This window comes from Benincasa hispida, chromosome 11 (genome assembly GCF_027475165.1).
Source record: "Benincasa hispida cultivar pf3 chromosome 11, pf3_genome.v1.1, whole genome shotgun sequence".
Lineage (NCBI taxonomy): Eukaryota > Viridiplantae > Streptophyta > Magnoliopsida > Cucurbitales > Cucurbitaceae > Benincasa > Benincasa hispida.
This window is the reverse complement of record NC_143488.1, coordinates 80,793,042-80,865,130: the sequence shown is the minus strand read 5'-3', so window position 1 is coordinate 80,865,130 and position 72,089 is coordinate 80,793,042. Positions and strand designations below refer to the sequence as shown.

The window sequence follows — 72,089 nt, the reverse complement described above, 5'->3', positions numbered from 1 at the left end:
AACGTATGCTGAATGTTACTCTCCTCAATTTCAACCTGTACCGCATGAAGATTACTGGATCACGCACCCTAATATGCCCGTCTTACATCCTGATCCATCGTTGTTGAGAAAACCTGGTAGACCGAAAAGTTCACGTTATCACAACGAGATGGATTGGACAGAACCAGCCACTCGACAACGATGTGGATTTTGTAACCAGTTAGGACATAATCGAAGGAAGTGTCCTTCGTTACTAAGACGGGCTCCAGATAGTTAGGGATTGAAAAATAAATAATTTTGTTATTATATATTCATTTTATTATAATTTATTGTATATTCAATTTTTTTATTATAATTTATTGTATATTCAATTTTTTTATTATAATTTATTGTATATTCAATTTTTTTATAATAATCTATTGTATATTCAATTTTTTTTATTGTAATCAATAAAGTTTTACATTATTCTTTATCCTCACACTTTTCTCTACTATTCAATTATAGTCAATTTTAATATTTTTTTTTCAGATCATGGCTTTAAACCCAGGACCTGTTGATCCCGATGTTTTGTACGACCAGTCCATTCATCGATCATATGTTGTATGGCGAGATCGTACTACTGGAGAAATATCTTGCAGACGTCGAGAGGCAGTTCTCCAGCGCACTATCCCGCTCCACCCTCGAATACTACCGCTACTGCGCACATCTGGATTCTATGGGGTTGCCAGATTAGGATTTATTCAGTTGGACTGGCATCTGATCACAGCCTTGGTCGAGAGATGGAGGCCCGAGATGCATACATTCCATATGTCTGTTGGAGAGTGCACTATCACTCTACAAGACATAGAAGTGTTGTTGGGGTTACCTGTTGACAGTGAGCCGGTCACCGGAGTGATGTACGATGACTAGTTAGAAGTTTGTCAACTGTACCTCGGTGCGACCCACCTGCCAACAAGATTAAAGGATCAAGGTTAAGTTTAATATGGTTAGGAACACAATTTCGTGAGCTCACAGATGATGCAGACGAGGAAACCGTCATAAGATATGCGCGAGCATATATACTACAAATGATGGGTGGAAGTCTGTTTTCAGATAAATCAAGTCATTTTGTTCACTTGATGTTCCTGCCACTGTTAGCTAACCTCCATGATGCGGGGCGGTATTCGTGGGGTGGAGCATGCTTGGCATGGTTGTATAGACAACTATGCAAAGCAACAAGACCTGAGGTTCGAGAGATAGCTGGGCCTCTCATACTTTTGCAACTATGGGCTTGGGAGTGATTTCCAACAATGGCTCCACAGCTACATCATGTTAATGACGCTCAGTTAGTTGGACGAGCCTACGGTTCTCGGTATGTTGTTTTAATTCAATTTAATTTTTATATCACTGATCTAGTTAATTTAAATTCTAAATTATCAATTTAAAAATTTAGGTGGAGAGACAAATTTTGTGTGACTAGGACAGCCACACATGTAGTCAACCAGTATAGATACATGTTTGATCTGCTTCAACCTGAACAGGTACATTACACTAAACCTAATTGATTATTTTATTCACATTTTTATTGTATTTGTCTTTAATATTCTCTAATATAATATTTTGTGTTTCAGGTTATTTGGGAGCCGTACAAAATTATTGTGCATACTTTGCCTAATTTTTGTACGAATGGTCAAAACATATGGCGAACGATGAGTCCTCTCATATGTATTCACATTGGTGAGTGGCATCTTCCTGAGAGGGTGATGAGACAATTCGGTTTTCAGTAGGATATCCCATCGCCTTGTAATACTGAACCCGTACTGCATGATATTGACCTAAGGACTGGAGATTGGTCCAAAAAAGTTGCACATTTGGTAGTGCGATGGCACTATCGTGCAAGGTTTATTGCAGTGGGGGTTTCTCTTGAATAGTTTGACACAGATGTCACTCTAGAATATATTCATTGGTATAATAATATCACAAGGCGCTACGTCACTCGTCTGGGAGTAGCTGTGGGTCATCTGGTAAATGAATGAATATTATCTAATTTTTTTTAATTTAAATTTATTTTAAATATTGTCTAATTGTTTTATAATTCACAGAGATCGAACAACAGTAGACTCCATGAGGTTGCGAATGATCCGAACCAGGTTCTTGCTATATGTAGTGACAACCAAAGCTATATGGAGGAAATTCATTATATGTATGATATACCTATTGTTCCTCCACCAGCTCCTAGACGTAGAGGACCTGTTCGGGAAGAGGATGAGTTTGATGAGGTTGCACATAATGTGGAAGAGTTGCCCCCTATGATGCAGACGCAGAGTCAAACTGATTATGTTAGTCCGATGATGATGATGCCAGCATTTGGTTCAGGACATTATGACTCAGAGGCTGGTCCTTCGTCTTCATACGTGCATGGACATGGTCGGGGTCGTGGAGAGCATAATGAATATTTATATTATGAAGCGCCTGCAGAGGTACCAGAGCAACATCAAGAAGAACCCGAGCAACCTCAACGAACAATGACAACCAGCTCGAAATCGACGACGTCCGCCTTGTGGGACACATTGATTTTTGTAATTATTTTTATATAAATGAGATATTTAATTTACATTTTTTTTATTTTTATGAGTTATTATTATTTTTAATTTATTCTTTTTAGAGTTTAAATAAAATAATAAATATTTTTAGAATTTTTTTAATAAAATAGAATATTCAAAAAAAAAAAAAGGAATTAGAAAGAAGAAGGTGGAATGTGTAATAATTAAAAAGGGAAATAAAAAGGGAAATTTGTAAGGTATTCTCGCTCTCTATCAAAATCTCGCTCTCGAATTTGATTGGGAAGTTCAGTGGCAAAAAGAAGGAGATTCATTAGCTCGTTATTTAGTCAGACTTGCTGAGATGACAGAATCCGTAAAAATTATTCAACAAGCTTTGGAAGGAATTCCAGGGGGACCTTATGAAAATTTAGAAATACGATCTTTTGATAGAGGAAAGTCTCCGAAATGATAATTAAACAGACTCAATAATAATGTTAGGAAGGGCAAGGTCGAGGGTTCAAAGTTCGACGTACAAATGAAAGGAGGGTCGAGGGTTCAAAATTCGAATTTTCAACCCTCGACTTATTTAAAAAAAAACAACAACAACAATATTTTTACAAATAGTTTGAAAACAACAATATTTTCCTAAATAGTTTCTAAAAGTACAATATCCTTTTAATTTTTCCGGTTTGAAACATACAAGGTTTTTTTTTCATTGGAAAATTTCAAACACATTATTTTCTTTTTAGATTTTATTTTTTTGGTGGGAGAATTACAAAACCATCAATTTTTTTTGTTAATTTTTTGTTTTAAAAATAAATAAAAACAATAAAATAAATTTTTGTCATACATGGATTTTTTCCCCCTTTTTATTTTTTTCCAGAAAAGTCTGAATAGTTTTTCTTCTTTCTTCCAGATTCATTGTTTGCATCATTTCCTTTTCGAATTTTGTTTTCAATCCATCAATTGCATACATGAACACTTTTTTTTTTTTTCTTTTTTCTTTTCATGTTTTTAAATTTGTGGAAGCATTAACTGCATACGTTATTTTATGGGAAAAATTCTTTCAGTATTTTTAGTATTATTTTTTATTAATAATAAAAATACAGTATAGAAAAAGTGATAAAAGCCAGAAATTTTATATAAAAGCAGGCAAACAAAAAAAATCTATAAATGAATATAAAAAAATATTCATAACTTCGTATAATAACTAATTTAGTACATTACAATTGTCCGCTACAAGTTCTGATGTTTTGAAATTGATATCCACTCTTCACTTACTTTTGGTTTGAATAGATAGTAACATAAACAAAATGCAGCATCATTTAAAATGCTATATTCTAATTAATTAGAATATTCATTTAACCAAGCTATATTAAATCATCTTTACTTTGAAAATATGATTTCCAGGTTGACAAGAAACTTTTAGTAAATATATTATATGAACTTGATCTGGAATATTATAATTATAATAATACATTTTGGTTTTTAGACAAATATGTGCGCTTTTTTAGATTGATTTCTACATAAAATCAATCAGAATCCAAACCACTTTTCTTCTTTGAAGATAATACATCTATAGTTTTTATTGTTGTTTTTCTTTTATAATATCTCTCCGTATTAACTTTATATAGATTTAAAGACATAAAAACTTAAAATCTAAGAAGATTTTAAAACATACTTATCAAGTTTGTATATTTAAACGATTGATAACAAATAATCCTCTTGCTTGAACTCTAAAATTAATTTAAAAAACCTATACGAGTAAATATAAATGTAAAAATAACATGAAAACAAACAAAAATATATAAAGTGTAATATGAATATAAAAATTATGTGTAAAAAATGAATAATATCTTTTTAATCGAATGTTCTTGAGATTGAAAAGTGAATTTCAAAAAGAAAGGAAAAAAATTTATAAACGGTCCAGTTTTACTATTATTAAAAAAATATTTTTTGATTATTTATTAAAAATCGACACATTATAATATTCTAAATGTCATTTATTAAAAAAAAGACACATTATCATATTCTAAATGTCACATTATTTGACTTCATTTCCTTTATTATCATTTCCGTGAGTTGGGCTTTAAAAACTCTTTAGAGATGAAAATTTTGAGTAAAAACTCCTACTAAAGTCCGAAATAAAATTTTACCAATAATAAGAGTTGAACTCCTATCTATTACCAACCAAACAATATTACACGCTAACAAGCTAGCACTATTTTTTTTTTTTTAATTAGAGTTGAATTATTTTTTATATCAATATATATTACTTTATAATTTATATTAAAAATACAAACGACGAATAAATCGAGCGCTCCATGCATATATAGAAGGATATTATGACAATTAACCTATCATATAAAAATTACTTATTATTTCTTATCAGACAAATTTATGAATATTGAAAGTTTTATTTTTAATGTTTGTGTAATATTAGGTCCTAATCTATTTAGGGAGAAACCCTTCAGAATGATAAAAACGTGGGCACTTTTGAAACAGTTTACAAAAATTGCGTTTTTTTCCCTTTATTTGATTTGTTATTTAAATTTAAATTTGGATACATTTGTGTTCTTTTCATTTAGATTTGTTTTTTTTTTTAAAAAAATTAGAATTAGAAATTTGAAAAGAAAAATAATATATATATATATATATATGCCAACCACCACCTGGTTTCTTCCACTTGAATTTGTTGATATATTTTCAATTTAATACTGTGGTAACTGTGAGTATTTATGTATGTAATCTCCAGATTTAATATTTTTATGAATTATTATCTTTAATAATATTTTGGGTTTTACATCTATAAATTTAATCCATAATATGTTAGTTTTTTTTTTAAATCTAAAAAACAATTGAAAGATAATAGATTTGTTTCAGATTTTAATTAGTATATTAAAATCTCATATCCATTTAAAATAGGATATGACTATATGAGAGGTAGATTCTTAATCTAATTTTTAAAAAAAATCGTAGTAACCCTGATATCAAAATTAAAATCTCAATAAATTCAAAATTACGTAACTTACTAGTTTGTATAAGTATAATAAATACATGAAAATACTAAATCATTATCTTTCATTAAATAAAAATATTACAGATAATCAATAGAAATTAAAGTAATAAATCAATACACATTCTAAATTTATACTTTTTTTTTTTAATTAAATGATTGTTAGGATTTTAATTGGCTTGTTGCACAATATATTTTTACCCTAATCAAGGGTAATTATTTTATCGAGGATAAATAATAAAATCGTTGAAAATATTTTTAAATATATCAAAATGTCACTGAAATAGGCTTTTATCATTCACACCGATAGATTTTTGTCACAATCTATCGCAGTCTATTACTAATAGATATAAAATTTTGTTATATTTATTAAGTTGACCCATCTTCATTTATTTGAAATCGGTCCTTTTATCAAATAGTTATAGAAATGTCCACGATTCACCGATTTTTTTTTTTTTAAAAAAATCCGTTTCTTCTTTCCTCTAAAGGGAAAAAAAAAACCTCATGATAAAGCAACCCAATCTTGCAATTATTTATGCTACAAGGTCACGAGACTCACCATGCTATTAAGTAATGCCAAGACTTTCCAACTTAGCATTAAGTTAATTTATGCATGAATTCCTCCTGTAACTGTCTTAATGATGCTACAAATAAAGTAACAAAATTCCTTTCTCCTTAAATTCATACACGTAATCTGAGTCTAAATTTCACAAAGATAAACCATGGTTAAGTTGTAATATTAACCCATGCACATTGCACATCTAGGTTGGGTCTCTCATCTAGGATTGGCAAAATTTTCTACGGGACCCCGCCCCGATCGGGATGGGGAATCCTCTGTTTGATTGAGGATGAGATTAAATCAGGAACCTTTTTAGGGTCTATGGACCGAGATGGGGTGGGGATGGGGAGATTTCCCTGCCCCCGCCCCGATTAGGTTTTTAAATATAAATAAATATAAATATATTAAATATTTAAATTGTTACATTTAGTCTAGTTTTTAATTTAGCCCAATCTAAGTCTAACTAAAGTGTCCAAATTCAAACCAAATAGAATTTTAGGGGATTTTTTTTTAAAAGTCCCATGGGAAACAAAAGGGAAAACGAGGATGGGTAAAATCCCCCAACGGGACGGGGAACCTTGCCCCACCCTATCGCAGCCCATTGCCAACCCTACTGTCATCCTCTCACTCTCGATTTCCTCACTCTCAATCTCCTCTTCCATTTTCACTTTCACTCTCACTATCTCAATTTCCCCTCTCTCATTTAGGGTTGACAACAAGGTCGGGGTGGGGAAAAATCCCCATCCTCGTCCCCTCGGGGGTATTTTCCCCCATCTCTGCCCCCACTAATTGAAGGCGGGGACGGGGATGGGGATTCCCCTCGAGGACCCATCCTCGTTTTGTAATATATATATATATATATTAACCGAGGACCGAGTCGGAGCGGGGATACCCCCGTCCCCGATCGCGGACCCGGTTGTAATCCTCGGTTTGACCATCCCTGGTCACACTGGGGATTCCCCACCCCAATTAGGGTGGAGACCCGATCCCGTGGGGATTTTTACTAACCCTACTCTCGCTCTCCCTCTTTCGAGCAAAATCTCATTGATTTGATAAATCCATTCCGACGAAAAACCCCCTTTACAACACAAATCTGTTTCAATGACCATTATTTATGATGGAAACCCATGTTTTGGAATGAGAGTGGGAGAGATAAAATCAATAACTAAAATAAAATGATAAAAAAGAATCGCATGTTTTGAATTACATCAGATATTAAGGTTAGAAAAAGGAAATCTCATACTCGACCCTTGCAATTGAGAAAAAGAAAAAACAGTAGAGAAATAGAAAATCGGAATGAGGAAGAAGGCAAAAAAAAAAAAAAAAAAAAAAAGGATAGTTGAAATAAAGTGAATTAGACTTTAATTTGTTTTATCATTTATTTCTTGATTTGCTTCATTATTGGAAATGGATTTAGTATTTTTTTTATTGAATCAATAAAAAGTTACTCATTAACCCTCGACATATTAATCATACGTTGAAAGATATCTATGTATGTGTTTTCAACAAAAAATTTTAGAAAATAATGCAATTTGCGAATTATCGTACATTTATTTTATCTTTAAAATATTTTTCTGAGATTCAAATATTTTATCATTATAACTTATTTTGTTAGGACGAATATTTATTTCTGTATTTAGAAACTCTTTTTTCAAGTCTTTTCTAATTTTTTTTCAATTTTTTTAGTATAGTGTTTGTTCTATCAGTCAGAACTTTCTTCTTTTTTTCTCTCAATGAAAAATTTGTCCACTCCATAGACCAAGTTATAATGGACGATTGGATCATTCAATTACTTATTATCGATTTTTTTCGTTCTCGCTTCATTCAACTCGTATTTTTTCTTTCAATTCAAATAATCGAATTGGATTTCTTTGTGAAAGTTCTATTAGTATTTATAATTAAGGATATTTTGGTATTTTTAGTTGATAATGACATAACAAAATTATTAAGCTTCAAAAAGCAAGGCAAAATCCATTTTCAACTTCCATTTTGGGGCTTCTATACAATTATTTTCACTAACTTAGGCCCATATCTTTAAACCCTCTTATTATAAAAAATAGGAAAAAATTTCTTTTTAGTTCCTTCCAACAGTAAATATGTTTAGTCCTAAAATTTCAAATTTTAAAATTTTAATTTCTAAATTTTTAAGAATAAATTTAAAATGCTTGGACTATTTTTTTTAATATTTTAAATGCTACATCACATTTTAAATTAAAAATAATATTTATTTATTATTTAAAATATTGAAACGACACATGGAAACAATACAAAACAAAGTCTAATCCAATACTTGTGTGGCACACGTTTCAATTGTATTCGAGTGTGGCATAAACATTCAAACATTGCAATCAGGTTATAAGAGTTGATGATGTAGTTAAGCCCTAGCCTCCCTCAATTTTGATCGTGTAATAAAATTTATATAATAAATAGTTTAATTAAGGGTAAAATATACTTTTGATTCCTAAAGTTTAGATTTAGGCCACATTTGGAGAAACCACTCCACTGAAAGCAATTACGGCGACCAGACAGACGGTAGCAGCGGCGCGCATGTGGGGAAAGGGATATACTTCCACCACACTTTGGAGTTATCTCTAGCATGCCTTGATATTTATATCTTTAAGGCAATGTTTAATTCTCCAACGTGGGATTCTTTTTACTTTTGCTATGGGCCTAATCCCAAAAGTCATTTCCAACAATCCCCCACAAATGACTATTATGGCAAAATTAAAATAAAACAAATTATTTGAAGAAAATGTCTGAGCAAAGATTGAAGATCAAACTTAAACACCAATATCTAACGATTTGAATTGATGCATAGTGAAGCGGGGCAACAACTTCATTAGAGAAAGTGAGTTACCTCTTAAACTTTCAATAACATTAGTTGAGACCCCCACAACACGTTTTACTCCAAGTATTTTTCCTTGATTTCGCGATATAGAGTGTGCTAATTAAGGCCATGCACATAAACCTCGGTCACCATGAAAGCTCTAGAAAGAGACCCTTAAACTCTTTCATAAAAGACGGTCACACTTTCACTATCATGTCAAATGCTTCATCAAGTATGTTATAAACAAACCACTCAAAACTGAGCTATGAAAGACATCGTCATCTAGTTTGTACCAAAACCAACTTCATCAAGTTTGTCATAGAAAAATCACTCAGATACTGAGCTATGAGGATTTCAACATTATCCATCAAGTCCATATCAGAACCACCCAAAGAAAGGGCTATGGATCATCAAATCTATCGCAATAGACCTCTTGAAAAGAGAAAGACTATGAACCATAAAGTCTATCACAATATACCACCCAGATAGAGGGCTATGGACCACTATAAGGGTTTAAGCCCCATTAGACCTCACAAATCCCAAGGAAATAACTCCTCCTTTTAACAACTATTTCACAACTCCATGTCTAAGACGAATATGCCTCCTTTTGCCATTATATTCACTATTCTTGACAATTTTTATGGCAGCTTGAGAATCACAATGCATCGAAACCAGTACCCCTCATAACGGTACATATCCTAGTAGACTTCTAAGTCACTCAACCTCTTATCCTAGTAACTCTGGTGCAATAAATTCAGAGTCCATGTTGGATCTAGCTATGCACGTCTGTGTTGCAGACTTCCACGATATGGCTCATCCGCCGAGTAAGAATACATATCCATTAGCAGAAATGGCCTTGTCATTATCATTTATCCAATTTGCATCATAATAACCTTCTAACACAACAGAGAATTTAATATAATGCAAACAATAGTCTATTGTGCCCTTAAGATATCTCAACAAACAACAAAGAGCACCTCAATGATCTTTATTAGAATTATGTGTATATCTACTCAATCTACTCACAGCGTATGCAATATAATGTCTGGTATAGTTTATTAGAAACATAACACTACCTATGATCTTTGCATATTCAGATTGAGACACACTAACTCCTTTATTTTTCTTAAGACTTATACGAGCATCATAAGGTATTTTTACAGAAGGATCATCAAATCAACCAAAACTCTTTAATAATCTTTCAATATACTGTGATTGTGATACATGCCATGAAATACATGTTTTTAGGCTACTATTTGCATATTTTTACTTGGAAAAATGTATTCTTGCATGTGTTTTCCCTCTAAAGTTAGTCTTAAATTTCTTAAATAGGTTAAGAGGGCCTTAATTTGCATTGCAAAGAATATTTGTTGTGGGTTGATTTTGTTAGTTTTGACTGTTTCGAGAGGGATCTGCTTTGATGCGCCAAGCCATGTGGCCGCATTAGCGTGCTTTTCAGATTTTGATCCAATCAAGGGAAATTGTGACTTTCTCGTTTTGAGCTATTTTTCAGTCTCGATTTCACGTGGTAAACCTTCTGAGCATGAAATTTGACCCTTCCCAACAGTTTTGGGGCTTATATAAGGTAATGAAACCTCAATTTCAAGAAAGCTCATCGTCTCCCCAAGTCACTGTTGGTTGATGCCCTAAATCTCATGAGTTTCGTAGTTTGAAATTGTAGTGTACAAACGATTTATTTATTTAATAAAATCTGAGAAATTTTATTTGACATTTAGTAGCATTAACCAACAAAACCAATAAACTAATATTCAAAATTATCTTATGTTAAACATGTATGTAGAGACATATAGGTGGATAGATTTAAGTGATACCTAACTGGTCTGTAGTATATGGATAAAGTTGGGTACCTTATCTTGGTGACACTAGAAATACGACTCGCTTTGTAGATGTTACAATTGTTGTCAGTGCTACAAATGATCTGATCCTGATCATTCATATAAAGCATGAGAGCGAGGGTGTTCTATACGAATGAATTTGTATAAGACCGGATCACGAAATAAATAGTCTCATTATATAATGTCAATAATAATAGAGACTTACATTTCAACCAGGATGACTATGGATGACATGACCTGAATACTTAGTGAGTTATGAACTCCTGTCTATGAAGGCGGTCCTTTGATTTGTATGAGTGGGAGTGGCTAGATCGTCGACTCAATAAACTTACCATTTTGGGGATTCGTCAGATTAGGGAGCTGAGAACATCGCTAAATAAGATGGAATTCACTCATTCCTTAATGTTGGGGTAAGTAGATAGATTGCTCCTTAAGAGCTGATTTTGGGGCTTAAACAATGCGGCGTCACACACTCTCTTGACCCAGATGGGTTTAGTCACTGTTGGACTATGACTTATTATTCATTAGAGAGATCAATAGTACTTAAGGAGTTAGATGTAACTACAAGGGCAAAACGATACTTTTGGCCCAGTTGTACTTACGAGCAATTTGTGAAGGGTCATCGAGCTGTTGACTGGTTATATCCAATGGACACAGGAATATATCTGTAGTGTAAAGAGTGTAGATGTCGGTCTTTAGTAGAGTGACCAACAGTTAATGGATGTTGAAAATTTTAATTAATTATCCAAGTACCATTGGAGTTTTAATCTATAGGTTTATAATGTCCCCTCTATATCTCAACAGAGATTATTGATAATTAATTTTGGATTAATTTGAATTGTCCAGATTAATTGAGGGAATTAATTATATGTGATATAATTAATATAATGTATTTGATACATTATAATAGAAAGTTTATTTTTAGAGAAATTAGATATTTGAATATGATCCAAATACTGAAAAACAAGGTGTTCTTGCCAGAAGCAGTGCTGAGGTTGAATACAGGGCCATGAGTCTGGGAATCTGTGAAGAGATCTGGCTTGAAAAAGTCTTGAAAGACCTTATCAAGAGCATACCAATCCAATGAAACTCTAATGTGATAATAAAGCAACCATAAGCATAGCAAACAACCCTGTTCAACATGACAGAACAAAGCATGTGGAGATTGACCGAAACTTTATCAAGAAAAGACTCGATAGTGGCAACATTTGTGTTCCTTATATTCCCTCCAATTAACAAATTGCAGATGTCCTAACAAAGGGGCTTTCCAGACAGTTGTTTGACACATGTGTGAGTAAGTTGGGACTTATTGACATCTACACCCCAACTTGAGGGGGAGTGTTGAAATTAGGGTTTTGCGCTCTACGCCCCAAATTAGGGTTTTCCTGTTCTCTATTGAAGCTGTTGGTCTACTGTATTCCATTGTATGAGTTTTCTAATAAGAATCCCTTTATCCCGTGGTTTTTCTCCCTAATTAGGGTTTTCCACGTAAATCTTTGGTGTGCTATTTTCTTTTCCCTACTCTATTTTTCATTAAAATTATAGCAAAATGTCACTGAAATAGACTTTTATCATTCACAGTGATAGATTTTTGTCACGATCTATCGCAGTTTATTTCTGATAGATAATAAAATTTTGCTATATTTATTAAGTTGATTCATCTTCATTTATTTGTAATTAGTTCTTTTATCAAATAGTTAGAGAAATGTCCATCTGATTTTTTTTTTTTTAAAAAAAAGAAATTCGTTTCTTCTTTCCTCTAAAGGAAAAGAAAAAAAAACCTCGTGATAAAGCAACCCAATTTTGCAATTATTTATGCAACAAGTTCATGAGACTCACCACGCTATTAAGTAATGCCAAGGCTCTCCAACTTGGCATTAAGTTAATTTATGCATGAATTCCTCCTGCAACTGTCTTAATGATGCAACAAATAAAGCACCAAAATTCCTTTCTCCTTAGATTCATACACGTAAACTGAGTCTAAATTTCACAAAGATAAACCATGGTTAAGTTGTAATATTAACTCATGCATATTGTACATCTAGGTTAGGTCTCTCATTTAGGGTTGACAAAATTTTCTACGGGACTCCGTCTCAATCGGGATGGGGAATCCTCAGTTTGACTGAGGATGAGGTTAAATCAGGAACCTCTTTAGGGTCTATGGACTGGAGATGGGGTGGGGATGGGATGATCTCCCTGCCCCCGCCCCGATTAGGTTTTTAAATATAAATATATTAGATATTTAAATTTTTATATTTAGTTTAGTTTTTAATTTAGCCCAATCTATGTCCAACTAAAGTGTCCAAATCCAAACCAAATAGAATTTTAGGGGATTTTTTTTTTAAATAAAAAAAGTCCCATGGGAAATAAAAGGGAAAACGAGGATGGGTAAAATCCCCCAATGGGGACGGGGAACCATACCCCAACCCACCGCAGCCCCATTGCCAATCATATTGTCATCCTTTCACTCTCGATCTCCTCTTCCATTTTCATTTTCACTCTCACTCTCTCACTCTCCTCTCTCTTGCTTAGGGTTGACAACGGGGTTGGGGCAGGAAAAAAATCCTTATCCCTGTTTCCTCGGGGGTATTACCCCCCATTCCTGCCCACACTAATTGAAGGCGGGGATAGGGTCGGGGCAGGGATACCTCGTCTCCACCCCATCCTTGACCGGGGACCCGGTTGTAATCCTTGATCAAACTGGGGATTCCCCACCCTGATCGGGGCGGGGACTCATTGGGACCCGATCCCGCGGGGATTTTTACCAACCTTACTCTCGCTCTCCCTCTTTCAAGTAAAATCTCACCGATTTGATAAATCCATTCCGGTGAAAAATCCCCTTTACAACATAAATTTATTTCAATGACCATTATTTCCGATGGAAACCCATGTTTTGGAATGAGAGCGAGAGAGAGAAAATCAATCACTAAAATAAAATTATAAAAAAAACCTGCATATTTTGAATTACATCAAATATTAAGGTTAGAAAAAGAAAATCTCATATTCAACCCTTGCAATTGAGAAAAAGAAAAAACAGTGGAGAAAGAGAAAATCGGAACGAGGAAGAAGGCAAAAAAAAAAAAAAAAAAAAAAAAAAAAAAATTAAGGATAGTTGAAATAAAGTGAATTAGACTTTGATTTGTTTTATCAATTCTTTCTTAACTTTCTTCATTATTGGAAATGGATTTAGTAATTTTTTTTATTGAATCAATAAAAAGTTGCCCATTAACCCTCGACATATTAATCATATGTTGAAAGATATCTATGTGTATGTTTTCAACGAAAATTTTTAGAAAATGATGCGATTTGCGAATTAATCGTACATTTATTTTATCTTTAAAATATTTTTTTGAGATTCAAATATTTTATCATCATAACTTATTTTGTTAGGACTAATATTTATTTCTGTATTTAGAAACTTTCTTTTTCATGTCTTTTCTAATTTTTTTTCAATTTTTTTAGTATGGTGTTTGTTCTATCAGTCATATTTTCATCTTTTTTTCTCTCAGTGAAAAATCTGTCCACTCCATAGACCGAGTTATAATAGATGAGCCTCGTATATTTCTTTCAATTCAAATAATCAAATTGGGTTTCTTTGTGAAAGTTCTGTCAGTATTTATAATTAAGGATATTTTGGTATTTTTAGTTGATAATGACATAACAAAATTCTTAAGCTTCAAAAAGCAAGGCAAAATCCATTTTCAACTTCCATTTTGGGGCTTCTATACAATTATTTTCACTAACTTTGGCCCATATCTTTAATCCATCCTATTATAAAAATTAGGAAAAATTATCTTTTTAGTTCCTTCCAACAGTTGATATGTTTGGTCCTAAAATTTCAAAATTTAATATTTTAGTTTCCAAATTTTTAAGAATAAATTTAAAATTCTTGGACTATTTTTTTTTATTATTTTAAATGCTACATCACATTTTAAATTAAAAATAATATTTATTTATTATTTAAAATATTGAAACGACACATGGAAACAATACAAAACAAAGTCTAATCCAATACTTGTGTGGCACACGTTTCAATTGTATTCGAGTGTGGCATAAACATTCAAACATTGCAATCAGGTTATAAGAGTTGGTGATGTAGTTAAGCCCTAGTCTCCCTCAATTTTGATCGTGTAATAATATGTATATAATAAATAGTTTAATTAAGGGTGAAATATACTTTTGATTCCTAAAGTTTAGATTCAGGCCACATTTACCAAATGTAAAAATAGATGCGAAAGAATTGTTGCGTTGTGGAGAAACCACTCCGCTGAAAGCAATTACGGCGTGAACTCAGTGTCAATCGCTGTGTCGGTTGCTTCCCAAGGTTAATACAACATCTAAATTCAAGCATGCACTCGTCAGAAGATGGATTGGAATGAAATGGAAAACGATATTCAGAATAGAAAACAGGTAGATGAAAGTGCAAAAAACAATATTGGAAACCCCTTTTTTTTTTCATAAAAGGGAAGAAATAATCACAAATAGGAACAATGTTTAATTTTTAGGTCGGAAAAAAGTAAACGAATAAGTAATAAAAAGTTGCTTCTTTTTCATGCAAGCGTGAGAATCCAAACATGCCTGTTCAACCAAACAGACGGTGGCGGCAATGGCGCACATTTGGTGAAAGGGTTATACTTCCTCCACCACCAGTACACTTTGGAATTATCTCTAAGATGCCTTGATATTTATATCTTTAAGGCAATGTTTAATTCTCCAATGTGGGATTCTTTTTACTTTTGCTATGGGCCTAATCCTAAAAGTCATTTCCAACAATCCCCCACAAATGACTATTATAGCAAAATTAAAATAAAACAAATTATTTGAAGAAAATGTTATGAGCAAAGATTGGAGATGAAACTTAAATACCAATATCTAAAGATTTGAATTGATGTATAGTGAAGTGGGGCAACAACTTCATTAAAGAAAGTGAGTTACCTCTTAAACTTTCAATAACATTAGTTAAGACCCCTACAATACGTTTTACTCCAAGTATTTTTCCTTGATTTTGCAATATAGAGTGTGCTAATTAAGGCCATGCACATAAACCTCGGGTCACCGTGAAAGCTCTAGAAAGAGACCCTTAAAATCTTTCATAAAAGACGGCCACACATTCACTATCATGTCAAATGCTTCATTAAGTTTGTTATAAACAGACCACTCAAAACTGAGCTATGAAAGACTTCGTCATCTAGTTCGTACCAGAACCAACTTCATCAAGTCTGTCATAGAAAAATCACTCAGATACTGAGCTATGAAGATTTCAACATTATCCATCAAATCCATATTAGGACCACCCGAAGAAAGGATTGTGGATCATTTAAAGGTTTTAGTTTTATCCATCAAGTCCGTACTAGGACCACTCAAATAAAGGGCTATAGATCATCAAATCTATCGCAATAGACCTCTTGAAAAGAGAGAGACTATGAACCATCAAGTCTATCACAATAGACCACCCAGATAGAAGGCTATGAACCATTATAAGGGTTAAAGCCCCATTAGACCTCACAAAACCCAAGGAAATAACTCCTTTTTTAACAACTGTTTCAAAGCTCCATGTCTAAGACGAATATGCCTTATTTTGCTATTACATACACTATTCTTGTCAATTTTTATGGCAGCTTGTGAATCACAATGTATCGAAACCAGTACCCCTCATAACGGTACATATCCTAGTAGACTTCTAAGTCACTCAACCTCTTATCCTATTAACTTTGGAGCAATAAATTCAGAGTCCATGTTTAATCTAGCTTTGCACGTCTGTGTTGCAGACTTCCACGATATGGCTCATCCGCCGAGTAAGAATACATATCCATTAGCATAATTGACCTCGTCATTATCATTTATCCAATTTTCATCGTAATAACCTTCTAACACAATAGAGAATTTAATCAAATGCAAACAATAGTCTATTTTGCCCTTAAGATATCTCAACAAACAACAAAGAACACCTCAATGATCTTTATTAGAATTATATGTATATCTACTCAATTTACTCACAGCGTATGCAATATAAGGTCTGGTATAGTTTATTACAAACATAACACTACCTATGATTTTTGCATATTCAGATTGAGACACACTGACTCCTTTATTTTTCTTAAGACTTATGCTAGCATCATAAGGTATTTTTACAGGAAGATCATCAAAGCAACCAAAACTCTTTAATAATCTTTCAATGTATTGTGATTGTGACACATGCCATGAAATGCATGTTTTTAGGCTACTATTTGCATATTTTTACTTGGAAAAATGTATTCTTGCATGTGTTTTCCCTCTAAAGTTAGTCTTAAATTTCTTAAATAGGTCAAGAGAGCCTTAATTTGCATTACAAATGATATATTTTAAGTTTTGGTTGATTTTGTTAGTTTTGACTGTTTCGAGAGGGATCTGCTTTGATGCGCCAGGCCATGTGACCGCATTAGCGTGCTTTTCAGATTTTGATCCAATCAAGGGAAATTGTGACTTTCTCGTTTTGAGCTATTTTTCAGTCTCGATTTCACGTGGTAAACCTTCTGAGCATGAAATTCGACCATTCCCAACAGCTTTGGGGCTTATATAAGGTAATGAAGACCTCCACTTCCAGAAAGCTCGTCGTCTCTCGAAGTCACTAGTGGGTTGATGCCCTAAATCTCATGGGTTTCGTAGTTTGTAATTGTAATGTACAAACGATTTATTTATTTAATAAAATCTGAAAATTTTTATTTTACATTTAGTAGCATTAACCCACAAAACCAATAAACTAATATTCAAGATTATCTTATGTTGGGTACCTTATCTTGGTGACACTACAAATACGACTCGCTTTGTAGATATTACAATTGTTGTAAGTGCTACATATGATCTGATCTTGATAATTCATATAAAGACATGAGAGCGAAGGTGTTCTATACGAATGAGTTTGTATAAAATCGGACCACGAAGAAAATAGTCTCATTAGATAATGTCATTAATAATAGAGACTTACATTTCAACCAGGATGACCATGGATGACATGACCTGAATACTTAGTGAGTTATGAACTCCTGTCTATGAAGGCGGTTCTTTGATTTGTATGAGTGAGAGTGGCTAGATCATCGACTCAATAAGCTTACCATTTTGGGGATTCGTCTGATTAGAGAGCTGAGAACATAGCTACACAAGATTGAATTCACTCATTTCTTAATGTCGGGGTAAGTAGATAGATTGCTTCTTAAGAGCTGATTTTGGAGCTTGAACAATGTGGCGTCACACACTCTCTTGACCCGAGAGGGGTTTGGTCATAGTTGGACTATGACTTATTATTCATTAGAGGGATCGGTAATACTCAAGGAGTTAGATGTAACTACAGGGGAAAAATGATACTTTTGGCCCAGTTGTACTTACGAGCAATTTGTGAAGGGTCATCGAGCTGTTGACTGGTTATATCCAATGGACACAGAAATATATCTATAGTGCAAAAAGTGTAGCTGTCGGTCTTTAGTGGAAGGACCAACAGTTAATGGATGTTGGAAAATTTAATTAAAGAAGTTTAATTAATTATCCAAGTACCATGGAGCTTTAATCTACAGGTTTATAATGTCCCCTCTATATCTCAAAAGAGATTATTGATAATTAATTTTGGATTAATTTGAATTGTCCAGATTAATTGAGGGAATTAATTATATCTGATATAATTAATATAATGTATTTGATACATTATAATAGAAAGTTTATTTTTAGAGAAATTAGATATTTGAATATGATCCAAATACTAATTGTATGGATGAGATTCATATAACTAAATTTAATATGAATTGGATTTATATTAAATACCATGCATTATTGAGAGAAATAAAAACTATAGATTATATTGTATTTGATACAATATAAACGATAGGTTATGTTTTATATTTGATAAACATATAGTTCTATATATATATATGAATATAATAAGTTAGTTATTGTATATATATATATATATATATATACTTAATTTTTTAATTTAATTTAAAAATTAATGGGAGGGAGTTACAACTTCCCTCCCTTTAATTGTTTTTTCCCAAAAGATTTCTCCCAAGCATAAATTCCTCTCCTCTCAAATCCTTTCCCTCTTCCAAAATCATAACAAATCATAACAGAGCCCACACACTCCTGTTGATTCTCATGGAGAATATAGAGGAAAATCTTATGGTAGTGGCCATTTTGATTTTTCGTTCGTGAACGCTCGTGGAGAGGAGATCGTGAAGAATTATTGGCTTCAAGGATAAGTATGATCCAAATACCAAATTCTTCTTTTTGATTATTGCATGTTGTAGAATCTGTGATAATCCATAATGAGTTATGTGTGTTTTTAATTATTGTGAAATTTAAAATCTGTGATAGTCACAGTGTTGCAATACTCCGAGACGAAAAGAATGACGTAGTTCGCGCCTAGTTCGATTCGTGGTTCGGTTGGTTCACGTCCAGTTCGCTTGGTTCGAGCGGTTCGTGGCTCAGTTTGAGTTTTTTTATCCGGTTCAAGTAGTTCTCTTGTTGTAATAGTTAGTTTTTAATGCAAACTTAGGTTAAAATCATGCATCATATAATATAGTTTTTAATGCAAGCTTAGGTTAAAATCACGCATCATATAATCATGCATCATGAATATTATAAATGTTAAAATATAGTTGCATGATTTATTTTATAGCATACTCATGCATCATATAATATAAGTGCTCTAATATATGTTTGCATGCATAACAACATTGTCATGCATCATTTATATATAAGAGTTATAATAAATAGTTGGATGTACGTATAATGTTATTATTTTTATTTCATTACTTCAGTATATCATCGTTATGTATGATTAAGTAATGAAAATTAAAATGGAGATTGCATGAAGCATGACACTATTTTAGGTAATTTTATAAATGTTATAATTTTACTAAATATGTCATAGATAGCAATATATGATTTTAATTTGTTTAATTTATTTTTATAATCGTTATAATTAAATGAAATTAGAAATTAAAATCAATAATTCAGAATTGAACGTAAACTTAGGTTAAAATCATTTTTTTTAAATAGTTTAAAATATAATTCACATAGACCTAAGTTCACAATATTTCTAATATGATTAGAAATTAGTTTAATCTTTTTAATCAGTTTAATATGATTTAATTGATTTTAGTAAAAGATTAAAATTGGCAAATGTATCTATAAGAGACTTTTGTCTGAGGCTAGTTTTGTTTAGACTAGGTATTTAAGCTGACAAAAATGGAACACCCCTACCTGGGAACTGACCTAGAAGGTGAATTAGATAGATTTTCTACAAGCATGCAATTGTTTATTAAAGTTTGTTAAAATGTTTAATGAAAATTAATCAAAATTGTTTAACTATCCAAAATAAGTGTTACTCTTGGAAAAATTTAAATAATCACTTAGTAAAATAAATAGCCGCATTTTTCTAAGTTTAAATTAACCCTAGGTAAAACACTCAGTGGGAGGAAAATGGGTATATGATACTTCATTTTTCTTTTTCACGTTTCTCCCTCATAGTTCACACCATGAGATTTATACTCGGCCTTGAGGAACCTTTGTTTGTGTCTCCCTACGGTGGTGTTTGTATAGGTCAATACCAAGGTGAATGGAGAAAGTGTTTATAGTAAGTGAGAGTGGGATGTATGCCAATACATCCTACGGTCTCTCTCATTAGTTTGTAGTAAATTTTCATGCTCGGCCTTGAGGTACCTTTTCTTGTGTCCCCCTACAAATGGCATTTGCATGACTCTTTACTCGAACTCCAAAAATGGATAGGATTGCTTTAGTTTTTGCCCCAATTGGTTTTTCTTTATAGTTGGCTCATTATGGTGGAACTCTAGAATAAAAAATGAGGGGTTACATTGTGAACCCTGAATCCTAATTTCTCTACTTGAGTATGTTACCTACTGAGACCGGTGTGGTGAGTAGGTTGATGTGGAAACTAGTGTGTAATGGTAAAGAAAAGGGTGAAAATTTAGAAGAAAAGAGGGAATTTGGAAGCTTGACTTTTAGGGAAAAACTTGGAAAATTGGCTAAGTATAGACCCATGTGATGGATGCGTTGGAAGGGTGGTATGTGTCCATACGGTTGTAGGAAAATAGTTGAAAGTGATGCGTTGGAAGGATGGGATGGCACGAGGGTCGGCGGTGCAAAAGGCATGCGGACGTAAGGGTAGGCGAGGATATGGACAAGGCATGCGCTGGAGGGTGGCATGCGTCGAGCACCCATGCATTGAGTGACCATGCCAAGCGACCATGCGGTGATGCCAAGCGAGCTATGCGTCAAGGACGAGCGACCATCCTATGTGTTGGTGGTGGCTGGCTTTTGCGATGGTTAAGACTTGCGGTGACTAAGTGAGTTGGGTTGCGATGGTGCTGAGTTGAAAACCAAGTGGAACTAAGGGTTGCTATGCATTGATGGCATACTATGCAGTGAACATCCAAGGGTTTGTGGACGCATATGAAAGATGAGCTCATATGGAGGACGTCATCAAACATGTGGCTTATTGGGAAGAAACCTTAAGCCTTAAGCAAATGAGGTGGTTGCAAAAGAGGGCATGCAAAATTGAGCCCCATGCATTGGATATGTAGGAGAAGGACACCTAAAGTTGCGTTGATTGAACATTGCATTGATAGTGTGAGGAAGAAACACTTGGACATGCAGCCAAGTAGAAGATGTCGATCTTGGAGAGTTTTTGGACGCCTATAAATAAGGCCAAGGACTTCTTTTTCAGATCACAATTCAAAAGACATTTAAGAAGAGTGGGAAAGTTGAGAAAACATTGCGTTGATAGAAAATTCATGCGTTAATCATAAAGCTTTAAGGGGGACGTAGTAGACAATCAAGTTTAGAAAACAACATCAACTTGGGACGAAGAGTTCTCCTAGTATACTCTTGCATTTGGAGTGATTCTAAAGCCACCTGAAAGCTCTGAAAGTCTAGTTTTCAGGGTAGGGTTGCCAGAGAAGAAGTTCCAAGGGATCAGGCTGGAAACTGAGAAGAAGATAGAAGGGTCAGGCTGTCGAGTAAGCTTGGGCCAGTTTTGAAGATTTTGTGATTCCGGCCAAACCAAAAGGAGTTCTGAACTCAGATATTAAGGTAAGCTTCCTGAGACATTTTAGAACATCGTTGTAGAAGGAAGTATCTCAAAATAAGACTTAGAACTATGAGGAATCTAAGTTGTAAGTTGAATATGGATTCTAGGGGTGTAAAAGGGAGCCCGAGGTAAACAAGGAACTTCTAGAGAGAAAAGTTCCTAAACGATCGAGGTGAGTGACAAATGTTTGACTAAAATATTTACAATTTTTTAAAGAAACCATGTTTTAAAGAAAGATTATTCTCATGCCAGTTAGTTTTACAAAGTAATTTCTAAGCAAACTATGAGTTATGTTTTGAACGCATGCATTTATGGAAAGTTTATTGAAAAGCTTTTTACATGTGTTAAATACACCCAACATGAGTTAGTATCTTTAAAGCCATGTTTTTATATGTGTTATACTTTACATGCTTTAAATAGAAAGTCATTTATGACTAGTTACTTAAAACGCGATACCGGAGGACATTTGAAAAGGTATCCGCTCAACTTGATGCCGAAGGACATTTGAGAAGGTATCCGCCCAACTTGATACCGAAGAACATTTGAAAAGGTATCCGACCAACTTGGTACCGAAGGACATTCGAGAAGGTACCTGACCAACTTGATACCGAAGGACATTTGATAAGGTATCTTAGCAGCTCGATACTGAAGGACAAGTTTTGAGAAGATATCTGAGTAGAAGTACCTAAGGTATAACAGTACTTAGTATGGCCACGTGCACGTGGGTAATTGGAGTCAGAGATTAAGCAAAATGGTTCTCTCTGGACTAGCAGTTGATGTTGGGATTTTAACCACAACAGGGTCATTCTCAACTGAGAAATAATTTTAATGTTTTATGATTTAAACAACTTTATATGTTTTATACTTGGAAAATGTTTATATTGCAGTACAAGGTTACTGTAGAAGTTTATATTTCAGTTTAATCTCTTTATTGAGACTTTTGCATGAGAATCACTTATTTTTCTTAAGTCACTCACTGAGCTAGCAAGCTCACCCCGTTTTGAAATGTTTTCCTTTCCCCCAGGTAGCGGTCAAATCCTCAGGAGATAGCTCTGCATCTGCTCTGCCACTAAAGGACAAAGCTATTATAACCCATTTGCTAGGTGGTTACTATAAATATTGTACACATGTTACAGTTATTCATATAGGGACTAGGATTTTGGGCTTTGGGACTTGTGAATCTAGTGTTGTAGTTACTCTAAATATGTTATGTTTCTGAATTAATAAATTTTTGTCCTAAAGGCATTTCACTGTATATGAGTTATATGTTGGTATCGGAGTTATTCCGCAAGAGTTATTAGGCAGTAAGTGTCAACAGAAGAGTTGATAACTGCTGCAGTCATGCCATTTCCTAGGCTCAGAGGGTAGTCTGGGACGGAGTGTGACATACACTTACAAGAAAATATTAAGCTAGTAGACAATTTATGGACCGAAAAATAGTGACTAATATTTATAGGAACAATGAGTTGTTATGTATATTGGTTGAGATGATCTCATTTCAGTGAAGGGAGACTTGATCACCCTACGGTGGCTTTTACCTTGCCTCACTGAAACATTATTGCAAAATAGATGTCACATAGGGCCTCACTGAAACATCATTGCAAAATAGATGTCACATAGGGTGCATTACATTATTTTGCTAAATTTGATAGTTTTTCAAACTAAGTAATGCATAGATTACTAATACAAATAAATTGTATGTTTCAGCAATTTTTTCAAAATGAGTTTCGCAACCTTAAATATCCTCGTCGTCGACAAATTAACTGGCAATAATTACATCACTTGAAAAAATACTATTACTATGGTTCTGATCATCGATGATTTGAAATTTGTCTTGATGGAGGAATATCCTCCAATCCCAACTCAAAATGCTGCTCAAAACGTTCGAGAGGTATACTAACGTTGGGTAAGGGCAAATGAAAAGGCCCAAGAGTATCTCTTGGTAGCCTTTCTGAAGTCTTTACCAAGAAGTATGAGCCCATGCTCACTGCCCGTGAGATCATGGAGTCCCTGCAGGGAATGTTTGGACAACCGTTCGCTCACCTCAGGCATGATGCTATTAAATTTATCTTCAATGCCCATATGCAAGAAGAGACCTTTGTTCGAGAACAAGTTCTAAACATGATGGCCCTCTTTAATGCGGTTAAGATGAGCGAGTCTGTCATTGATGAGGCCATTCAGGTTAGCTTCATCCTGGAAATTTTATCTGAAAGTTTCTTTCGGTTCCGTAGCAATGCTGTTGTGAACAGGATTGACTACAACTTGACCACTTTCCTCAACGAGTTACAGACTTTCCAATCCTTGATGAAAGTCAAGGAACAGAAGGGAGGGACAAATGTTGCCTCAACCTCTAAAAAGTTCTTTATAGGTTCGACCTCTAGAACTAAGTTTGTGTCGTCCTTTTTTGGCACCAAAAAGTGGAAGAAGAAGAAAAGTGGAAAGGGGAAAGCTAACCCACCAGCTGTTGCCCAAAAAGACAAGAAGGTCAAGGCTGAGAAGGGAATATACGTTTCCATTAAAACCAGGAGGGACATTGGAAAATGAATTGTCCCAAATACTTGGTGGAAAATAAGAAGGCCAAGCAAGGTAAATACGATTTACTTGTATTGGAAATTTGTTTAGTGCAAAATGATGATTTGTTCTAGATAATTGATTCAAGAGCCACTATCCAGTTTATTTTTCATTTCAGGAAATTGATTCCTGATGGCAACTGGCACCAGGTGAGATGACGATGTTAGAGTTAGAAAATGTGCAACGGAAGAAAAACGGATCATTAAGCATTCTAATTCATTAATTTTGGCTTTGAATCTAAGCATGCTCATAAAATACAAAGTGGGTTTCATGACATAATTTTGGCTTTGAATCTAAGCATGCTCATAAAATACAAAGTGGGTTTCATGACATACCTTTGAAGAACACCTTGAATCATGATTCTCAGCTATAATCTTCTTGAATTCAACTTGTGAACCACCTCAAGGCCTTCCCTACTATCTTCTTGGTGCTTTGATTGAGTTGTGGGACTCAAAATAAGCTTAGATTAAGAGAATTTTAGAGGAAATAAAGCTGGTTTACAGCAACCTGAAGAACTCTTCTTCAAGAGAGATTTTCAGCCAAAACCAACCCTTTCACATGCGTTAATTCCACTCAGAAATGAAGTATATATTGCATAAGAAGAGTGCAAAGAGAAACCATGTATGTATTGCACCTCCTACTATGAAATTGATTGAGAATTTGAAGTGGAAAAATGATTGAGCTAGTTGGAAATGGAAGTAGGAAATTCCAAATTTTCCATTTCCAATTTCCTTCTATTTTTCTTTTAATTCGTAATTTTTCAAATTAAAACTCAATTTCAGTTTTTAATTCAATAATTAAAACTGAAATTATATTTAATTTTACAAAAAATAATTTAAAATTAATAATTAATAATTAATTAAACTATTTAATTAATTCAATTAATTTAATATCAAATATTAAATTAATTTAACAATAATTTCACTATCATGAATCCCTATTCATGAAATTAATATTTAAATCATATTTAAATATTATTCGTTTCTCCAATTTCGTTTAATTCCAAAATTAAACACGTAATTATATCTCATATAATTAATAATTCACTTAATCTAATTTGAACATTTCAAATCAACTTATCACGCTATTCTAAGGCTAATCCATTTACGAGCTAGTAGGGGGACCCGTGGACTTACAGATCATGGGCTCCAATGATCCGAGATTAATTGGCTAAACTCATTACATCAAATTAACCCCAATTCGTTAACTAATGGGTCACACCACTAAAGCCCATAGTTGCACTCCTCTCACTGTAGATATATTATATCCACTTGATATAATCATGATTAGTAAGTTAACCATTCACAAGTTGTTCGTAATAATGGTCGGGTCAAATGTCTGTTTTATCTTTGAGATTACCTCTTGTTCATCACTGATCCTCTAATGAACAATTGGTTTGTGATCTAATCAACTAACCGAGTCCTTCTTGGGCCAATGAGAGGGTGGGGCCTCTTGTTCAAGACCCGGAGTCAGCACTTAAGGGAACAACCTCTCTACTATCTCTAAAAGCAGGTAGGAGTAAATTCCATCATGCACCCTATGTCCTCAGCTATTTACCCGATCTTACCCCTGAAATGGAGGTTTATTGAGCTGGCGCTGTTGAGCCAACCCTCACCTATGTAAATCTAAGGATAATCCTAAATAAACAGGAGTTCATAGTTAGCTCAGGATTAAGGTTAAGTTACCTAGGTCATCGCTTTGAAATAAACAGTAAACATAATAAAGTAAGAGTGACTGATTTCGTGGTTCGATCTTGTACAAACTCATTGCACATGACGCCCCCACTTCTCATGTCATAACATGTACGAATTAGGATCACATCGTCTGTAGCACTTTACAATTCCTTGTAATAACTACAGAGTGGGCCGCATCCAATAGTGTTACCGAAATAAGGCACCCAACCTCATTCATATACTATAGATCATTTTGACTATTTACTCGAACCTGATCCACTTTTATATCCCCATATGAAGTTCAAGTACTCATGTAATAGTCATGGATCTTTTAATTTATTGGATTTATTTCTAAAACAAAATAAGTAATACATATATTCAATAAGAACTTATTAAATTTTTAGAATAAGTTTTATTGTTTACAAACCACGTTTTAGGACATAAAACCCAACATACGATGCGTGTAGGAATTGGGTATGTTGCCTCTACAAGGGTAGTGGGAGGATTCTGACTTACTTTACAAAAAAATTATATCTTGTTGGAAAATGTATATATAGTTTCCGATTTAAAGAGAAACTTAATTTTTTTGTAAAGTGTTTAATTAAACAACTGTATTTTGTACTTTTTTTTAATAAATCGTTTATTTCTAAGAATGGTATAAAACTTTGTTCTGCTAAGCTGGAAGACAATCTTTATGTGCTAAGACCATTAGCAACTAAAGCTCTCCTTAATACTAAACTATGTAAAACTACGATAACTCAGAATAAAAGATAGAAAATTTCTCCTAAAGAAAATATCCATATTTGGTACCTAAGATTATGACAAATAAATCTCAATAGGATTGAGAGACTGGTTAAGAATAGACTTCTAAATGAGTTAAAAGAAAATTATTTACCTGTATGTGAGTAATGCCTTAAAGGCAAAATGACTAAAAGATCTTTTACTGGAAAAGGTTATAGGGCCAAAGAACCCTTAGAACTTGTACATTTAGAACTCTGTGGTCCAATGAATGTCAAGGTAAAAGAAGGGTTTGAATATTTCACCACTTTTACTGATGATTATTCTAGTTATGGTTATGTTTATTTAATGCAACATAAGTCTGAAACCCTTAAAAAGTTCAAGAAGTACAAGACTGAAGTTGAAAATGCATTCAATAAAATAATTAAAACATTTCGATCTGATCGAGGTAGAGAGTATATCAATCTAAAATTCCAAGAATATTTGATAGAGCATGAAATTGTATCCCAACTCTCAGCACCTGGTACACCTCAGCAAAATGGTGTATCATAAAGGAGAAATTGAACCCTGTTGGACATGGTTCGGTCTATGATGAGTTATGCTTCCTTACTTAAATTGTTTTGGGGTTATGCAGTATAGGCTGCAACTTACATTTTGAACTGCATTCTTTCCATAAGTGTTATAGAACACCTTTGGAATTATGGAATGGTCGTAAAGGTAGTTTACGCCATTTCAGGTTCTGGGGTTACCCAACATATGTGCTTGAGGTAAATCCTAAGAAATTGGAACCTCGTTTAAAATTATGTCTATTTGTAGGTTACCCTAAAGGAATGAAAGGTGGTTACTTCTACGATTCTGAAGATAATAAAGTGTTCGTGTCGACAAACGCTACCTTTTTAGAAGAGATCCGTATAAGGGAGCATAAGCCCCGCAATAAGATAGTGTTAAATGAAATTTCCAGTGAAGCTACTAAACCTTCAACAAGAGTTGAAGTTGGTTCATCTAGTAGGTTAAATTCACCTCGAACGTTGAGGGATCCTCGACATAGTGGGAGAGTTGCAAACCTGCATGTTTGTTATATGGGTTTAATAGAAACATTAACTATTGTAGCTAACTATTGTAGAAACATTAAATCTTGATGAGACCATATACATGGAGCAACCTAAGGGATTCATAACCCAAGGTCAAGAATAAAAGGTTTGCAGGCTTAATTAATCCATTTATGGATCGAAGCAAGATTCTCGATCTTGGAATATAAGATTTGATACTACGATCAAATCTTATGACTTTGATCAGAATATTGATGAGCCTTGGGTTTACAAGAGAATCATCAATAGTCCATAGTTTATCTTGTGCTATATGTAGACGATATCCTACTTATTAGGAATGATGTAGGTCTACTGATTGAAATCAAAATTTGTCTAGCGACCAAATTCCAAATGAAAGATTTGGGAGAGGTGCAGTTTGTTTTGGGCATTCAGATCTTTAGAGATCGAAAGAACAAAATGTTGGCTTTGTCTCAGACATCGTACATTGACAAGAACTCTAAGAGAGGCTTGCTCCATTTTAAGCATGAAGTTATTTTGTCTAAGGAATAGTGTCAGATGTTGAGAAAATGAGACGAATCCCCTATGCATCGGCTGTTAGTAGCCTAATGTATGCGATGTTATGTACTAGATCTGACATCTGTTATACGGTAAGGATAGTCAGTAGCTATCAATCTAATCCAAGATTTGATCACTAGACCTCCGTTAAGAACATCTTCAAGTATCTTCGAAGAATGAGGAACTACATGCTCGTGTATGGAACTAAGGATTTGATCCTTACAAGATACATGGGCTCTGATTTTCATACTGATAAGGGTTCAAGGAATTCCACACCAGGATTAGTGTTCACTCTTAATGGAGGGACAGTAGTCTGGAGGAGTACCAAGCAAGGGTGCATTTCTGACTCCATTATGGAGGTTAAGTATGTAGCAGATTATGAAGCTGCTAAGGAAGCTGTATTGCTTAGGAAGTTCCTGACTGATTTAAAAGTGGTTCCAGATATGTCTAAGTCCATCACCCTTTAATGTGATAATAATGGTGTTGTGGCTAATTCCCGAGAGCCTAGAAGTCACAATCATGGGAAGCACATAGAGAAAAAGTATCATCTGATTTGAGAGATTGTGCATCGAGGGGACGTGATCGTCATGCAGATAGCTTCAGCAGATAATATTGCTGATCCATTTACAAAGGCCCTAATAGCTAAGGTGTTTGAGGATCACATGCAGAGTATGGGTCTGTAGGACATGCCACGTTTAGTCTAGGGAAAGTAAGAGATTTTGTACTGAGCGCGTATTATGCCCTAATTTCTTATTTTGTGTACTTTTATATTAGTATGACTTTTATGACGTACACCACATTAGCTTTAAACAAGTGAGAGATTGTTAGGTTTGATGCCCTAAATATTGTGGGCCCTGTAGTTTGTAATTGTAATGTACAAAAAATTTATTTATTTATTTAATAAAATATGAGGAATTTTATTTGACATTTATTAGCAGGAATTTTATTTGACATTTATTAGCGTTAACCCACAAAACTAATAAACTAACATATGAGGTTACCTTCTATGGCTTAAACATGTATGTAGAGACATACAAGTGGATCATATTTAAGTGATAACCTAAATGGCCTGTAGTAGATGGATAAGGTGGGTACCTTATCCTAGTGACACTATGAATATGACTCACTTTGTAGATGTTACAATTGTTGTAAAGTGCTACAAATGATCTGATCCTGATCATTCATGTAGAGACATATGAGTGGGGGAGGTTATCTTCTATGGCTTAAACATGTATGTAGAGACATACAAGTGTATCATGTTTAAGTGATAACCTAAATGGTTTATAGTAGATGGATAAGGTAGGTACCTTATCCTGGTGACACTACGAAAACAACCCACTTTGTAGATGTTACAATTGTTGTAAAGTGCTACAAATGATTTGATCCTGATCATTCATGTAGAGACATGTGAGCGGGAGTGTTCTATACAAAGGGATTTGTATAAGACCGGACCACAAAATGAATAGTCTCATTATTTAATGCCGTTAATAATAGATACTTACATTTCAACCAAGATGACCTTAGGTGACATGATCTGAATTCTGAGTGAGTTGTGAACTCCTGCCTATGAAGATGATCCTTTGTTTTGTATCGGTGAGAGTGGCCAGATCGTCGAAGCCTACCATTTTGGGGATTCATCTATTTAGAGAGCTGGGAACACAACTACGCAAGATGGAATTCACTTCTTCTTTAATGTCGGGGTAAGTAGATAGATTACTCCCTTAAAGACTAATTCTGGGGCTTGAACAATGTGTTGCCATACCCTCTCTTGGCCCAAGAAGGGTTTGGTCATAGTTGGACTATGACTTATTGTTCATTAGAGGGATCAGTGATACTTAAGAAGTTAGATATAATTATAGGGGCAAAACGATAATTTATTTTGGCCCAACTATACTTCTGAGTAGTCTGTGAAGGGTCATTACACTGTTGACTTGTTATATCCAATGGACACATAAATATATTTGTACTATGAAGAGTGAAATTGTCGGTCTTTAGTGGAGTGATCGGCAGTTAATAGATGTTAGATAATTTAATTAAAGGAGTTTAATCAATTATCCATGTACCATTGGAGCTTTAATCTACAGGTCCATAAGGTCTCCTTTATAGCTCAACAGGGATTATTGAGAATTAATTTTGGATTAATTTGAATTGTTTAGATTAATTGAGGGAATTAATTAAATGTGATATAATTAGTATAATGTATTTGATACATTATAATATAAAGTTTATTTTGAGAGGAATTAAATATTTGAATATGATTCAAATATTAATTGTATGGATGAGATTCATATAAATTAATTTGATTTATATTTACCATGCATTATTGAGAGAAATAAAAACTATAGGTTATATTGTATTTGATATAATACAAACTATAGGTTATGTGTTATATTTGATATAACATATGTATATATATATATATAATAAGTTAGTTATTGTATATATATTTTTAATTTATTACAACTTCTCTCCCCTTAATTTTCTCTTAGAAAATCGTGGTGTGTTGGGGGTGGATTTACATTTGCTTCTTCTTCTTCATAGTAGAAGAACACAGAAGGTCTGTGTATGGTTTTTCCCAGAAGATTTCTCCCAATAAAAAATTCCTCTCCTCTCAAATACTATCCCTCTTCTAAAATCATAGAAAAGCCCACATGCTCCCGCTGATTCTTAACCCCTATGGAGAATATAGAGAAAAATCTTGAGGTGATGGCCATTTTGGTTTTTTGTTCGTGAATGCTTGTGGAGAGGAGATCGTGAAGAATTATTGCCTTCATGGGTAAGTATGATCCAAACACTAAATTCTTTTTGTTGATTATTGCATGCAGTAAAATATGTGATAATGCATAATGATTTATGTGTTTTTTAATTATCGTGAAAATGAAAATTGGGACACGATCCTCACTTCCGCATTGGACCTCACCGTCCTTCAGTCACCACATTTTTCCTTGTCGTTCCTATCATTTTCCAACAGTTTTTTGGACGGTTTTTGAACCTCTCAAGTCAGTAGCCTTAAAAATGAAGGTTTCTCTAAGGCGTATCAGCTCTAGGTCCTTCAGCTCGTGAAAACATGTGGTGAAGCACGATTCCACCTTGAAAAAAGAGGAATCTTCCTCGGGAAAGACTAAAGGTTTAGGCTTTGCCCAAAGAGCCCACCTTGAAATTGCACTTTCTTTCCAGCATTTCTATTTCTTTCACTCATTATAGTCATTTAATTTTCTCACTCCAATTTTATCATGTAGTTATGTTGATGATTCAATGAAAATGTTTATTCTATCATCTACCATGAGCAAAGTTCTACTAGGGGTTCAACAATGTGGATTCCCTAGGGTTATCATGGCTTAAGAAATGTTGCACTCATATCAACTTGAATTGTGTATTCCCTTTGTTAAAATTAATGTTAGAATTGGTAAATTGAACTGGCCACTTAATTTAACTATCTATTGAAGCTTTAGTACTGAGAAGGTTATAGTGTAAACGGATCTCACAACGAGATATGGGACTAAGAGCCTAGGAATAGGAGGGTCATGTCACCTTAGGAATAAGCGACATCATAGGGTAAAGAAATTAGGCTTTAATTATTCTAGGATTCAGCTACCCATGGGAACAGACGGTAGTAACTGCTTAGAACTCCTAAAGAAACTGGACACCAGACCGAATAGGGATAGATTTCTGCCCATGGACAGTTCACTGTCTTAGTGCAATGCGGTCGTATTGCTTGTTGCATAGAACTCGAAATGCTTGAATATTGTTTGCCCCTATTCGATTACTGTTATTTAGCCTCTTTTACGATTCCTTCATTAATTCCAACTCAATCCATCACTTGGTTACCTCGGTCACATTGATTCACAACCATCATTAATTTTGAAAGTAAATTAGTCCGGTAGGATTCAACACTTGGAATACCTTAAGTTTATTACGTCATTGACAGTGTATGCTTGCACTTAAACCATAGTCATTCTCATTTTATCATTTATTCACGTTTGGTTGATTAGATTAATATAGAGAAAAACAATTTTCAGTTTTCCTTATTTTAACACCAAGTATTATGTCAGCTTTCTCTAGGTCTTTCATTTCAAAATGCAACGATAACAATAAATTGGTATTGTTTATTACCTCTATGTTTGTTCCAAAGATGAGCATGTCATCAACATACAAGCATATAGTCACATACTCTGCTTCAAACAATTTTGAATAAAACATGTATTTGAGAAATTCACTTTAAACTTTTTTTTTAATTAAAGTATTGTTGAATTTTGCATACCATTGTTTGGGAGCTTGCTTAAGACCAAAGAGATTTTTTAAGTTTATATACTTTATTTTCCTGACCGGAAACTATAAATACTTCAGGTTGTATCATATAAAATTCTTCTTCTAGATCACCATTAAGAAAAGAAGTTTTAACATCCATTTGATGAATTAAAAGTCCATGGATGACTATTTGTGGTTTCGTGATGTGCGTTATGAAGGAACTCTAAATAGAGATCCAGTGAGAGGAAGTGGATCATTCCAAATTTCATTGAGGAAGAACACAAACAATTACCGTCTAAAAGAAGAGATTATGCACAACGAGTAAATTACAATATGCTTCTTTAGTTAAATAAGGGATAGAGTATGCAAACCTTTGAAGAACTATTTCTTCAAGTATCCCTCGATCGTTCAGCAACTTGTTCAACAGCACGAACTTAAACACGACGATCAGAACAACCAAGAGCATGAACTGAAGAATCCTCGATCACAATCGAGTGCAACTCGATACTCGACCCTCAAACGAAACAAGAACACCACCACAAGAGTTACCTTGGTATTCTCGGTGTGAGAATCCAGAAGTTATGGGCTTTGTGCAACTTTGGATAGAGGAACGAAGGAGGTAAACGATCGAGTAAATGATTGAGTATGACACAGAGGAAGGAAATCTATCGTATAGACTTGATATTCGATCGTGTAGAAGAAGAAGCCTATCGTATAGACTTGCTACTCGATCGTGTATGCTCTCTGTGCTATCGTTTAGTAAAACACCTTTACTCGATAGTCTTTCTGTGAGATCAATCCGAATGAAATTCACTTAATAATTTGGAAAACTATTTTCCTTTTGTCTCGCGGTTACCACAAACTGCCAATAACCTCCCACTGAAGTCGTTTATTGTGAAAAGAATAATTAATTATCATATAATTAATATATTATAAATAAATATAATAATCAATTTATCATATTATATTTATAACCTATAGTTTTAATATTGTATCATATGAAACATATAAACCATAATTATTTTTCTATTTTTATGGTATTTAATATAAATCATATTTATATTAATTCCTCCAATTAATAATGTATCAAATACATCATATCAATTATATCACATATAATTGAATCAATTTAATTATATCATATATAATCAAATTTCCTCTTGTTAATTTGAACACTTCAAACTAACCCAAAATCTGATTATCAACATGAACCTATTGAGCTACCAAGGGAACCTTATGGACTTGAGCTTGAAGCTCCAACAGTACGTGAAAATTTGACAAACCCTTTAATCACGAGATCCACCATCCATTAACTGTTGACCACTCCACTAAAGATCGACAGCTGCACTCTTTGCACTATAGACATATTTCTGTGTCCATACAACCAATCAATAGTGTGATGACCCTTCATAAATCACTCTAAGTACAGTTAGACCAATTTACCGTTTTGCCCCTGTAGTTACATCTAACTCCTTAAGTACCACTGATTCCTCTAATGAACAATAAGTCATAGTCCTACTATGACATAGTCCTCTCTTTCCAAGAGAGGGTGTGGCCACTATGTTCAAGACCCGGAATCAGCTATTGAGGGAACAATTCATCTACTAACTCCTGCTTCGGGGAAAAAGTGAATTCTGTCTTGTGTAGCTGAGTTCCCAGCTCCCCAATCACGAATCCACAAAATGGTAGGCTTGTTTAGTTGGCAATCTGGCCACTTTCACCCATACAAATCAAAGGACCGCCTCATGAGTAGTGTTGGGGTTGATGCCTTAATATCTCGTGTCCTGTAGTTTATAAACAGTTTGCACGAACGCTTGTATTGTATAATATATGATATTTTACTTCACATCTTGTATTTTGCTCAGTTGCATGTTTTATTTGCTTTATCACAAACCAATAAACTTAAAATTCCTGGTTATTTGTATGTAACTCAAGCATGTATGTGGTGACATACAAGTGGATCATGTCTTGAGTGATAACCAAAATGGTCTGTATTATATGGATACAAGAGGGAAATGCATTGAGCATGACACTTAATCCGTTTAAAATCGTTATGAATGCCTTGCATGTGTTAGCTTAGCATTGTGGTTGTTTCCGTTTATAAGTGTTATAAAGAAAATTAGACCTAAAATCGATAATTCAAAGTTGCATGCGGACTTAGGGTGAACTCAATTTTTTAAAAGGGTTTTAAAATTAGATTGAGATAGACCTAAGTACAAATGGTTCTAAAGAGTTTAGTAACCTAGATTAATCTTTTAAAATCGGTTTAATAGGATTACATTGGTTGAAATAAAAGATTAAATTTATTGTAAACCTATCTATAAGGGACCTTTTGTCTAAGGTGGGTTCTGGCAAGGCTGGGGTTCTTAAGTTGACGGAAACGTAACACCCCTACCAGGGAACCTACCTGGAAAGGTGAATTAGATTTTCAACAAGCATGCGACAATTTGGTCAAAGATTCCGTTAAAGAGTTTAATAGATGATGATCAAAAGTTGTTTCACTATCCAAGGTAAAAGTTACTCTTGGGCAAACCTAAAAGTTACTTAGTTAAAATCCTTAGTCGTGTTTTTTCTAAGTAAGCTAAACACTAGGTTATAAAATACTCATTGAAAGGAAGAGGCATATCAGATATGTCTATGATTCCACTCACGTTTCTCCTTGTATGTTCACATTGTGAGATTCATGCTTGGCCTCGTGGTGCCCAGGATGCATCCCCCTTCGGATGGTGTTTGCATGCGTCAATATCAAGGAGAACGAAGAGAGTGTTTATAGTAAGTGGGTGAACGGTGTGTGTCAACACGTCTTATGGTCTCTGTCATTGGTTCACACCGTGAGATCATTCTGTACTCCCTCGTGTCACCTTCAGAGTGTCCCCCTTCGGATGGGTTTTATGCAGTTGGTCAATATCAAGGTAAACTCCAGAAATGGATAGGGTCGCTTTAGGTTTTTCCCCAATCGTATTTTTTCCCTTCAGATTGGCCTTTTGGCACGGACCTCTAGGGCTTAAAATGGTTGGTCACACTTACGGGATTTTGTTAAGTAAGTTAATGATCTCTTGGCCAAATCAATGAAGGCTAGTCATTATAAGAGCAAGAGTTATTCTGGTATTAATGACTGGTTGAGAACTTCTCAATTCAGAGGAAGGATAACCGACCTCCCTTCGGAGGCTTTTGTCCTAAACCTTTGAAGCATCATTGCGAAATTAGATGTCACACAGGGTTCATGTTAGTTTTGCTAAAACCTTATTGGATGTTATTTTATTTTTACAATGGGTATTTGCTTAAAACCTAACGTAGGTCAATGTGTTTTTCTTTTCAACAACTCATTAGTATTTCCGTTTAAAGCTTTTAAAAATGATCGATTACTTACAGTAGAAAGAACCGTGTGAAACGAATTTCATGGCAAACGATCTTTATCCCACTACTCTCCAAAAGAGGAGACAAGATAGTAAATATGATTTAATGGTCTTGGAGACATGTTTGGTAGAGAATGATGATTCTACTTGGATCCTCGATTCAGGTGCTACCAATCATGTTAGTTCCTCTTACCAAGGATTTAGTTCCAGGCAAACGTTGCCACAGGGAGAGATGACACTTTGAGGTGCTATCAATCATATTAGCTCCTCTTACTGGTGAGGTTGTTTCAGCTGTTGCTATAGGCAGGCTGAAGTTATTTGTTGACAAGAAACGTTATTTATTACTGGGTAATGTTTTTGTAGTTCCTCATATTAAGAGGAACTTAATTTCGATTTCTTGTCTCATTGAACAAGGCTACAACGTCTCCATTTCTGAGAATAAAGTGTTTATTTTCAAGAATAGAATGGAGATTGGTTATGGTTCAATGGAAAATAACTTATATGTACTAAGGCCATTAGTCATAAAAGCCTTGTTTAACACTGAAATGTTCAGTACGACAACAACAACTAAAGGACCAAAGGTTTCTCCAACAGAAAATGCCCATCTTTGGCATCTAAGGTTAGGTCACATCAACCTCAATATGATTGAGAAGTTGGTGCAAAGTGGACTTCTAAAGAGTTTAGAAGAAAACTCCTTGCCAGTATATGAATCATGCCTTGAAGGCAAAATGACCAAACGACCTTTTTCTAGAAAAGGTTACAGAGCCAAGGAAGCCTTGGAGCTTGTACATTCAGACCTCTATGGTCCAATGAATGTTAGAGTTCGAGGTGGCTATGACTATTTCATCTCTTTTTTAGATGATTATTCAAGGTTTGGTTATCTCTTCATAATGCAACGTAAGTCTGAAGCCCTTGACAAGTTCAAGGAGTATAAGGCTGAAGTTGAAAACTTGTTAGGTAAGAAGATAAAAACACTACGATCTGATCGTGGTGGAGAATATATGAACCTCCAATTCCATAACTATATGATAGAACATGGGATTGCGTCCCAACTCTGGGCCCCTAGTACACTTCAATAAAATGGTGTATTAGAAAGGAGAAACAGGACCTTGTTGGACATGGTTCGGTTTATGATGAGTTATGCTCATCTTCCAGACTCGTTTTGGGGTTATGTAGTGCAGATTGCATGCTGTATTCTGAATAATGTTCCATCGAAAAGTGTTTCTGAAACACCTTTTGAGTTATGGAGAGGCCGTAAAGGTAGTTTACGCTACTTCAGGATTTAGAGCTATCTGACACATATGCTAGTGACTAACCCAAAGAAGTTGGAACCGCGTTCGAAGGTTTGCCTCTTTGAAGGCTACCCTAAGGAAACGAGAGGGGGATACTTCTATGATTCAAGTGAGAACAAAGTGTTTGTTTCCACTAATGCTATCTTCTTGGAAGAAGACCACATGAGGGATCATAAGCCACGAAGTAAGCTCGTTTTATGTGAGATCTCAAGTGAGACTAAGACTGCTGAGGGTTCAATAAAAGTTATTGAACAGGCCTCAAATCAACAAGAGTTGTTGAACAGGCCGACAGATCAACAAGAGTTGTTGAGGTCGGAACGTCTAGTTAACCAGGTCAAGAGTTGAGACTGCCTTGACGTAGTAGGAGGGTCATGAACCCACCAAATCACTACATGGGTTTGATTGAAGCCCAAAATGTCATTACGAATTATGAGGTCGAGGATCCGTTGTCTTTTAAGAAAGCAATGGAGAATGTTGACAAAGATGAATGGGTTAAGGCCATGAACCAGAAAATAGAGTCTATGTACTTCAATAAAGTCTGGGAGCTTGTTGATCCACCTGATGAGGTAAGACCTATTGAGTGTAAGTGGATCTATAAGCGAAAGAGAGGTATAGATGGAGAAATGAAAACCTTTAAGGCTAGACTCGTGGCAAAGAGTTATACCCAGGTTGAAGAAGTTGACTGTGAGGAAACTTTCTGACCTGTTGTCATGCTGAAGTCTATCCGGATTCTCCTGTCCATAGCCACATTTTATGATTATGAAATATGGCAAATGGACGTCAAGATTGCCTTTCTTAATAGTAATCTTGAGAAGACCATCTATATGACTCAACCAGAGGGGTTTGTAGTTCTAGATCAAGAGCAAAGAGTTTGCAAGCTTAATAGGTCTATTTATGAGCTGAAATAAGCGTCTAGATCTTGGAACATCAAATTTGACACTACTGTCGAGTAGTTTGGCTTTGACCAGAATGTTGATGAGCCTTGTGTTTATGCAGATGATATCTTACTCATTGAGAATGATGTAGGATATCTGACTGACATTAAAAGTTGGCTAGCTGCCCAATTCCAAATGAAAGATTTGGGTGAGGCGTAGTATGTTCTCGGGATCCAGATTATTCGGTATCGCAAGAACAAACAGTTAGTTCTGTCTCAGGCATCGTACATTGATTAAATTTTGATCAGGTACAGAATGTAGGATTCCAAGAGGGGTTTGTTACCCTTCAAGCATGAAATCATTTTGTCTAAGAATTAATGTCCTAAGATACCTCAAGAAATTGAGAAGATGAGACGGATTCCCTATGCTTCTGCTGTAGGAAGCTTAATGTATGCAATGTTGTGTACTCACCCGACATTTGCTATGCAGTAGGGATTATCAGTCGGTACCAGTCCAATCCAGGATTTGATCACTAGACGGCGGTCAAGACGATCCTCAAGAATCTTCAAAGAATGAGGGATTACATGCTTGTGTATGGAGATAAGAATTTGATTCTTACAGGATACATGGACTCTGACTTTCAGACCGATAGAGATTCTCACAAATTGACATCGGCATCAGTGTGTACTCTGAATGAAGGGGTTGTTGTCTGGCGAAGCATCAAGCAAGGATGCATCACGGACTCCACTATGGAAGCCAAATACGTAGCGGCTTGTGAAGCAGCTCAAGAGGCTGTTTGACTGAGGAAGTTCCTTTCAGATTTGGAAGTTGTTCCAAATATGGATTTGCCAAGCACTCTTTATTTTGATAACAGCAGGGTTGTGGCAAATTCGAAAGAGCCTCAGAGTCATCGTCGGGGTAAGCACATAGAACGAAAATATCACCTGATCAGGGAGATTGTGCATCGTGGTGATGTGATAGTCACGAAGATCGCATCGGAGCACAACATTGTTGATCCCTTTACAAAGGCCCTCACGGCTAAAGTGTTCAAGGGTCACCTAGAGAGTTTGGGTATGTGCGACATGCGACATCTTGTCTAGGGAAAATGGGAGATGATACTGGGGTATGCCCTAGTTTATTGTATATTGTACTTTTTTATATTGTATTGTACATTAGCCTCCCGAGTCATTAGAACAAGTGGGAGATTGTTGGGATTAGTGTCTTAATTCTCCTGGAGTTTCATTGTTTTGTAAAGATACACATTGTTTAATGAATAAAATAAGTGTTATTTAATTCTAACATCTACTCATATCCAATAAATAAAGCTCCTTGGTTATCTTATGTGAACTTAAGCATGTATATGTGATATACAAGTGGATCATGCCTTAAGTGATAACCTAAATAGGTCTGTAGTATAAAGATTACGGTGGGATACTTGATCCTAGTGACACTACGGATACAGTCCGCTTTGTAGAGGCTCACAAGTGTTATGAACTATTACAGATGGTCTAATCCTGACCATTCATGTGGAGACATGCGAGTAGGGGTGTCCTATACAAAGAGTTTGTATAATACCTAGACCACGAGATGACTAGACTCTATATATAACGTCGTTGATACTAGAGATTTGCATCTCACCTAAACGACCATAGGTGACACGACCTCAATCCTGAGTGTTTTGGGAACTCCCGCCTTTGAGGGCGGTCCTTTGATTAGTATAGGTGAGAGTGGCCAGATTGCCAACTCAACATGCCTACCTTTTTGGGGACTTGTCTGATTTAGGAGCTGTGAACTCAATCCACAAGATGGAATTCACATCTTTCACGAAGCAGGGATAAGTAGAGAGATTGCTTCCTTAAGGGCTGATTCCGGAGCTTGAACATAGTGGCCACAACTTCTCTTTGGAAGAAAAGACTCAGTCATAGTAGGACTATGACTTATGTTCATTAGAGGGATCAGTGGTACTTAAGAAGACAAATGTAACTACAGGGGCATAACGGTTATTGGCCCAGCTGTACTTATGAGCGATCTATGAAGGGTTATCGTACTGTTGATTGTTTAAGATAAACACATAATATATCTGTGGTAAGGAGAGTTCAGCCGTCGGTCTTTAGTGGAGTGTCTGGTAGTTAACAGATGGTGGATCTTGTGACTAAAGAGTTTAGTCAATTATTCACGTACCATTGGAGCTTCGAGCTATAGGTCCATAAGGTCCCCTTGGTAACTCAATAGATTCAGTTGAGGATCAGTTCTTGATGTTGATTTGAAATGTTCAAATTGACAAGAGATATTTTGATTATATATGATATAATCGATATGATGTATAAGATACATCTAGTGGAGGACTGATGTAAATGACATTTACATTAAGTACCATGAAATAGAAAAATAACTATGGTTTATATGTTTCATGAGATGAAATATTAAAACTATAGGTTATAAATATAGTATGATAAGTTGGTTATCATTTATATTTATAATAATATTAATTATTGGATAATTAATTCTTTTTCTTTAATAACCAAGTGAGTGGGTAGTTATAGAATTCATGGTAACCGTGAGTTTAAAAGGAAAATGGTTTTCCTATTTTTAAAAAGATGATTTACAAATTGCTGAAAAGTTTTCGTAAAAAGTTTTTTTAGTTTTCTCTCTCACGCAAAAGAAACTCACGTAGTCGTCAAGTAAATACGGATTTACTAAACGACGGCTGGGCGAGCTAAACGATCGTGCATTGGCAAGCTAAACGATCGTACAGTATTTACTAAACGATCACATAGTTTTGCTAAACGATCGCTCGCCCAAAGTAAACGATCGTGTAGTGTCTGTAGGCGACAGACCGAGCTAAACGATCGCATAGCTTTTACTAGACGATCACATAACTTTATCTAAACGATTGGGCGTCGACCTATATGATAGGTCTCCGCCATCTCCCACTTGCCCAGTTATGTATACGATCAGTGTTTTCCTCATTCATCTGCCTCATAGTCCGAACAGAGCCCACCCTCTGGATTTTCACACCGAGAATACCAAGGTAGCCTTGTTAGTGGTGTCAGACTCAATTTGACACCGTCGAGATTTTCTGGAGACCGTTCATGTTGTTGCTGAGAAGTTTGTGACCGAGGTGATCATTGAGGACGAGCGCGAAGTGTTCGTGTGGTGTTCGTGCTGTGTTGCGTTCATGTAGATCGAGCGTTCGAGGTTGCTGTTGTTCAAGCGGTCGTGCGCAACGGAGCGTGGAGATGCATCTTCAAATGTTCGTAGAGTTTCGCTTTGTTCATTTGAGTTTTTCATACTGTAATTTCTGCATGAATTGTATAACCGCTTATTTAAAATCGACTGTAAATTTAATGTTCATTCATGATTGTGATTTAGAATAATCGTTCTTCTGCTACTCATGGAAATCTCGAATCCGATTTTCTTCAGTCTTGATAGTTAATGAAAATCAATTAATTCGGTTTAAAGTGTTTAAATCAACTAATTATAAATCGTTGGAGCTCATGATCTATAAGTCCATAAGGTCTTTCTACTGACTCGTAAATTAAATCTTGGATTAGTGAATTAAGCAAATTTGAATTGATCAAATCGAAATTAGGGTTTTGAATTTATATCAATTTAGGGTTTAATTGATTATATTTGATATAATTAATATGTTTATTTTTTAACGAAATTGGAGAGTTTAAATTATATAATATTGATTTAAATGTTCAATTTCATGAATATCATTCATGTATTAATTAGGTGTTTGATTAATTTAATATTTAATATTAATTTATTATTTAAATTAATTAATTAAATTTATTTAATTATTTATTTAAATAAAAATTTTCTTTTTAAAATTAGAAATTCATAAATAAAATTAAAGCTAATTTTATGAAAATCATTTTTAATTTTATTTTGAAAAATGAATTTTATTTTTGAAAAAAAAAAAAAGGAGTTGTTGGATTAATCCACTGAAACCAACACCTAAGCCTAAGTATTATTGCAATTTGAAGTGTCAAATTGCATTAATACTTAGTGCTCGAATGTATTGAACATTTAAATATGTTCAATTTCTCAGAATTTAGGACATGCAACTTGAATTTTTTAGAAAAATTATGAACTCTTCCTTCCAGCCCAAAAACCCTCTTCAATCTCACCTTAATTGATCTCAATTCAGTGTTTCCACCACACATTCTAAGCTAGAGATCAGTAAAGAAACTCCTCTTGGTGGTCTACTGTGAGTTTGAAGATCTAATTCGTGAATTTTAACTGGAGCTAAAGAGTTTTCATCAAAGGTAATGTGTTCATGAAACCCTCTTTAGAAAATTGTTTTGATACTTGCGTTTAAACTCAAATTAAGTGTAATTGGAATGTTTATTGATTCTAATTTCTTCCGTTGCTTTTTAGTTTACTCTATCATTAATTACTTGACGTTCTTTTGAAAAAATGTCAAGTAATATGTAATTTTTAAGAAAAACATCAAGAATAATGGGGAAAAAAAAAAAGCAAAGGTTCACGAATTTTTTTGGATTTTTTCACGCTAGCTTAAAGTTGACATTTTTTAAATGTCAAGTTTTATATGTTTTTAATTTACACATTTTAAATATCAAGTATAAAAATTAATTAAACCATACGTTTTTAATTAAACCCTTGATTACTGAAATGTAAAAAACATAAAATTCAAAACCCTAAATTTCTTTGTAAAAATACCTTTTTCTTTTCTTACACAAATCTCCTCACACCACTCAAAACTCTTGGTATTCACTATCTCTGTTCAGCTCACAAGTCTAGCAACTCAGCTTCGCTCAAGCACCGTTTGAGCTTTTTGTTACAGGTTCATTCGATCTTCGCATTGCAGGTTCGTCTGACCTTTGTTCTAGCACTATTCGAGCTCCATTCTAGCGTCCTTCAAGATTCATTCCACTCCATTCCAGCTAGTATCGTTCGAGTTGTGTTTGAATGCTGTCAAAGTCGAGGTTTGTCTGATTTTTAATGCTTTTCATTTCTCTCTAAGATCTATCCTCAAATCTATTCACGAAGTCTATTCCAGCATCGTCGAAGTAGATCTGAGAGTTCAAATTTCGTTGATTCACCCTTTGAATTTCCTCTAAATCTTGCCAGAAACGGATAGTCACACACATATATAAGCAGCAATTTGAGAGGATTCGTGTTTTTCAACAACTCCATCACGGTATTTTTTTCTTTTATTTGTGTGTTTCTTTTAATTTTTATTGATTGAATTAAGTTGATTTTTGTGTTCTATGAAAGTTTTTATTTATGCCATCCATTCTTTTGCCATGTCCGCCGTTGTTTTTTCCGTTGCCATGAGTCGTGCGTCAGATCATCAATTCCTTCATCAAATCGTCGATCCGTTCGTCAGATCCAAAGGATCTAAACTGAAAGTGAAATTTTGTGGGTTTAGGTCAGTGCTCGTGGATGGATCTTATCGAATCTTGATGCATAGCCTTCGCATGGGTTATTTTTACAGTTGGTCTAATGTCGCCGACATTGAATCTTCTGCACCATGGGTCTTTTATCGTTTTCATTCTCTTTGTATGGGTTCTTTTTGTTGGGATTATTGTGTTAATTCTCCTGGAGTCTCGTAGTTTGTCAACTTTGTACACATTGTTATTAATAAAATAAAAGTTATTTTATTTGCATTTACTCATATCCAATAAATAAAGATCCGTAGTTATAGTATGTAAACTTAAGCATGTATATGAGATATACAAGTAGATCATGCCTTAAATAATAATCTAAAAGGTCTGTAGTATAAGGTTAAAGGAGGGATACCTTATCCTGGCGACATATGGATACAGTCCGCTTTGTAAAGGCTTACAAGTGTTGTGAACTATTACAGATGGTCTGTTCTTGACCATTCATGTGGAGACATGCGAGTGGGGGTGTCCTATACAAAGAGTTTCTATAAGACTTGACCACAAGATGATTCGTCTCTTTATATAACGTCGTTGATACTTGAGACTTACATCTCACTATAATGACCATAGGTGACATGACCTTAATCCTAGTGTTTTGAGAACTTCTACCTTTGAGGGCGGTCCTTTGATTAGTATGAGTGAGAGTGGTCAGATTGCCAACTCAACAAGCCTACCTTTTTGGGATTTGTTTGATTAGGGAGCTGGGAACTCAGTTACACAAGAGGAATTCACCCTTTCCCCGAAGTAGGGGTAAGTAGATAAATTACTCCCTTCAGGGCTGATTCTGGGTCTTGAACATAGTGACCACATCCTCTCTTAAGGAGTTAGAGGAATCAATGGTACTTAAGGAGTTAGATGTAACTATAGGAGCAAAACGGTAAGTTGGCCTAACTGTACTTACGAGCGATTTGTGAAGGGTTATAGCATTGTTGATTGGTTGATATGGACACAGAAATATATCTATAGTGAGAAGAGTGCAGTTGTCGGTCTTTAGTGGAGTGCTCGGTAGTTAACAGATGGTGGATCCATGACTAAAGAGTTTAGTCAGTTATTCACGTACCGTTGAAGCTTCAAGCTACAGGTCCATAAGGTCCCCTTGGTAGCTCAATGGATTCAAGTTGAGAATCAGTTCTTGGAGTTAGTTTGAAGAGTTCAAATTAACAAGAGGAAATTCAATTATATATAATACAATTGGTGTTATGTATGAGATACATCAAGAGGAGGATTAATGTAAATATGATTTACATTAAGTACCATAAAATAGAAAAAAAAAACTATGGTTTGTATGTTTCATGAGACGAAATATTAAAACTATAGGTTATAAATATAATATGGTAAGTTAGTTATCATATTTATTTATAATATATTAATTATTGATAATTAATTTTTTTTCTCTATGAACCAATTGAGTGGGAGATTATTGGTGGTTTTATGGTAACTGTGAGATAAAAAGGAAAATTGTTTTCTTAAAATGAGGAGTTGCCTCATTCGGAAAGAACTCACAAAAAAAGCTATCAAGTGAAAGTGTTTCACTAAGCGATCGCTATAGAGAGACTAAAGGATCATAGAGCTTTGACTATACGATAGTCACTTAGCTGGTCGTAGCTAAACGATCGCGCGACTAAGTCTATACACGATAGGCTGCCATTTACTAAACGATCGAGCACATCGTCTATACAATAAAGTGTTTCCTATCTCCCACTTGTTCGATCGTCTACACGATCGTTGTCCTCCAGTCTCTTCCTCAAGCCAAGTTCATACAGAGCCCCCAACTCCAGGATTCTCATACCGAGAATACCAAGATAACCATTGTGGTGGTTTCCTCACTCAACTTGATTGGTTTCGAGGAGTTGTTGGCCGTTCGTTGGGTTCGTGATCATTGTGTTCGTGCTGTGCACCGGTCGTTGCGTTCGAGGGTTGTGTTGCTGTGGACGATTGTAGATTGATCGAAGGAGTTTGAAGAATTGTTCCTTTATCCCTTGATTGTATCGTTGAGCATGCTGTAATTTCATTTTGTGCATGACTTGTTAGTTTCCGTTTTATGACTGTAATTGTTTGTGTTCAATTCGAATGAAATTTGGAACGATCCTTCCACTGTTCATGGAAATCCTCATACTTGATTTCCTTCACTTTTTGTCTCCATTGTGGATGTTTGATAGAAGTTTGCCCTTTAAAACCACACTAGAAGCTATAACTTGCAAGCAATTTTTATCTAGTGTTTTGTGATTCATCACTTGTATAGTCTCTCTTTTTGTTGGTATTTTTGTTCTATTTGGTTATGTGGAAAATGAAGGAAAAATTGTTGTGGTTGTTCTGCCCTTTTTTCTCTCTAGCCAAATGACAATGAAGTAGATTACATTCTATTTATTTTATTTTCTGTTTCCTTTGTTCTATTTTCTTTTGTTATTTAGTTGTTGATGAACTTAATTGCTTTGCATTTTCCTTCTCTTTTCAGGGGTTGAGGACTTTTCAGGTCTGAAGCTTTTGAAGACTTAAGAAAAGTCTTCTCTTTTTCCTTCAGGGTTTTTCTTTCTCAGGTGTGGTTCTAAAATATTTTTGCAACCATTGAGTCTGTTTGAAGTCCTACAAAAAGATATAGGAAGCTAACTGAGGTTCTAAAATATTCAATAAAGTTCATGAGCAGGAGTAATTAACTAGCATTCAAGGAGTTCAAAAATTGACATGGATTTTTTTTTCTTTTATTAATCTTGTAGTTTTTTAATTAGCCTTCTATTTATATAGTTATGTTTCTTATTTCTCATTTGCTCTTCATTAATTTATATACTTTCTATATAAATTTTGGTTCTTTTAATTACAATAATCCAAAATAGGATTTGGACCTCAGTCCTTGAAGGGACTCTTTATCTCATTATTTTTATTAAAACTCGGTGTGTTGAGTAATTGGATAGAAAAGCAATAACTTCCATTCTTGTCACTTTCGTTGTTATGTTAATTAGGGTGGTTTTGTTGTTATTTGAGGGTTGTTTGATAAATGGGTATAAGTTGTTGGTTTGGGTAGGTATTTATTTGTTATGCCTATAAAGAAAAACTGTGGGTTATTAAAATCACAACTAACCCTAAAAACCAGTGATATTTTCATTTTCTTCTCTCTTCCATCATCTTCGCCATTTGGATTCTCCCCCATCTTTTTTTTTTTTTTTTTTTTTGTCGTCAAACCTTTGGATCGTCAGATATGATGATTTGGTTCATTGTTTTTGTTGGATTTCTTCCAAGGACCGATCTTATCTTATGTTATGAATCTGAAGCTCTCACTGTATTATATTATAAGTATCGAAAAGAACATATATTTTGTGCATTTTTTTGGAAACGACCACATGTTCGGTTATTTCATATTATTTTTGTGATCTTATGAAAAATGTTACTGTACTTCATCAAATTCAATATATATATGAAATAAATATACATACAATATATCAATTAGTAATTGGGATAATTACCTTCAATATATATACATACATTCAATATACAATATACCAATTAATTTAGCAGCAATATGAAATGTATTTTGTTGGTATGTTTTACAAATTGAAGAGAATTAGAATTATTACAGTTTTTTAAAGAATATATGGAAAATAATCTATTATGTTCTACAAATTGAGAAAAAAATTGAGATTGTCCAATTTATGTCATAGATGATTTAAGAAAATACGTGTATATTTGAAAATTAATCAACAATAACAAAGTATAAAACTAAAAAATAAAATAATGAAATAAAAAACAAACAAAAACAAATAGAACTAATCTCATTCACAAAAAATCTGCATCATATCCCCAGCTCAACTCAACTCAACTCTGCACAATAAACACAGACAATAATTACCAACTCTAACTCAATTTTGCAAACAAACACAGACAATTTAACTCCCCAGATAATTTAACTCTCCAGATAATAATTACCAACTCAACTCAATTCAATTATCTACTTTTAGCTAATCTCCATATTGTTGAATTTTTGTTGTTATTTGAGTAGTTATCTCTTTAACTATGAAATTCTTTTAGTTGTTTCATCTTACTTGGTTTTTTTTTTTTTTTTTTGTTCAAATTATTTTCACTCTTTTCTATTGGTTGGTTGAGTTTAGTTTGAGGGATATAAGACTAGCACATTGGGGGGAAAACTTAATTGGTAGGAGAGTTTTTTGGAGGTACTATTTAGACTTAAAGTTTTTGGTTTTAATACCCTTCTATTTTGTTTGTAGATTTCAAGGAGTTGAGGATAATATCTAATGAAGCTTTGACTTTAGAGTTATCTAGGAGTGTTGTGGTACTTAGAGGATGGTACAATCTCTTTTTCTTATTATTACATATGCTCTATGTTTTATGATTAAGGATCATAACTCGTTTGGTTGATGTTAGTTTAGTAACGTTGTAGACATAAAATTGTGAATATATATTATTTGTTTATATGGTTAACAAGATTGGAAATGTGTGTTGTTTATTTGGTTGATGAATATTATCTGTCTTATATATATCAATGTGATTATTGGACCTTAAAACAGGAGCAATTATATAGGTAATTTCTAATAGTACATTTTTTCTTTTAAAAAAAAACATATGAACTTGACAAGCAAAACGTATCAAGTATTCATTAAGTTGTCAGTTTTTGGGTGTCAAGAAGAAATTACATTTGACAAGTAAAAACTGTCAAGTTATGAAAAACTTGATCCATGATAAATGTCAAGAATTTAGATACTTGACACTTAAAATAAGCCAAGATATCTCATATACTTGACAGTTATAACGTATCCAGAAAATTGTAGCTTTACGCTTTTAGGCAATCAAAAAATTTCTCTTATTCTATAGATTACTTGACGTTTTTAAAAAGTGGTACTTAAGGAGTTAGATGTAACTACAAGGGTCAAACGATAATTTATCCAATTGTAGTCACGAGTAATTTGTGAAGAGTTAACTTACTATTGATTGGTTAAATCCATGGACACAAAAATATATCTACAGTACAAAGAGTGCAGCTATCGGTCTTTAGTAGAATGTGCAACAGTTAATGAATATTGATTAATTTAATTAAAGAGTTTAATTAATTAATCTCATATCATTGGAGCTTCTAATATGTAAGTTCATAAGGTTCCTTTGCTAGCTCACTAATGATTAAATAAGAATCAGTTACTTTTTTTTTAATTAATTTGAAATTTTCAAATTAATTGAGAGAATTATTTATATGAGATGTAATTAATATAATATATATGAATACATTATAATATAAAGTATGATGAGAAAAATAAATATTTGAATAGGATTCAAATATTAATTATATGAATAGCATTCATTATATGTTAAAATTTATATAAATATGATTTATATTAAAATTATAGGTTATGTGAAAGAATAATATTTGAATATGTATAAAATGTGTCATATTTATATGATTTAATATAAAGTTATTCAACATGATATTGGGGAGTTTTACATTGAGACGTAAATTTCACAGAAAATAAGTGTGCTTCTTTGCATTTTTTCCCTCACCTAAGATCTTTCTCAACAAACTCTTATTCCCTCACAAAAAGTAGAAAAGTTCATAATTCCTTCTGATTTTTACCTTGATAATAGTAAGGAAGAGCTTCGTGGTGGTGTTCAGATATTTTCTTGCTATGTTTTGATGAAGGCAGTGCTCGTGACATTGGACAAGAGAAATGCAAAGAAGGAATTTCATCAAGGGTGAATGATTATCAAGGGTGAATGATTTATTCTTCCTTTCCTCTATGTATATATTTACTAAAGCACGCTTATACGTATTTAATAGTTTTTCCTACTTTATATAATTTCTTTGTTATAAGTTCTTTGCAAAATGAAATCACTGACACAAGGCGATTACTCGCTTCCTCTAAGGATACAAAACCTTCAATAACAAACACAAGTATCAATTAGTTCAATAGCATAATTTTTTTTTTCTTCCTTCAAGGTCTTTCAATGCCAATGACGCATTGAACTTGCTTGTTGTGAAGTTACAGTCGCATGGCCTACTACAACTTTCTCTTCTTATTCATTCTCGTTATTTCTTTTCTCAAGTGAGTTTTCTAAAATCTTTTCTTCTCTTCCTAGTCTTTAATGCTTTCTAGTGTTGGAGTGCTCCTTGCTTCATCTAAGAGCTCTATAGATTCCTTTTCTAATTCACTTTCAAATGTTATTGTTTCACCTTGTTCTTTTTCTTCTTCATGCAAAGTTTCTGTGTTATGAGCAAGGTTTCTTGTGGGCTAATCTTCAATTCATTTGCACTATTTTCCATCTGGTTCTCTAAATTTTGTTGAAATGTTGTTTCACTTTCAATCTTAACATCCATGTTCGCCCTATATTTCTTAACAAGCTCTTCAATGCTTGTTGACACTTGGCTCTTTTTGGACATGTTTATGATGCAATTAAAACATTGATTCGAATCTATCAGCGTCTAGCTGGTCAACCCTTGAGGAGTTAGGGTACTCACTCAATCCTTGCTTATGCTCTACAATAGTCAAAAATATGTTTTCCTCTATAATAAACACAAGACCTAGATAAATAAGGACATATTCCACCAAAAATAACTTTGCAACAATCAAAACAAAAAGTATCAGAAAGTTTTGTATTTAGGAGCAACAAACGGATTGTTTCTCTCATATAAATTATTCAACGTGTTTTTTAGTTCTGCAAATTCTGCAATTAATGCTGCAATGATAGATGGGTCCATTTGGTGGATCTTTTTGAATAATCAAGACATAATTCAAAAATAATAGGTTCTTTTGTTTATGCACTAAGCTCAACCTACAAAACAAAAGCAAACAAAGATAAGAGTTTATGAGAAAGAGCCAATGTAGTTGCAATTTAATCACAATTTCTATAAAAAAAAATTTGAATGTGAAATAGTTCCTGATAACGATGTCAAAAACTTGATCGATCAATCGTAGAAATGATGAAAATGAGAATAAATATGGTCTAAGTGCAAGCATACACTGTCGATGAAGTAATAATTCTTGAAGTATTACAAGAGTTAATCCCACAAGACTATTTATGCGATTCATTTTTTTCTAAAAAAGAGTTATTTGATGCAATTCAAGGGGTAACCGGTAATAAGTGATTTTGATGTTGACTATTGATAAAAGCAGTAAATAAGAGTGTTGACCAAGGATGTAGTTATGTTTCAACCTACCGTGTGCCTTGGGCAATGCAGGAGTATCATACCAGGACAATGACTTAGTCATGGACAAAATACTTCTTTTATTTGGTCTTGTATCAATTTCTTCTAGAAGCTCTAAGTAGCTAATGCCTATATTTCTATGGTTAGTTGGATATTAGATTAATTCACATGAAATTTTCTATGATGTCCCTTATTTCTAAGACGACGTGATAGTCCTATTTTTAGGCTTTTAGTCCCATATCCATTTGTGACCCCAATTTACATTCTAATAACCTTCTCAGCTTTAAGACTCCATTAGATTGCTAAATTAAGTGATCGATTTAACTTAAAAATATTTTTCTATAAATTCAATAAAGGAAATGCATAAGTCAAATAGGTATGAAACATAAGCATTGTTCAAGCCATAAAACCCTAAGGTATTCACATAACTAAATCCCTTAAAGAAATTAGCTCATGACTAATAGTAAAATGAATAGATTTCATTCGATCATAAATCATGATTACAAGATAAATGTTCAACAAATGAAAATAAATAAAGATAGAAAAAGCAAAGAGAAATTAGAAGAAATGTTGGAAATATAATAAAAGTGGCCTTGTGATGATCTCTCACTCGCCCAATCTTTCCCTAGGGTGATTCTCCTATTGCAAGAACGGAATCTCACTTCGCCACACATTTTCACGGAGTAGAAGTAACCTAGAGTGCTCAAGCCTCAGAGGGACTTTTGTTCCTGAAGTTTACTGACTGAAAGAATGAGATTTCGGACAAGGGATGACTGAATTTCGTTGAGGGAGGGTAGATGGAGTTCGATAGAGAGTTGATACTTGAAATGGGAGGCTTCTCCTCCTTTGTATAGGCCAAGGTGGTTGAGGAATGACCTAAAATCATGTTTTGAACATTTGCCCATCATTTTAGGCTTTGAATAGCAGTTTTAATCAAGAAAATAACAACCATAATGACTGAGCACGAATCTGAAAAATTAGGCTTTTTGATGCAGTAGCAGTGAATCTGGTGGTGTGAAATCAAAATATGCAAAATAGTCAAAAATCAATTAAAAGGATCTCATATAATTAGCCTAAATCACTAAAAACACACTTTAAACAATTTAAAGATATGTGATTACTCATTTTATCTAATTTGGGGCACCCCAAGGTCAAATATCACATAAAGTGTATTTTTACTATAAAAAAAAAGTACTAAAATAAATAGTAAAAACATGCAATTTTTTACATCAATCAAATATCTATCAGTTAGATATTGATAGACATCTATCAGTATCGATGAGACACTAGACATTGATAGATATTATCAGTGTTAATATGAAAACCCTAGAAATTACAAATTAGGAACCTTTGATGAACCCCTAATAACAAATTCTAAAACCCCCAACTCTATTGATGTCAATTCAAATGGAAGAATTTAGAATTGGATTACCTTTTGATTCAAGACCAAGAGATAAAGAAAACTAGTTCCTTACTCCATGTTCGAACACTCCACAAACAAGATAATCAGACTTACTAGAATGTTCTTAACATGCAACCCTAAATTCAAGAATTGCAAAAGAATGGCGATGAGACTCTGTCATCTACCAGAGAAATTTCATTCAAGGAAAACCCTAAAACTCAAACATAAAAAATTCCTCGTACAACCTAACGGCGATGCTTTATATAGCCTCCCAAAACTCTAATGTGTGCCACATCATAGATTTAATAAAATAACAAAATTACTCTTATTTAACATGTTTAGAAAGGATAAACATGGAAACAATAAAATTAAACTTAAATTAATAAAGAAAATATTAATAATAACTTTGAGTCCTAGGTAGTTCATATCATCCTTTCCTCCTTTAAAATGATTTGTCCTCGAATCTAAATTGTTACCTTGCAGAGCAAATTTATATTCATGAAATGTTAATTATCTAACTCTCTTTTGACCATTCTTCAATTTTTTACCATTGATGAGTTCATAAACAAGTTTGAAGCAATATTTTCTAAGTAATATCTTTGTTCTTACCTCACAAGTGGGCAATATCGCTCTTTCATTGGTGCTTTAAAGTCCTACAAAAATCAGAATAAGTAGTACTAGGTGATACTCTAAAATTAACTCCACTTTAGTGATAACAAACTCTCTTGTGTATAGAATCAAAGATGAGTAGTTTTGAGGAGATAATTTCATCCTCACGTACTCTCACAATTGGACTCACTCCTTCGATCTCTCCTTCATTTTTATTACTTTGCACACTATTGTCAAATTCTCCTTTCACATTCTTCTACAAGTGTCTCTGACTCTTCATTTTCTTTCTCTAATTTTGATTAAGAATTATTTATCTCTTTACTCTCAATGACTTTTCTTTCTTCCTCATCAGAAATCTCTTCATTTAAATCTTCTTTTCGTGCTCTTGGAAAATTTGCATAATCTTCTTCTTCTTTGGGTGATTGATCACGTTTTGGTTTGCTGTTCATTCCTTTGACATTTGGCACATCAAACTCCATTTTAATTGGATTGTTTCCATAACATATTTTCTTATAAAACTGCGTAGTTCCAGGAAATCTTCTCATATAGCCTCTCTAAGCTTTGCATCTCTACCTCGAATTTCAATAGGCCTTCTTCTTTGATGGAACATGGCTGCAAAATAAAAATAAGTGAAAGCAAAATGGATCTCACCAATCACTCCCTCACGTGTTTTACTTGATAGGTGATGTTTTATATTCTTAATGTAGACACTCTCTCACAAAAATGAATGCTGTCAAAAGGCAATGAGCCAAAATTTGCAATCAAGATCAAAAGAGAAAGCAAAAAATAAACCAAACAAGAATAATTTCAAAGTGTCAAACTTAAACAAAGAACAAGTAGAAGTCAACAAAAACAAAAATTAGAAATCAAGAACCTAATGTTCAAGATTCAACAAACTAAACAAGAAAACAACAAGAATCAAGACTTTTAGATTCAAGATTCAAAGAATTATGCAAGATGAACAAAGATGACAAACAACTAGGCAATTCAATGATAAAAAGGAAGCAAAGAATTATGAATAAAAAAACAGATACTAATTTTACTGAATCCCAATTTTATTATCAATAATTTTAGGAGTAAATCTTAAAAAGCAAATGTACCTTTGAAATAACTAATATTTCCTTGTGAATTTTAGCAGCTTACAACTTAGGAAAATTGAGTTGCTTGCTTCTTCCCCTTTTTTTAATTTCACTTTTGATTTTTTTTTTTTTTTCTCCATTTCAACTTCGCTTGTTCCTAAAACCCAATCGTCCAGTTTTCATCCAAATCTGTAGTCCTTTTTTTTTTTCTTTTACCATTCAATTTGGAATTCTAGCAATACTTCATCTTCTTCTCCAAATCAATTCTCTCGAGAAATTTCATCCCCTCATCAAAATTAATAAGTCCACAAAACTCTACTTAATTCTCACCTTCAGAATAGTAAGATAGCCATTGTGATAGTGTCTAAGTTTTGTTGTTCGTTGCAGTATTCGTGAGAAGTCTTTTCTTTGTTTGTGATCTTGCTGGTGAGGAATTCGTGAAGATTAGTTGTTCTTTAAAGGTAAGATTACTCCTATCATATTTCCTCTCTTTTAATTTCTACAAAGCATGATTAGGGTCGAATGTTTATTGTGGTCTATAATTCGCTATTTTAATGTTTTCCAAAACGAAATTTTAAGACACGAGACAATCAATCGCTTCTACAAGATGATCAGACTTACCTGAATGTTCTTAGCATGCAATCCTGAATTCAAGAATTGCAAAAGAATGGTGATGATGCTTTGTCATCTATCATAGAATTTTCATTCAAGGAAAACCCTAAAACTCAAACATCAAGAACTCTTCGTACAACCTGATGGCTTGGCTTTATATAGCCTTAAAAAACCCTAATGTGTGCCACATTATAAATTTAATAAAATAACAAAATTACCCATATCTAACATGTTTAAAAAGGATAAAATTAGAAACAATAAAACTAGACTTTAAGATTTAGGCATCTCATATCTAGTGTTAATGTGACTATATCAATATCTACAATGTCTATCAAAGGTAATGTTTTGCTATATTGGTATTTTCCTATATTTAAAAACGGATTAAAAAATGCTTACTGTATTATTTTAGAAAACAGTTATAAGAATTCAAGGTAAGAGAATGGAGCGCTGACTGTTTATGATCTGCTCAAACTTATACATACGCGTTGAGACTTGAGAACACCGATCACGTTTGAAATTTTTTATTTTTATTTTTTTAATTTAATAAGAGTCTTAATTAAATACGGGTCTTCCAAAAGAAAAAAAGAAAAAAAACGTTACTCCCAGTCTTCAACCAAGTTCCCACATAGTTTATTGTGATATATCTCATTCCAATTATTTCTGTTGCTAATAAGATCTCCAAAACCTCAGTTTCCTCTGTGGTGTCCATTCAACTTTGATGCTCTATCCACCATAATGGTAAGATTAACATTACCATATTTGATTTTCTTGCTTTTTCTAAGTAAGAGTTTACCCTTATATTCAATCCACATTTCAAATTTAAACCAAAATATTTTTGTTTTTAGTTTATAAAGGTCGAAAAAAGTAGTTTGTTAAAGCATGAAAAGTTTATAAATTTTAAATCGAAAAAAAAAAATAGACCTTATTGGATAACAATTTGGTTTTGAGTTCTTTGTTTATTTAAAATATCGGGAATGTTTTAAAAAACAAAGCTAGGTAATTTTGGAATGAAAAAAATGGTTCTTAAGAATTTGTGTTTTGTTTTTAAAATTCCGTTAAGAATACAGATGTATGAAAATTATGCAGAAATTGTAATAAACAAGCATAATATTTTCATAAACAAACACACAAAATATTTAAGGTCTTAATTGGGTAATTATTTAGTTTTTTTTTTATTTTTAATTTTTGAAAAATTAAGCCTATGAACACCCATTTGACGCCTTTTAAATTTTTTGTTTTGTTATCTATTTTTAACCATTATATTAAAATCCAAGTCAATTTTTTTAAAAAAAAAAAAAAAAAAAAAAATTCTTTTTGAAATATGGCTAATAATTCAACTATTGTACTTAATAAATATGTAAACCAATATAAGAAAAATAAGAAGAAATTAAAATGTTTAATTTTCAAAAACAAAAAAAAAACAAAATTATTACTAAACGGAGTCTAAGGACTCATTTGGCAATATAGTTGATCTTGTTTTTGAAATTTATACTTATTTACTCTCAATTTTTTTATTATGGTTTTCATATTTCTTGAATAAACACTTCACTCTCATAATTAAGTTCTAAAAAAAATTGTTTTTGGAAATTCTATATATTTTTTTAAAAAAATTTAAAACTTAACGATTTTTGAAAATATCAATCCAAAATGAATAAAGAATGAATGAATTTGCGCGTAGGACGGAGACGGGGTGGAGAGTATGGTGATATCGCAGGGACAACACGGCGGTGCCGGAGGCAGCCCTTGGGACGACGGAGTCTTCTCGTCAATAAAACGAGTAATAATCACATATGGAGGCTGCGTCAACTCTATTCAGACGGAATATTCCGACAATGGACGTTCAAGTTGGTCAGACAAGCATGGAGTTGGAGGTCCTTTTACATATGAGGTAGGTAGAACAGAAACCATCAGCTTTTTTATTCACGTTTTCAATTTTCCAAGGAAAAAAAACATATTTTTGGTTTCTTTATTTATTATCATTTATGTTTTACATTTGTTAATCTAAAAACACATAACTTAAACTTTGTCATTTGTTATAATTATATTCTTAAATTTTTAATTTGATTAATTAACTCTATTTAATTTATTGTTTCTTAAGATCAGTCCCTTGTAGGTTTGATTAAATTTTTCATTTAGCATTGTTTGTGAGTTGTATACATATTTAACTTGTTTTTTTTTCTTTTAAGTAACATCTGATTTTTAAATTTATAAAGAAAATTGATAAAAGTATTTCAACTAGAATGTAAACAAGAATTTCAAAATTTCTAATTAATTAACCATTAAAAAACATTTAGAAATTAAGATTAAAGTTTTACATTTACATTTATGCGTGAGTTACTACTTATAAATATATTTTTTTGTGAATGGAATTCAAAGTTTAGAAAGAAAATTGACATCTAGTAAAAGTAAAGTTGAAAATTTCAAATTAAATAATAATTAAACAACATTTAAAATTAAAGACGAAGTAAAGGTCAATTTTGATGCATATTAAAGAATTAAAATATTGACCTACAGTAAATTGAGGGGTTCACAATCACTATTGAAAAGCAATTCAAAATCAAGGATTAGAATACTAATATTGATAACAATATTATATGGAAAAAAGTCCCAGTCTCTCTTTTCTCTCCCATTTTTCCAACTCTCTGTATTATATATATATATATATATTTCTTATCTCGAAAATATGTTAAAATTTCCATAATGAAATCGCATAATGGAGGAGGGAGAAGAAGGAATGGGGACATCCCTTCCTCCCGTTAATAGAGAGAAAAGAGAGGAAGGCGAGGGAGGGAAGAAGATAAAAAGATTAAAATTATATCATTTTCCGTGTCATTTAATTCTAGCATGTCAACCATCTAGTCATTTTTCTGTTTGTGTTTAACAACATCGTTAGTAGATCTTTTTAAATTTATTATACAAAACTTGGAGACCAAAAAAAATCTTTCAAAAACTCATAGACCAAAATGATCTATGACTAAAAATTTGAAGATTGAAAAGGCAATTTTTCCTAAATTTTAAGTAGTAATTTAAAAAGTGAAGAGATAAATAAATAAGTATGCATTCGTATCTTATGCTTCTCTTTCTTTTACACAATCTTTTTATAAAAACAAATCACTTATTCTAAATAATATTTATCACGGTAATTTCTCATTGGACAATTGTTGTAAATTAGGGTTGCTAAAAATTTTCACGAAATTAGGTCCCATGGGGTCAAACTGGGGATCCTAACCATGTCCCCAATTAGGGATGAGGTAGAGACGGGGAGGGTATCCCCGTCCCGTCCCTATCCCTAATTAATTTTTTTTATTTTTTAATATATATAATAGTTACAAAAAAAATGGGGATGAGTCTCCTTGGGGACCCTTTTTCCAATGGGGAATCCTCGTCCTCATCCCCGCTTCTGTCAGGGGAAAAATATCCCATGAAGATGGGGAGTGGGTCTCCTACCCCGTCCCAATCCCGTTGCTTTTCCCCCGGGTAAAATGCCTAATATTTACAACGCTTTGATAGTGAAAGGTCGAGATACTACCGCCCGTGCCGGGGAGAAGTGGTTGCTTCACTTCCTTAAGTAGAGTGCCAAGAGCTTGTAGCGCTGTCTTTTAACCGTTTGTTCTTCTTTGTCAACGCTACGTTGGACCTAAAGGAAAAGGCGCTACTTAGCCATACATTAGTAGAAGTAAGCGGTTGAGTTAGCCTAGCCTGATCTGAAACTTAGCACTTGTTTTCTTATTGATTCCAAGGGCGACGGTGTTCTTGAATGAAGTCGTGAGAGATATTTTGTTCCATCACAAAGAATTATTTGATTTTTGCATTTCAACTAATTTACATGATACATTAGAACAAACACATATTGGGATAAGACATGCCTTTACTTTAGCTCTTAGAAAGAGAGAGCCTGAAGACTTTTAAGGATTGCAAACTCTCAAACCCTAGCCAGAACACTACTTCCAAAAACCTTGTGAATCTTGTCAAAACTCTATTGTAAAGGTAGCTCATAACACCTAAATTCCTAAATTTTTGTATGATTAAAATTTAGGTGGTGCTTGATGAACCGAATGAATACTTGATCTCAATTCATGGATACGTGGGAAATTGGGAAAAGAAATCCGTGATTAGATCGCTGACGCTGGAGAGCAACACGAGGATTCATGGACCATTTGGCAAAGAAGAGGGAGTCAGGTTTTGGTTCCCTAATGCAGGGACTACGATTGTTGGTTTCCACGGCAAATCTCATGGGTTGCTTCATTCCATTGGGATCAAGGTGGTTCCCATTCTTAGAAACATATCAAAACCACAGGTTTCAAGTCATAAATGTTTGCTTAATTAGAAACAAATCTTATCCCATCATAACACACCTATAGTGTTTCACCTGTAAAATTGGTTGAGTTGAATTAGTAATAATTATCTATGTTTGAGATACAACTTATGTTGAACTGATAATAATTGTCCGTATTTGAGGTACAAGTTGCAATTTTCATATAATCTAAGTTGGTTTTGAATTATCAAGACCATATTTCGAAGTAAGTTTGAACATGATAAAAATGATTTTGACTTTCTCAAAATCACTCTCAAAATATATTTTAAATTGTTTTGAAATTAGGATCTTCCATTGTAGGGTGAATGTAGTTCATTCGAAGTATACTTATTTTAAATGTATTTTCAATAATAATATTAGTGTATCAGTAGAAATTTTGTCTCGATCAAGATATATATATATATATATTTTTAAGGACAAAGTTAAAGATATTTTTTATTTCTTGTAACAAATTTTTTTTTTTATCTCTTTGTAAATCATTTAGACCATCTTCAACTTGTCTATAAAGAGTAGTACGATGACTTGGAATATCACATTTAAGATTTTTCTTCTTCGTCACATGTCGATAAACTTCACTAAAATTTATGGTGCATCTTTTCCACTTCCTTGTCTCATTAGAAATTTTCAACCATTGAGATAATTTAAATCACATATATTGGAGATTTCGTTTTGATTGATTTTATATTTTTTAAAATCTTGGTTTCTGCTTAACATCGGGTTTAGACATCAGCATATTTCCTGTAGAATATTTTTTCTAATCTGGAAAATTTTGACTTATTGGTTTTGTTTGATATTTTCCTTTATTGCAAAGCGACTTATTTTCTTCTATTTAGGAGATGTTTCCTTTTCTGTATTTGTCTATTAAAAAGGGTGTCTTGGTATGCTTTTAAAGATAGAGAGAGTGTCTTTATGCTGGTTTGATTTTTTAGAGTAAGACATCTACTGCACTCGGCCAAACTATTCTACATCGTGTTCTTGCTTGTTTGTTTGTCATTTCGGTATGCAAGTTCTTCATCCATTGATTGCAATATTTGAAGATTATCACGGCTTAGGAGGAGCCTAAACCCCAGCAGACATAGAAGAGATTCTTAGTCTTAGGGGGAGCCTAAGAATCAGTTTTGGAGAATGGAGTTCTCCATCTCAAGGGGATCCTAAGATTCATCAGTGAATGGAGTTCACTAATTTGAGAGGATGATATGGTAGTGAGAGGAGTCTCACCACTAATATCAAGCTTAGGGAGGGCCTAAGTATATTTGAGAAGGAGTCTCACATCTAGGGGGAGCTTAGGTGATGTAGGAGTTGAGCTCTATGTGAGCCACTGTAGTAATTGGTGTATAGATAAATACTACATTGTAAATTGTTTAACTCATTATTATTAGTGGAATTATCTTTTCGAGGCACACAGGCCCCCAGATATAGGTGGTTTATCACCGAACTAGGTTACCAACTCTCGTGTTCATTTATAGTTGTTAGATATTGTTACAATACTTGTTAGTGTTTTCTGTTTAATATTCGAATTTCGAGTGTTGAGTCATCTTAACGTTTTTTCAACATACACTTTGCATAATTGCCCAAGTCAGCGCTCATATGTAATTCAGTAAAACTTCAAACATCATATTGTCCCTTATATCTTTCTTTGAAAGAAGTCACCTCTCTTGACAAGAGATGCAATATCAACATCTCATCCAAAGCATGCACCTTTGACAAACTTAGCTCTATTAGGACAAAGTCCTTTTTTGTGTGCTCAATTTATATATATTCCCGACTTATTTTCTTCTAATAGAAGTTTACTAGTAACCTTGGCAAAGTTTAAAGTTTCATTCATGTACAAACAAAATTCGCTTATAAGAAAGGTGGTAACACAAAATGAGTCTAGCTAACCACCTTATCTTTTTTTTTTTTAATATTTTTAAAACCAACTATTTTGAAAACCACGTTGACAAAACTAGATAAGGTATAAAAATGACATACCTTAAAGTCGTTCCTTATCATAATGTGATCGATGAGTATCGATATACCAAAAGATTTAAAACCGTTTCCTAAATTATTATTTATTCCTAAAAAGATTAAATTAAAAAAATGCAAATAAAAAGAGACTAGTAGTCATCCCACCATATATCAAAGTGTCTCATCACTATGATAAGGGAGTGTTCATTTTTTTTAACTGAAAAAAGAAATAGTTGTTCTTAGGTTTGAATAGAAAAAAGATCACTTCCTTTACTGCTTCTCATTTTTTTTAGCTAAAAAACATATGTTATTAAGTTCGAATGGAAAAAATGTCACTTACTTTATTGCTGTTTTTTAAACTAAAAAAAGAAATAGTCGTTATTAAATATGAATAGAAAAAATGCCAGTTGCTTTATTATTTATTATTTTTTAACTAAAAAAAGAGATAATCGTTCATAAGTTTGAATGGAAAAAGGCCACTTGCTTTATTGCTTATCATTTTTTAAGAAAAGAAATAGTCGTTATTAAGTTTTAATAGAAAAAAGGCCACTTGCTTTATTGTTTATCATTTTTTTAACTGAAAAAAGATAGTTGTTCTTAAGTTTGAATGGAAAAAAAATGCCACTTGCTTTATTTGCTTATCATTTTTTTAAAAACAAATAGTCGTTATTAAGTTTGAATATAAATAATCTACTTACTTTATTTTTTTTTATCATTTTTTAACTAAAAAAAGATAATAATTAGATTGCATCTAACTCAACGCTTCTCGTTTTCTATTATACTAAAAATAAAATTAAATATTATCTTTTAAAATAGTGACATGATCCAGTTGTTTGAGCTACATATGAGATGGGTGGAAGTTCTTTATAACAAGAAGCAATTGCTCAAAAGTTTAAATGGATAAAGGGCCACTTGGGTAATGATAAGGGTGCAACTATAAGATGTAAGCCTCTTTTGTAACCTATTAAAAAAATATAAATAATAATTCATTTTTTTAATTGAATTATTGGATGACTTGTACAAAGTAGGTGCATATCCATCTGATTTTAGAATTATTCAATAAAATATAGAAAATCAAAAGTATAGATGAATGCAGATTAAATTAATTTTTTGTAAACTATACTTTTGATTTATGAAATTTGAGATTGAAAAATATTTAGGTGTATCTTTGATAATATCTATCTTTATGCATCCCACTAAATTGTGTAATTATAATTTTTCACATGGAAAATTCTTTTTATTTCTTTTATTAAATATTTTAATTCATTTTTTATGTGTGTGATGATAATCGAATACATAAGATACACCCAAGTATTGCTCTTTAGATTTTTATCAAAACAATCCTTGAATTTCAAAATTGAATAGTTAATGCTCTTTTTTTTTTTTTTTAACTATTAGACTATTTGTTTTAAAATTTTGAAAATATATCTATTTCTTCTCAATTTTTTATAATATTTTACATTTGTCTTTAGTAAAAGAGTTGAATTCTTATCGAAATTTTAGAAACAAAAAACAAGTTTTTAAGAACTATTTTCTTCATTTTCAAAACTTGATTTGGTTTTTAAAAACATTATTAGTAAAAAGTAGATAACAAAATAACAAATTTAGATACGTAAATGGTGTTTATATGTTTACTTTTTTAAAAAAAAAAAACTAAAAACCAAGACCTTCATTTGGTAACCATATGGTTTTCGATTTTTTAAAATTAAATTTATAAACATCCACAGTCGGATTGTCTTCTTCAATCTCTGACCCATTTATCACGCCAAGTTCGAACACTTAGGATTTTGTTCAACCAATATCATGTGAAACTTATGATTTGAGTTAATTAAACTCCTAAATTTTCACAAATCAATCAATTTAAACATTTTATTACGACTACATTTGAAAATCATCAATGTATTGATTCTCAAACGTATGTAAATTTCTTTAAATATCAGTTTAGAATAGTTAGAGTATATGCATGGATGACTCTCCAAGGAAATTTTGACTGAAGGTCATCTAAATTGATCAATTTGTGAATGTTTGGGGGTTTAATTAATATAATTATAAGTTTCAGAAAAGATTTTTTTTCAAATGAAATGTACAATTACAAAAGTTTATGGTTTAAATTGTCCAAATTTAATTAATATAACTATAAGTTTCAGAAGAGATTTTTCAACATGCATCTTGCATAATTGCCCAAGTCAACGCTCATATGCAATTCAGTAAAACTTCAAACATCATATTGTCCCTTATGTCTTTCTTTGAAAGAAATCACTTCTCTTGGTGAGAGATGCAACGTTAGCATCTCATCCAAAGCATGCATCTTTGACAAACTTAGCTCTATTAGGACAATATCCTTTTTCGTGTACTCAATTTATCTATATTCCCAACTTATTTTCTTCTAATAGAAGTTTATTAATAAACTTAGCCAATCTAAAGTTTCATTCATGTACACACAAAATGAGCCTAGCTAACCACCATATCTTTTTTTATAATTTATTTTTTAATATTTTTAAAACCATCTATTTTGAAAACAACGTCGACAAAATTAGATAAGGTATAAAAATGATGATGATATACCTTAAAAGTCGTCCCTTATCATAATGTGACTGATGAGTATTGATATAACAAAAGATTTAAAACCGTTTCCTAAATTATTAATTATTTCTAAAAAAAATGCAAATAAAAAGAGACTAGTAGTCATCCCACCATATATCAAAGTTGTCTCATCATTATGATAAGGGAGTGCTCATTTTTTTTAACTGAAAAAAGAAATAGTTGCTCTTAGGTTTGAATGGAAAAAGGACACTTACTTTATTGTTGGTCATTTTTTTAGCTAAAAAACAGTTGTTATTAAGTTCGTATGGAAAAAAGGTCACTTACTTTATTACTTATTGTTTTTTAAACTATAAAAAAAAAAAAAAAAACAGTCATTATTAAGTTTGAATAGAAAAAATGCTAGTTGCTTTATTGTTTATAATTTTTTAACTAAAGAAAGAGATAGTAGTTCTGAAGTTTGAATGGAAAAAAAGACCACTTGCTTTATTGCTTATCATTTTTTAAGAAATGGTCAAAGTTTGAATAGAAAAAAAATCACTTATTGTTTATCATTTTTTAACTAAAAAAGAGATGGTCGTTCTTAAGTTCGAATAGAAAAAATGCTACTTGCTTTATTGTTTATCATTTTTTTAAAAAACAGATCATCGTTATTAAGTTTGAATAGAAAAAATCTACTTACTTTATTACTTATCATTTTTTAACTAAAAAAAAAAGATAATAATTAGGTTTCATCTAATTCATGCTCTCGTTTTCTATTATACTAAAAATAAAATTAAAAATTATGTTTTAAAATGGTGACATGACCCATTATTGGGTGTTGTTTGAGCTACATATGAGATGGGTGGAAGATCTTTATTGCTTATCATTTTTTTAACAAAGAAAGAAGTGGTCGCTCAAAGGTTTAAATGGATAGGGCCACTTGGGTAATGGTAAGGGTGCAACTATATGATGTAAGCCTCTTTTGTAACCTATTAAAAAATATAATAATAATTCATTTTTTTAATTGAATTATTGGATGGTTTGTACAATGGTAGGTGCATATCCATCTGATTTTAAAATTATTCAATAAAATATAGAAAGTCAAAAGTATAGATGAATGCAGATCAAATTAATTTTTGGTTTATGAGATTTGAGATTAAAAAATATTTAGGTTTATCCTTGATAACACCTATCTTTATGCATCCTACTAAATTGTACAATTATAATTTTTCATATGGAAAATTCTTCTTCTTTTATTAAATATTTTAGTTCATTTTTTATGTGTGTGATGATATTCGAATGCATAAGATACATCTAAATATTGCTCTTTGAGATTTTTATCAAAACAATCTTTGAATTTCAAAATTGAATAGGTAAGGCTCATTTTTTTAACCATTAGACTATTTATTTTAAATTTTTTAAAATTATATCTATTTCTTTTCAATTTCTTATAATGTTTTACGATTCTGTTTAGTAAAAGAGTTGAATTCTTATTGAAATTTTAAAAACAAAAAACAAGTTTTTAAAAACTATTTTATTCATTTTCAAAACTTGACTTGGTTTTTAAAAACATTATTAGTAAAAAGTAGATAACAAAATAACAGATTTAGATGTGTAAATGGTGTTTATATGTTTAATTTAAAAAAAAAATAAAAATTAAGACCCCGTTTGGTAACCATTTGGCTTTTTGTTTTTGGAAATTAACATTATAAGCATCCACAATCGAATTGTCTTCTTCAATCTCTAACCCATTTGTCACGCCAAGTTCGAACACTTAGGATTTTCTTCAACCAATATCATGTGAAACTTATGATTTGAGTCAATTAAACTCCTAAATTTTCACAAGTTAATCAATTTAAACATTTCATTACGACTACATTTGAAAATCATCAATGCATTGATTCTCAAACGTATATAGATTTCTTTAAATATCAGTTTTACAAAATAGAATAGTTAGAGTAAATGCATTGATGATTCTCCAAGAAAAATTTGACTGAGAGTCGTCTCTATTGATCAATTTGTGAATATTTGAGGGTTTAATTAATATAACTATGTTTTTTTTTTTCAAATGAAATGTACAATTACAAAAATTCATGGCTTAAATTTGTTGGAATGTCTTGAATTTGTTTGTTGATACTTTAAACAACTAAGTACGAGGTCTCACTGACCGAGGTCCATGGGCAATGCCCCCGATAAACCTATTCAAAATTCGTATTTAGCATATTTATTTATTTGTAATTATTTAAGATTATGACCCTAGGATTTAGAGTAGTATGCTATATTAACTCTCTAACGTTAGAGGTGCCGTTTGTGTATTCAAAAAACACTCTTTGTAATAATATTGTTCTTCTTCTGCCTCATGGACGTAGATAACACACTGTTAGTGACCCATATATATGTGTTGATTCTTTTAAGTTCTTTTATATTCTTTAATTGTTGATTTTGTAACAAAATTGATAAACCTAGTTTAGAAGTATAAATTGATTTTTAGGATTGACATTCAACCCACGCCGTATGTTGAAGAGGTTTAGAATATGAGCACGGATTCTTGCACCTAATCTAATGCTTCCTTCTCCTCTACTCACAAAGAATTAAAAAAAGAAAAAAGAAAAATCAAGTATCATGTGGCGCATTTCTATTGGGTGTTAGTCATACAAAAATAACTACAACCAAGTTTTTTTTTTTTTTTTTCTGCAATTGCTTTTGAAAGCGTCTAGTGATAGGGAATGGAAGTTGAGGAAGTAAAAGGCCACGAACACTCGTTGACATTCTACCAACGGGGAATACCCGATCGCGATGGGAACGGAGAAGATGTTCGTTGCTCTCAATGCAATCAGCCATGGCGTCCGCCAGCATTCGGCTGCTCCACCTGCAACTTCCACATCCATCAATCATGTATCAACCTTCCTAACCAAATCTCCACTCCCTTTCATCCCCAAAACCATCAGCCTCTTCATCTCACCAACCATTACCGCTCTTGCAAATGCTGCCGTCAGATGCCTTCCGGCAAAGTTTACAGCTGCCTCACATGTGGTTTCCATATCGACTTACAATGCCTCATAGCCAAAACCAAAGCCAGCGGCTTGTGTGAAATGCCCAATGGAAAGTTTCGACATTTCGCCCATCCCCATCCATTAACGACCCTTAATCAAGATCAACAACGTCTTATACTCCAACGACGCAAATACACTAAAATTATTGTTTGTGTTGTATGCCAACTTCCTATAACATCAGGTTCTGATAATTCTACTACTGACAGTGACATTCTCTTTTGTTCGCATTGTGATTTACACTTCCATCATCATTGTGCTAATCTTCCTCGTGAGATCGAGGATCCTAAGTATCACCAGCATTCTTTGTTTCTTTTCCCCAGATCGTTCGTAAATAAAACTTTTTGCTCTAGTTGTAGTAATGAGCGTGCAGAGTTCTTCTACACTTGTCCATCCTGTGATTTCAATCTTCATGTAGCGTGCTTGCGCTCATTCAAACACCAACATGAATTCATCAATCTAAGGAAAATTCTTCCTTTTCAGTGTCAAGCATGTGGGAAATTAGAGAAAGGGTTTCCTTGGTTTTGTAGCATCTGCCATGTTTTCATTCATAAGAAATGTGCAGAGTCAGCATCAAGTCTCAAAACATCTGAACATCGCCATTCCTTAACTCTCACATTCTCTTTAAATCCAGAGTATGTAACCAATTATAGGTGCAAAATATGCGGTAAAAATATCAAAAAATCATGTGCAGCCTACGTTTGTTACCAATGCGAGAGCAAGTATATTACGCATTTGGATTGTGCTAAAAATCGAAAAATTGACAACAACCTGCCTAGGGAAGCTGTTGATGAGCCTATCAACATAGAGAAAAAAATTAATCAAGAAAATGGGATGATTTTACATTTTAGCCATAGTGATAAGTTGATCCTCTGTTCTGGCGAGGGTAGGCTTTGTGATGGGTGCATGAGATGCATATCAACTCCATCGATATCTTACGGTTGTTTAATGTGCAGCTTCTTTCTGCACGAGGAATGCGCAAAATTGCCGAGAAACAGGAATTGTTTGTTCCATCCACATTTGTTGAGAATCATCTATATCCCAGATTTTGTATGGTCCTGCTCTGTTTGTTTTAAAAACTTTCATGGCTTTGCTTATCAATGTACTGAAGGATGCCACTTCATTGTTGACATTGGATGCGTTGGAATTACAATCCCATTTACACATCCAAGTCACAATCATCCTCTGTTTATTGATCGCACAAACAAAAAACAAACTTGTGGAGCTTGTGGGGAGAGCGTGGAGAATAAAGAAGCATTTCGTTGTGTTGAATGCAACTTCTATTTGGACGCAACATGTGCCACTTTGCCTCTAAAAGTAAGATTCAGATTTGATATGCATCCTTTGAACTTGACATTTAAGAATGAAGATGAAGGTAATGAATATTACTGTGATATTTGCGAAGAAGAAAGAAAGGCCGAGCAGTGGTTTTACTCTTGCAAGTCCTGTTTTTTCGCCGCACATTTGAATTGTGTTCTTGGGGATTATCCTTGTATGAAGTCAGCTAAGTTTAATGGCCATCAGCATCCACTCAATTTGGTCAAAAAAGGCAAGATTGGGTATTCTACTTGTGGTGCGTGTGGCAATTCTTGTGATGTAAATATGGCGTTTGAATGTGGGATTTGCAAGTTTAATGTACATGCCTTTGGGCCTTGTTATCACCTACAACTTACACGTGGCGAAATAACTATGGTCACCATGTCTTCCCTTCGCTCTCGTTCATTTATTCTTTGCTCGGACACCTAATGCAGAGTTGAGCTAATCTCATTGCTGCACCATCCGCTATACTGATGTTTGTGCATCCTACCAAACTGTCCGATCATAATTTGTTAGATGGCAAATTCTTTTTACATCTTTCTTTTGATATTATTATTTTTTGTGTGTGATGAGAGTAGATTGTATATAGATAGGTGTATCTTGTTCATGCACTAATATATATGGTAATCTTTCATATGATGTGTGTACGTCACTACAAGAAAATTAACCATTTTCAAAGGTTCCCTTAAGAAACAAAAACTTTAATAGACCTTCAATACATATTTTCTCAAATATTATCTCAACCTTTTGAAAGTGTCGAAATAGATCTATCGAAAAAAATTTTCCAAATGTTTACTAACCTTCGATGACTATTATTTTTCAAATTAAGATTCGTTAACCTTCGAAAATTATTGCTTTTCAAAGGTCAAATATATCTTCGGTAATTATCAAATTATTTATCGATAATTGTTTATTGTTAAATAGTCTTTTTTGAAGGTTTCATTCTTTTTAAAGGCTTATAAGGTTATTTTCAAAAATTGTGAAGCTTTTAGAATTTTTTTTTTTTTTTAATCAAGAATTGTAAATCCTTTGAAAAAAGATCATCGAAATTAAAATTAAATCCAAAACTTGCAGTAAACCAAATGAATAAGCAAAATAATTACAAAATTTTCTATAAATCTTGAAGCATTTTGTAACTCATCTTCCTCATTTGTAAGACGCAATAGACTAAACTGCATCTCATGAATAAAAACTGAATTAAATATGTCAAGTGGCTCAAGTTATTTTTTCATCAAACTAGTTTAACTTTTTCTCGTGTCCAGAAAAATGTATGCAAGATTTTATAATCAAGAGTCAAAAGCAGACATCGATAAAACAACCAACATCCAATCTCCCTCATTATCTACATATGTGAGCACAAACTCAGAGGATCCATCTAAGATAGCTATGCCCAACCTTGCTCAGCACAACAAGATCAATGAAAAATATCCTATAAATCTTGCAAACATAAAGTTTCAAACAAATATATCCAACATAAATGTAACTATGTAAGTTAAAATGTGACAATTTACTAAAAAAGAATAAATTTTCAGCATATGAAAGAAGTTTATTTTATACAAATTAAAAAAAGAGGAACTACACTTGTGACCCACAGTGCTACTAGGATAAGACACCCAACTTTATCCATATACTATAAACCTTGTAGGTTATTACTTGAACATGATCCACCAGTATGTCTATATATATTGTTCAAGTCTCATTAAGTAATCTTGGATTTTTCCCTTAATGGATAACTAATGATTGCATATTTAAAATAATCAACTATTATATCAAATAACTAATTTAATTACGAGCCTTTAGGACATAAATCCCAACAGCCACATCATTCTACCGTTAGACAACTAACAGTGAAAGTAAACTAGGGACCATTTAGAACTATTTGAGAACTAAAATGTTTCTTTTGAAACATAAGGGACCAAATAGACATTAAGGTCGTGTTTAAACCAAGGGGAAAGTAAGTGGGCCCCGATAAATTATATCTATCGTTGTTTACCCTATGTTTCGTACTTGTATTGACACGTGAGGCCCATTGCCCAATCCATAATAAAAAAAAATGAAAATTGCACGAGTGGAAGGTGATCGATAAGTTTGCATTTTCAAGTTACGTTATCGTTACCGTTAGTGTACTATTATAGAATGATAAGTATGAATATGTCACATTTATTATTACCATGTGATAGATTCATTATTTTAAGTAAATATGATCAAAAGAAATTCAATTACGTTTGCGATTCTGACCCATGACGATTGATCTATCAATAAAATCAATACGATTACACGAATTTTCGCTACAATTTAGTGTTGGAAATGACTCTTAGGTTTAGGCCCATAGCAAAAGTAAAAAGAATCAAACATTAGAGAATTAAGCATTGCCTTAAAGGTATAAATACCAAGGCATGCTAGAGTTAACTCCAAAGTGTGGTGGTGGTGGAAGTATAACTCGTTCACCAAGTGTGCGCACCGTCGCTGCCGTCCATCTGGTCAGACAGACGGGTTGGGGTTCAAGCTTGCGTGAAAAGAAAAAAAAAATAACTTTTTATTACTTATCCGTTGAATTTTTTTCAACCCAAGAATTAAAATTTCTTCCCGTTTTTTACTGTTTTTCCCGTTTATGATTCATGTGCTTTCTGCCTGTTTTATTCTTAACAGGGTACCTCACAAAAAACTGGATAAGACACCTTACGAACTTTGGAGAGGTTATGCATCTAATCTCAATTACCTGAGGGTGTGGGGATGTTTAGCTAACGTAGAATATCTTACATTTAAAAAACCTATGGTGTGATCTAAAACTTTTGATTTTGTGTTTTTTGGTCATGCTCAAAATAGTGATGCACATAGATTTATGTGCTTGAATGATATATCCATTTGTGAATATATGGATGTTTGAATTCTTTGAACATATATTTCCAATGAAAAAGGCAACATATGAATTAGGTTGAAGTTGCTAAATTATTAAGTTGATATTCAAAACGAAGAAAAACATATAGTGGCTGTGGCATTTTCAGAACTTTTTAACCTTTTACTTTAATTGTTTCAGGTATGAAGGAGTCTAAAAGGGATTTGGCGTGAAAAGAAAAGTTTTCAAAAATTAAAAGGGTAATGCGCCCACATCGATGCGGCTATATCGATCTAAATTTTCAAATTCAAATATCGTCATCAGAATCTTGGAAGGATATTAAAACCCTGTTGGCCACGCAACAAAAAAGCCACGTTCAAAGAAATGATGATTTTTGGGTTTTATGTCCTAAAACTCGTGGTTTGTATACAATAAACTTATTTTGAAATTCAATAAAGTTATTATTAAAGTTTGATTCAATAAAGTTGTTATTGAATTTATGAATTGCTTATTTCGTTTTAGAAATAAATCCAATAAACTAAGATTCATAGTTATTATATGAATACTTGAACTTTATGTGAAGACATAAAGATGGAACAAGTTTGAGTAAATAGCTAAAATGATTTATAGTATATGAATAAGATACCTTATTCTGGTAATATTATCGGATGCAACCTACTCTGTAGTTGTTACAATCTATTGTAAGGTGCTACAAATGAAGTGATCCTGATTTGTTCATGTATTGACATAAGGAGTGGGGGTATCTTGTGTAATGAGTTTGCATAAAACCGGACTAAGAAATAAGTCACTCTTACTTTATAACGCTATTTACTATTTAAGACTGACTATTTCATAGTGATGACCTAGGTAACTTAACCTTAATTCTAAGCTAACTATGAACTCCTGTTTATTCGGGATTATCCTTTAATCTGCATAAGTGAGAGTAGTCCAACAACACTGCTCAATAAGCCTCCCATTTTGGGATAAGATCAGATAGATAGCTAAGGACATAGGGTGCAAGATGGAACCCACTCCTACCCACTTTCAATGATAGTAAAGCGGTTGTTCCCTTAAGTACTGATTATGGGTCTTAAACAAGGGGCCACCTTCTCATTGGCCCAAGACGAATTCTGTTTATTGATTGGATCATAAACAAATTTTTCATCAAAGGATCAGTGGAACTTAAGGAACAAGAGGTAACTTCGGGGTAAAACAGCATTTGACCCAACCGTTATTACGAACAACCTATGAAGGGTCGACTTATTGATTATGGTTAAATAAAGTGGACACAAATATATCTACAGTGAGGAGAGTGCAACTATCAAACTATAGTGGTGTGACTCGATAGTTAACAAATAATCTCAAATCATTGGAGCTCATGATCTGTAGATCCATAAGGTCCCTCTACTAGCTCATAAAACATGACCACCTTGAATTAGTAAATTGAGTGAATTTGGAATGATATCAATTTGAAGTGTTCAAATTGAATTTAGGGCTTGAATTTGAATAGTTCAAATTCAAATTAGGGTTTGTATAATTATATTCGATATAATTAATTAACGTTTAATTTATCAAAATTAAACGTTGGACAGTTTATAATATTTAAATATTGATTTAAATATTTACATGAATAAGATTCATGTTTAAA

The 72,089-nt window shown here is 33.1% G+C and overlaps 2 protein-coding genes and 1 long non-coding RNA gene across 8 annotated transcripts; all 3 read left to right on the top strand.

Annotated features, from left to right (window-relative positions):
* The first annotated feature begins 42,828 nt into the window (after positions 1-42,828).
* On the top strand, positions 42,829-49,524 carry LOC120090081 (uncharacterized). 6 transcript variants are annotated; one of them, XR_005485413.2, is made up of 5 exons: positions 42,829-43,148; positions 43,294-43,363; positions 46,066-46,147; positions 47,828-47,906; positions 49,253-49,524. It is a non-coding gene; the product is annotated as an uncharacterized LOC120090081 (long non-coding RNA). The 6 variants fall into 6 exon arrangements; XR_005485412.2 differs by having other exon boundaries at positions 49,249-49,524; XR_005485410.2 differs by having other exon boundaries at positions 49,194-49,524.
* Positions 49,525-55,054: 5,530 nt separating this feature from the next.
* Positions 55,055-58,917, top strand: LOC150032942 (jacalin-related lectin 3-like). The gene is made up of 3 exons (XM_090307252.1): positions 55,055-55,191; positions 56,132-56,341; positions 58,490-58,917. Exons 1-3 carry the CDS (start codon positions 55,189-55,191, stop codon positions 58,778-58,780), a joined length of 504 nt encoding a protein of 167 aa, XP_090163378.1. The 5' UTR covers positions 55,055-55,188; the 3' UTR covers positions 58,781-58,917.
* Positions 58,918-65,764: 6,847 nt separating this feature from the next.
* On the top strand, positions 65,765-68,348 carry LOC120090853 (uncharacterized). The gene has a single exon (XM_039048555.2). The coding sequence runs from the start codon at positions 65,965-65,967 to the stop codon at positions 68,032-68,034; it is 2,070 nt and encodes a 689-aa protein (XP_038904483.1). The 5' UTR covers positions 65,765-65,964; the 3' UTR covers positions 68,035-68,348.
* Positions 68,349-72,089: the final 3,741 nt, after the last annotated feature.

Excerpts from the sequence above, each read along its gene's own strand:
- LOC150032942 (XM_090307252.1), top strand. Across the intron at positions 56,342-58,489 it reads GAGGTCCTTTTACATATGAG|GTGGTGCTTGATGAACCGAA; the intron begins GTAGGTAGAACA and ends ATTAAAATTTAG.
- LOC120090853 (XM_039048555.2), top strand. The coding sequence starts at position 65,965 with ATGGAAGTTGAGGAAGTAAAAGGCCACGAACACTCGTTGACATTCTAC.